Source organism: Embiotoca jacksoni, unplaced genomic scaffold (genome assembly GCF_022577435.1).
Source record: "Embiotoca jacksoni isolate LCO1_2020_lvr unplaced genomic scaffold, fEmbJac1.0.p SCAF_67, whole genome shotgun sequence".
In the NCBI taxonomy this organism is placed as follows: Eukaryota; Metazoa; Chordata; class Actinopteri; family Embiotocidae; genus Embiotoca; species Embiotoca jacksoni.
Genome location: NW_027185422.1, coordinates 1,492,591 through 1,564,679, shown reverse-complemented (window position 1 = coordinate 1,564,679; position 72,089 = coordinate 1,492,591). Strand labels below are relative to the sequence as shown.

The 72,089-nt window shown below is 43.3% G+C and overlaps 5 protein-coding genes across 5 annotated transcripts; all 5 read right to left on the bottom strand.

The window, feature by feature from the left end:
- Positions 1-9,228: 9,228 nt before the first annotated feature.
- Positions 9,229-11,849, bottom strand: LOC138214071 (tripartite motif-containing protein 16-like). The gene has a single exon (XM_069175440.1). It carries the CDS (start codon positions 11,821-11,823, stop codon positions 10,159-10,161), a length of 1,665 nt encoding a protein of 554 aa, XP_069031541.1. The 5' UTR covers positions 11,824-11,849; the 3' UTR covers positions 9,229-10,158.
- Positions 11,850-30,824: 18,975 nt separating this feature from the next.
- Positions 30,825-33,552, bottom strand: LOC138214072 (tripartite motif-containing protein 16-like). The gene has a single exon (XM_069175441.1). The coding sequence runs from the start codon at positions 33,501-33,503 to the stop codon at positions 31,755-31,757; it is 1,749 nt and encodes a 582-aa protein (XP_069031542.1). The 5' UTR covers positions 33,504-33,552; the 3' UTR covers positions 30,825-31,754.
- Positions 33,553-51,346: 17,794 nt separating this feature from the next.
- Positions 51,347-54,151, bottom strand: LOC138214096 (tripartite motif-containing protein 16-like). The gene has a single exon (XM_069175465.1). It carries the CDS (start codon positions 53,945-53,947, stop codon positions 52,277-52,279), a length of 1,671 nt encoding a protein of 556 aa, XP_069031566.1. The 5' UTR covers positions 53,948-54,151; the 3' UTR covers positions 51,347-52,276.
- A 3,318-nt stretch (positions 54,152-57,469) lies between these two features.
- LOC138214097 (tripartite motif-containing protein 16-like) lies at positions 57,470-60,277 on the bottom strand. The gene has a single exon (XM_069175466.1). The coding sequence runs from the start codon at positions 60,071-60,073 to the stop codon at positions 58,400-58,402; it is 1,674 nt and encodes a 557-aa protein (XP_069031567.1). The 5' UTR covers positions 60,074-60,277; the 3' UTR covers positions 57,470-58,399.
- A 1,753-nt stretch (positions 60,278-62,030) lies between these two features.
- Positions 62,031-64,836, bottom strand: LOC138214091 (tripartite motif-containing protein 16-like). Its single transcript, XM_069175460.1, has one exon. The coding sequence runs from the start codon at positions 64,623-64,625 to the stop codon at positions 62,961-62,963; it is 1,665 nt and encodes a 554-aa protein (XP_069031561.1). The 5' UTR covers positions 64,626-64,836; the 3' UTR covers positions 62,031-62,960.
- Between the last annotated feature and the right edge of the window lie 7,253 nt (positions 64,837-72,089).

The following is a 72,089-nucleotide window of genomic DNA, read 5'->3' as shown; positions in this document are numbered from 1 at the left end:
TGTTGTTATTGTACCCCAACTCCTTGGAGCACAATAAACACCTCACCTTGGAATAAAATAAGAAACTGTGGAAAATAAAGTTCTTGATAAGCAAACCTAATGTGTCTGAAATAGAGTTAGATTTAGCTTATTAGGAGTTATCAAATCAAAGTGTTCCCACAGGGGAAATCCTCCTCTTCCTAGCTGGCTCCATCTTATCACCTCCTTCTCTCCTCACTCTCCTAAATCTCCAAACTATCTCTCTCTCTCTAACTTCTCCAAACTATCCAAACTCTCAACTGACCTCAACTCTCCACCAACAACCCACATTTTGAATGGAGCCTGAAGAGTTTATATTGCTGTCAAACCTCCAGGCAAAATCTGAACCACTTCCTGAAACAGTCACGTGGTACAGCCTGGCAGCCAGGCTTCAGACGTCATCATTTGTGGCTCCTCCCCTAAATGAAGCAAGCCTCGACACGCGCTTCGAAGCGTCGGCACACCTCGTGACGTCACTACTATTCACTACTTTAAAACGACATGTTTCTTTAATCCCGTCCGCTCGCTCTCTTTGTTCTGCATTTCTACACACAATCAACAGGTTTCCATCTTTCCAAACTTTAGCCTCGAGAATATCCTCAATCTGGGAAGTTTTCACCATCCAACTATAGAAAATTCACCCCGCTCCTCACTTCCTGGGAACGAAGACTGAACGCGAGGCATTCTGGGATATGTAGTCTTCAGCTGCAACCAGCGCTGTCAGAGGGCAGAGTGCTCCCTCTGGTGGCCATTCTGGAAACAAGCAGCACCATGTTGTCTAATTAAACTCAGACAAATGGTGGATGAAGTATTCAGAACATTTATTGAAGTAAAAGTACAAATACAGCAAAGAAAACAAAGATACTCCATTACAAGTCAAAGTCCTTAATTAAACAGCTTACTCAGGTAAAAGTACAGAAGCGTTAGCAGCAACATTTAGTGAAAGTATTAAAGTAAAAGTGCTGCTTTGTTCCCTCTGAATAATCTATATTACTATATATGAAGCAGTGAAAGAATTCAGCTCCTTTATTTCAGAAAAAGTTCTGATACCAGACTGAAAATACTAGAAGTCCTGCATTCAAAACCTTGTTGGAGTAAAAGTATCGTCAGCAAAAATACACTGAAAACACAAAAAGTAAAAGTACACACGAAGCAGAAAATGTTCCCTGTTAGTGTTTTACTATTATACATGTGATGTTTGTAGATTCATATTGTTGCTGGATTAAAGTGAATTTTACCGTCATAGTCACTGAAGGTTTTGCTCATTTCAACTACTTCATGTATTGTTGATTTGTAAAGCGTCATATTGAACCAGATCATCACATATTTGGAGCGTTGCTGTCCTGTGAGATCCACGTATCTAAGAAATAAACACCTTTTCAGCTTTGTCAGGTTTTTAAAATAGTTAATTTAGCAGGAGAATCATCTCAGTCCATAAAAGAACATTTAAATCACTTTAAATTATCAGAAAATAATCTAATTCAACTTCACCAAATTTAGAGATATGTGGTTTTCACTACAGGAACGGTGTGAAAAGAGCTTAAAAACAATAATAAAACATATTAACATGAAGATAACAACTATCAAGAAGACGTCCAGGTGACGCCCATAATGCTTGATTGACAGCAGATCTTTGTTCAGAGCAGAAACGCCTCAATGATGGAGAGAAAATGAAATGGAAAATGAAAATGCAGGTTTAAACCCACTGAAACCTGAAAGACTTCAGTTTATTTCAGTTTACAAAACTCAGCAGAGTCTCCAACGAAGGCAGACCAAAACCCAGCGTGGAGCGGCTGAGTGAACGTGGTCTGGACTCTGTGGAGGAGAGTCATGGTCTCAGAGACGCTGTAGAAGGACAGAGTACCTGCACTGTGATCCAGGTACACCCCCACTCTGGAGGATGGAGGACCTGAGACGGGAGTTTTGATGTTGTTGTACCAAAGACTGTTATTGGAACAATTTAATGACCAAGATTTGTTATTACCTCCAAATCCACTTTCCTTCCAGCTCCCTGTTCTGTTGATATTCTTGTATGCGACTGCTACAAGAACTCTTCCTCTCATCTCCACCTCAAAGTAACAACGTCCAGTCAGACTCTCTCTACTCAGGACCTGACAACATCTACTGAATCTGTCTGGATGATCAGAATAAGACTGATTCTGATTCATTCGTGTTACTTTTCTGTTCCCATCAGATAATAACATCTGTCTGTATGCTGTGTTTGGATCCAGTGTGATTTCTTGTGAATATCTTAAGAATCCAGCTCTGGTCTTTGGTTCTGGTTGTGACAGTAAAACGTCCACTTCATTCACTGACACTGAGATCTTCTTCCATTCTTCATCCAGAACTTGCTGTAGTTTATCTCTGGCCTCTGACACAGCTGCTGTCACATCCTGAAAGTAGGTGAGAGGACGGATATGGATGCTGGATGAGCCTGTAGGCTCACTGAGTGCTGACACTGAGGGGTAGTTGTGCAGGAACTCGTTGTGATCCTCTGTGTGTGAGAGCTGCTCCAGCTCGGCGTCTTTCCTCTTCAGCTCAGCGATCTCCTGCTCCAGCTTCTCCTGAAGCTCTTTGACTCGACTCACTTGGGTTTCCTGCTGGGATCTGACCTCCTGCTTCACATCGCGGCTTCTTTCCTGGAGGAGACTCATCAGCTGGGTGAAGAGCTTCTCGTTGCCCTCCAGTGTTTTCTCAGCAGACTGATTGATGTCCTCTACCTCCTGCTGAAGCAGCTTCACATCTTTCTGTCTGTCCTGGATTTTCTGCTGGACGTTTCCTCGACTCCCCTCGAGCTCTCTCTGCCTCTCGGTCCTTTCTGCTGCAGCTGAGACGGTGTCGTGGTCTTTATGTTCCTCCACAGAGCAGAGAGAACAGATAATCTGACGATCGGTGCGGCAGAACATCTTCATCACCTCGTCGTGAAGAGAGCAGATGTTCTCCTGGAGCTTCTTGGAGGGGTTCACCAGCTTGTGTTTCTTTAATGGAGCGACATCATAATGACGCTGAAGGTGTTTCTCACAATAAGAAGCCAGACAGACTAAACAGGACTTGACAGCTTTCAGTTTTCTCCCAGTGCAGACATCACAGGCCACATCTTCAGGTCCAGCATAGCAGTGATCAGCAGGAGCAGCTTGGAGTCCAGTCTTCTTCAGCTCCTCCACTAAAGCTGCCAACATGGTGTTTATGTCCAGGACAGGCCTCGGTATGAAGTCCTGCCTGCACTGAGGACAGCTGTAGACTCCCGTCCCGTCCTGTCCATCCCAGTGGACTTTAATACACTCCATGCAGTAGCTGTGTCCACATGGAAGAGTCACCGGATCCTTCAGTAGATCCAGACAGATGGAACAAGAGAAGGTTTCTCGGTCCAACTGAACTCCTTTCTGCTCCATTTCACCTCTCAGCAGCAGTGACTGTGTGAGTTTCACTTCCAGGAAGAGGAGAGAAGCACTTTGTATTCAAGCCTCCTTTTCAATCATTTCCTGTTTAAAACACTCGTCACCTCAAGTTTTTAAATTCTAGATTCTTCTTTGATTCTGTGTTCACAGTTTGCGCTCCAGTTTTCTGTTCTCCAAAAGGTTGTCCTGTGTTGTGCCCTCAGACTTTATATAAAAGTGGACAAAGATATGAAGCAACTCCTCCCATATTATCATATTCCTCCAGATTCTGGCAGTAATCTTCCACTCGAGCTTATCAATTAACCCCAGACCTAAACTTTGTGGTAACTCCTTTAAAAAGTCAGACCTTTAGTCTGTTACACCCAAATTGAACATTTCTCTCCTGTTGAGATCTCCGAGCTAACTTCAATTATTTTCTCATCTGGATCATCTACCGGTCTCTTGGATCTCATCCCAACTAAACTCCTCGAGGAAGTCTTCCCTTTAATTAGTACTTCTATATTAGATCAGATCAAACCTTTCTCTTGGAACCGTTTATGTACCACAAGCTTTTAAAGTGTCTGTAATCAAAACTGTACTTAAAAAGCCGACTCTTGATCAGCTGTTTCAGGAAAACTTACAGACCAGTTACCAACCTGCCGTTTGTTTCTAAAATCCTTGAAAAAGTTGTTGCAAATCAACTTTGTGATCATTTCCAGAGGAACGGTCTGTTTGAAGATGTTCAGTCGGGCTTTAGAGTTCATCACAGCACAGAAACAGGACTGGTGAAAGTTACAAACCGTCTTCTAATAGCCTCAGACAATGGACACCGGTCCCCGCGCTCCACACCGGGCAGCAAGGTGGTCTCCGAGGAACCGACGCCGAGCAGGGGGCCGGACACCCGGTGGTCTCCGAGGAACCGACGGAGGACGGCGGGTACGTACCACCTGGTAGCAGACAGACAGGCAGGACCGCGGCAGGCGGGAGACAGACAAGGGGGGTCAGAACCGGACTTACAGAACTTGCAACGTGGTACCAGGTGAGACGATCGGACGGACGGACGGACGCAGGCGGAGTCCAGGTCCGGGGTTCACGTGATGCCAGGTGGTGATTACCGGGATGAGAAGCAGCTGTGCCAGCTGAAAGAGGTGTGGTAGTGGGAGGTGACTGGAGGCGCTGACCAATGAATCCAAACCCTCCAGACGCAGACCAGAACATAGAAACACCTGGAGGACAGAAACAAACAGGGGAGACAGGAAACACCAGGAAAAGGGAGATCGGGGGAAACGGAGGGAACGACAAACAGAGACAGGCGCAGATCCCGACGGAGAAAATCTGAATCTGTGTGGAATCATTATTTCCGTAACCTCATACCTACGTGAGATGTTAGTCGGTCTGTAATTGGTTGGATTTGATGAGTCTTTGCCCGGTTTCCCGATCGGGATGATCACAGCTTCCTTCCAAACAACGAGGTCGTCTCCCCACTTCCCAAACCTGATTATAAAAACAATTTCATCGTTGCTGAACTACCGAAACGCTTTCACGTTGTGTAACAAATGTCCATCCTTCCCTGGAGATGTAAGTCCTCCTCTTTCTCTTCTCAGCTCCTCTAAAGTAAAACGGGGGAATCAGTTGGACTGTTAGTATCGTCTCTTCGTTCAAGAACAGCAGGATGAGCTGATCGTGTCCTTTCTCTTCCTCTCTCACCTTCTACTGTCAGCTTGGCAGAGTTGTGGATTTCTGTTGGTGCTTCTGCCGTCATCTCTGCCCTCTCCCCATCCGACACTGCTGTTTACCAATGATTTTTTTTTATGAACCCTCATTTCTGCTTGTTCGTATTGTATTAAATTCTCGAAGTGATGTGATTTTTCTTCATAACCTAAGAGAGCTTTGTTTCTTTCTGTCGCTGCTCTCCAACACTCATCTGTCCACCAGGGGGCAGCCTTTCTCTTCATCCTTCCTTCACCTTTAACACTTGTTGGATTTGCAGCTTCCAGCACTGTAAATATTAATTTTCTATCAATCTCTTCAATATCTTAATTTAAATCTATTTGATCCATTTCTCTCTCACATATATATATTTTAAAGACCCACTTACCCACTATATCTCCTGCTTCCTCCTTTGTAAAGATACTTTCCAACATATTGGAAAATGGCCACCACCCACCGATGTTTCATCTTCTACATCCCACTCACACATCCCTGCTAGATTCCTCCATACTATAGTTAAATGTAGTGCAGACGTGTTCCCCGTGTGAACATCTAATCTAGTTTCAAATTCAACTCAGACAAGTGGTGGATGAAGTATTCAGAACATTTATTGAAGTAAAAGTACAAATACAGCAAAGAAAACAAAGATACTCCATTAGAAGTCAAAGTCCTTAATAAACCAGCATTTTATATTATTTTTGTATATTTTGTGTTCTTGGCCGCAGCAAAGACGGAGCACATCAGGGATTTAACAAAAAGAAACGCATTTTATAATCAAACTTAACCAAAAGACGCATACGGGGCGAGGCAGACAGGAGCTGATGACTGAACAGGCTGCAATCCAGGAAGCAACAACACAAAAACAAGTTAAACAAGTTACACAGAGACTGAAACTACCACCTGGCGTGACTTCATTTGGCACAGAGTAGTTGAAGGACCAGATAATTTCAGCAGGAGAAGCTGATGAGTTCACTGAGTGCAGTTTTGTCACTTGTGATCAGGAGCAGGTGAGGCGGAGCTGCGACTCAGGAGAGGACGGCTCGGACACGTTCCACAAATAATCAGTCAGACAAAGAAACACGGGAAACGTGAGGAATCTGAGAGAGATGATGATGGGAAATAATGAGCTCATCATACTTGTCAAATGTTTGTCTATCTGTTGCATAACATGTTCCTGTTGTCTCAGGAAAGATGAACCCATTTATCTGCACAACATGGTTCTCTAGTCTCAGTTACAACGTCTCTGTACCTTTATCTGGTGACCTACGACCTCACTCAGTACTATCTACAAAATCAGATCTACAGAGGAAGTGGGGATGACTGTCAACTGTTTGTCACGCTGTATAAAAGCTGAACTACGGAGGAGAGACTTCGAGCAATGCTGGACACCTTTCTTTGAGTGAACATGTATTTGCTCCTTCTTGCAAGAATAAATGTCCGATGTGTTTGATTTTGAATTCAGCCTCGGAGTCATTTTTCTAACAGATGATGTCTGACTGCTGTTGTGACAACGACAGAAAGTTTGAGAGGAGTTGAAGAATCTCCTCATTCACTCAAATGTTACAAATATGTTCAAAAAAATGATAAATGTTTGAAAAAAGTTGAATGTCGGCGTAAATGTCCTGAAAGAGTTGAACAATTTCAAATGTGAATGGTTGAACTCGGTGAGTATGCAGAAGTAGTGAGCGACCAAAACAAAGCGCGTGGAAGAAGTCAGAAACAGGATGTCAACAGTGTAAATGCTGAATCAGCATTCACACAATAAAGGCCAGTTATTTGTTCTAATTTCACTTGGATACGGAGAACGCTGCCTCAGATGGAGGCGCTAAAATAGTTCAAATAACTCCTGTAAAACATTACAAAGGCTTAAATCATCGTACACGTGAACATTTAGTGACAATCTATACAATTCACAACGTCACGATAACATATGACCTTGTTGATTAGCTCGGAGCAAATAGGATCAAATCCAGCAATCTCTATATGTCACGAAGAAAAATATCCCTTTTGTTTTTTAAACAAGTCTTCTTTCATCACTTTGTTGTCACTCCAGAAGAAGAACACTATGTTTAGTATCAGAGTCTCTTTAAATATTGCTGTTGCTCAGCTGTTCATCTTCCACGATGGACAACGGTCACAAAGATGAAACCTCTTCAGCAGAAAGCTAAAAGATCAGAAGAACAGGTAACAGGTGCAGCACTCTGTCACCGCTAACATGAAGGAAACACATGCTGCCTGGCCGGCTGCTGCTGCTTCTTCATTTGGATTAGAAATCTAGTGACTAAAGGAAACATTGAACAGGACGTCCTCACCGTCCGCTACGTCTTTTTAGCCCGTCTGTCCCAAAGCGAGCTGAGACAGGAAACCGGAAACAGAACGCGGAGACCTGCAACGAGCCGACGAGGAGACGTTCAGGTTGAAAGAAGAACAAAGTCCAACGTTGTTGAGAAGCGGAGACGTGACGAGCGAGACGAGAAGCAGGTTGAAGGTTCACTTCTGTTTCTGTGCTCACTGGAAACATCTTCATTTCAGATTTAAGCAGCCTTTTTCAGCCGTTACTACATTTGATCTGATTCCATAAAGATGGACGAGGTCTGTGTTTGGTTTTGTCGTTTGAAAAGGTCACTTATTGAAAAGAGATTCTCTTCAACCATGTGAGTGACCTGCAGAGGGATCCTGAAGATAGAATATGAATTGGACCTCCCGTTTCATGTCGGTGGTCGAAGGTGAGTAACACTGATATCAAAAGTAAAAGAATTGTCCCGTGCTTGTTTCCTCTGCTTTAGCCGGCTCAGTACAGGTCTGTACCGGCAGCACAACTCTGGATTCTCATGTCCTGAAGAACTTTCTCTCTCCTCATCATCTAAACCTCAGCGCTTCAATGTTTGAGGAGAGACGACAAAAGAAGTCTGATTGTGTCGTGATTCAAATGTAACGTGATCGAGCTCAAAAGACGGTCGGGATGAAAAAGCTCGTTTTCAACGTGATTTGAGGTCCGACTGTTTCCATTTATATGGATGGTTTGGTAAAACATCAAATCAAGGAGGAGGGAGAAGTCAGGAGACATTTTCAGAGTCTGAATTTAGAGTCTGTGCTTACAGCTGTTTCTTGGAAGCAGTACGTACCATACAAATTCAATCTGGATCAAAGGATTAAAAGTACCAGCAGAAGGGATTTTTAAATGGATTTGTAGTGAGCACTACTTATTTCTAGAAGTGGAGAGCCATACAGCTGAAAAATACATTTCAAAGGAAATAGATATGAGTTTTAAATGTCTTCAGTGTTGTTCTACAGGGTAGAAAAAAAGGCAAAAGTTCAGGAAGCCTTGAATGACTTGGTGTGTTTCTACATTACAGTTTACTGACAAAGACCACGACATGCATTTAGAAGCTTCTGGAAAAACAAGGAAGAGAATCTTTAGCGAACTTGGGTTTTTCTTTTGGGGGTAAACAACCTCTTTCTGAGGTCGAGAATACAAACTATATCTGCACACCTCCAGATCTAAATGCAAAACATCTGTTTGTTTGATTTTGGGGAGAATTTGAGTGAAACAAACCGTTAATTCTCATTCAAGAAAACCTTTGGACGTGTTCATAAATGTCAGCATATGCAGCATGTGACGACACCACAATGTACTTTATCTGACTTTTACAATTACCAGCATTCATTTCTAAACTTTGCAGAGATGCAGAATACAGCCGGGACAAGCTGTTAACTGACCAACACATTCACAGCTAGCAGATTTACCAGTTAACCGACCTGCAAGTATCTAAACTGGCAGGAAAACAGAGCAGCTGGAGAAAACCAAGCAGACAACGTGAGACCGTCCAACGTCCACACGGAGAAGCTTTCTGCTCTGAGGTGACCGTGCTCAGCACAGAGCCGGGATTTGATTTATCATGGAAGTCATTTCAGGAAGAAACTTTCTCAGCCTGAACATATTGATGAAGCTGAGGGGCGTTCCTCTCTCACAGGGATCTGCACCAAAGGCTGGAAGATTACATTTCATGACCTTTGAGAGTCTTCAGCGGCAACCAGCGCTGTCAGTGGGCAGAGTGCTCCCTCTGGTGGTCAGTTTGTGAAACAGCAGCATCATGTTGTCTAATTCAACTCAGACAAATGGTGGATGAAGTATTCAGAACATTTATTGAAGTAAAAGTACAAATACAGCAAAGAAAACAAAGATACTCCATTACAAGTCAAAGTCCTTAATTAAACAGCTTACTCAGGTAAAAGTACAGAAGCGTTAGCAGCAACATTTAGTGAAAGTATTAAAGTAAAAGTGCTGCTTTGTTCCCTCTGAATAATCTTTATTACTATATATGAAGCAGTGAAAGAATTCAGCTCCTTTATTTCAGAAAAAGTTCTGATACCAGACTGAAAATACTAGAAGTCCTGCATTCAAAACCTTGTTGAAGTAAAAGTATCGTCAGCAAAAATACACTGAAAACACAAAAAGTAAAAGTACACACGAAGCAGAAAATGTTCCCTGTTAGTGTTTTACTATTATATATCTGATGTTTGTAGATTCATATTGCTGCTGGATTAAAGTGAATCTTACCGTCATAGTCACTGAAGGTTTTGCTCATTTCAACTACTTTATATATTGTTGATTTGTAAAGCGTCATATTGAACCAGATCATCACATATTTGGAGCGTTGCTGTCCTGTGAGAACCACGTATCTAAGAAATAAACACCTTTTCAGCTTTGTCAGCTTTTTTAAAATAGTTAATTTAGCAGGAGAATCATCTCAGTCCATAAAAGAACATTTAAATCTCTTTAGTTTATCAGAAAATAATTCAAAATTCAACTTCACCAAATTTAGAGATACTTGGTTTTCACTACAGGAACGGTGTGAAAAGAGCTAAAAAACAATAATAAAACATATTAACATGAAGATAACAACTATCAAGAAGACGTCCAGGTGACGCCCATAATGCTTGATTGACAGCAGATCTTTGTTCAGAGTAGAAACCCCTCAATGATGGAGAGAAAATGAAATGGAAAATGAAAATGCAGGTTTAAACCCACTGAAACCTGAAAGACTTCAGTTTATTTCAGTTTACAAAACTCAGCAGAGTCTCCAACGATGACAAACCTGAACCCAGCGTGGAGCGGCTGAGTGAACGTGGTCTGGACTCTGTGGAGGAGAGTCATGGTCTCAGAGACTCTGTAGAAGGACAGAGTACCTGCACTGTGATCCAGGTACACCCCCACTCTGGAGGATGGAGGACCTGAGACGGGAGTTTCAATGTTGTTGGACCAAAACCTGTTATTGTAACAATCTAATGACCAAGATTTGTTATTACGTCCAAACACACTTTCCATCCAGCACCCTGTTCTATTGATATTCTTGTATGCGACTGCTACAAGAACTCTTCCTCTCATCTCCACCTCAAAGTAACAACGTCCAGTCAGACTCTCTCTACTCAGGACCTGACAATATCTACTGAATCTGTCTGGATGATCAGAATAAGACTGATTCTGATCCATTACTGTTACTTTTCTGTTCCCATCAGATAATAACATCTGTCTGTTTGCTGTGTTTGGATCCAGTGTGATTTCTTGTGAATATCTTAAGAATCCAGCTCTGGTCTTTGGTCCTGGTTGTGACAGTAAAACGTCCACTTCATTCACTGACACTGAGATCTTCTTCCATTCTTCATCCAGAACTTGCTGTAGTTTATCTCTGACCTCTGACACAGCTGCTGTCACATCCTGAAAGTAGGTGAGAGGACGGATATGGATGCTGGATGAGTCTGTAGGCTCACTGAGTGCTGACACTGAGGGGTAGTTGTGCAGGAACTCGTTGTGATCCTCTGTGTGTGAGAGCTGCTCCAGCTCGGCGTCTTTCCTCTTCAGCTCAGCGATCTCCTGCTCCAGCTTCTCCTGAAGCTCTTTGACTCGACTCACTTGGGTTTCCTGCTGGGATCTGACCTCCTGCTTCACATCGCGGCTTCTTTCCTGGAGGAGACTCATCAGCTGGGTGAAGAGCTTCTCGCTGCCCTCCAGTGTTTTCTCAGCAGACTGATTGATGTCCTCCACCTCCTGCTGAAGCAGCTTCACATCTTTCTGTCTGTCCTGGATTTTCTGCTGGACGTTTCCTCGACTCCCCTCGAGCTCTCTCTGCCTCTCGGTCCTTTCTGCTGCAGCTGAGACGGTGTCGTGGTCTTTGTGTTCATCCACAGAGCAGAGATAACAGATAATCTGATGATCGGTGCGGCAGAAGATCTTCATCACCTCGTCGTGAAGAGAGCAGATGTTCTCCTGGAGCTTCTTGGAGGGGTTCACCAGCTTGTGTTTCTTTAATGGAGCGACATCATAATGAGGCTGAAGGTGTTTCTCACAATAAGAAGCCAGACAGACTAAACAGGACTTGACAGCTTTCAGTTTTCTCCCAGTGCAGACATCACAGGCCACATCTTCAGGTCCAGCATAGCAGTGATCAGCAGGAGCAGCTTGGAGTCCAGTCTTCTTCAGCTCCTCCACTAAAGCTGCCAACATGGTGTTTATGTCCAGGACAGGCCTCGGTATGAACCTCTTCCTGCACTGAGGACAGCTGTAGACTCCTGTCCCGTCCTGTCCGTCCCAGTGGACTTTAATACACTCCATGCAGTAGTTGTGTCCACATGGAAGACCCACCGGATCCTTCAGTAGATCCAGACAGATGGAACAAGAGAAGGTTTCTCGGTCCAACTGAACTCCTTTCTGCTCCATTTCACCTCTCAGCAGCAGTGACTGTGTGAGTTTCACTTCCTCAAAGATAAAACCTGTTTCAGCTGATTTAAATATCATGTGACTCTGCAGCCAATGAGGACATCAGCTCTTAGACTCCACCCATGTTGGCTCCGCCCATCTTCCAGCTGCAGATCTGATGGAGGGAACAAGGAAACGTGACAGACTGCAGCTGCTGAGCTTGAGAGCAGTTTTTTTTATTCCTCCTCAAACTCGTCGTCTCGGCTGTGATTCATGACTAAGTTGAAGTTTCCCCCACAAACTGAGACGCCCTCTGTTTCTGCTGCTGTAACATGAAACAAAGATTTGAGGATCTTTGTTTTAACTCTGATAAGTTCACTTATTAGTCTCCAGGGGCAACGAGCGCTGTCAGTGGGCAGAGTGCTCCCTCTGGTGGCCATTCTGGAAACAAGCAGCACCATTTAGTCTAATTCAACTCAGACAAATGGTGGATGAAGTATTCAGAACATTTATTGAAGTAAAAGTACAAATACAGCAAAGAAAACAAAGATACTCCATTACAAGTCAAAGTCCTTAATTAAACAGCTTACTCAGGTAAAAGTACAGAAGCGTTAGCAGCAACATTTAGTGAAAGTATTAAAGTAAAAGTGCTGCTTTGTTCCCTCTGAATAATCTATATTACTATATATGAAGCAGTGAAAGAATTCAGCTCCTTTATTTCAGAAAAAGTTCTGATACCAGACTGAAAATACTAGAAGTCCTGCATTCAAAACCTTGTTGAAGTAAAAGTATCGTCAGCAAAAATACACTGAAAACACAAAAAGTAAAAGTATACACGAAGCAGAAAATGTTCCCTGTTGGTGTTTTCCTATTATATATGTGATGTTTGTAGATTCATATTGTTGCTGGATTAAAGTGAATCTTACCGTCATGATGTTTTGTCCATGAATCTTTATCTGAGCATCAACTCCTCTCTTCCTGGTGAACAACACTGTTTTATGTGTCCTGGTTAAAAGGATGATATGTAGGTAGCATTCATTTCTGATCCATCATCAGCAAAAAGGGATCGTCCAACATCACCCTGAACTTGAGAGGAAACATCATTTATCTCTTTAATCCGATGACATGTTCTGACACATATTCCTATCATATTGAATTTCATCAACAATCCCTCCTTCCAAACCAAATCATGATGCCTTTTCCACATCAAAAAACACATCACTGACTCCTTATTCACTTGAGCTCTTTTTAAATTTAAATGAACATCTAATCTAGTTTCAAATTCAACTCAGACAAATGGTGGATGAAGTATTCAGAACATTTATTGAAGTAAAAGTACAAATACAGCAAAGAAAACAAAGATACTCCATTACAAGTCAAAGTCCTTAATAAACCAGCATTTTATATTATTTTTGTATATTTTGTGTTCTTGGCCGCAGCAAAGACGGAGCACATCAGGGATTTAACAAAAAGAAACGCATTTTATAATCAAACTTAACCAAAAGACGCATACGGGGCGAGGCAGACAGGAGCTGATGACTGAACAGGCTGCAATCCAGGAAGCAACAACACAAAAACAAGTTAAACAAGTTACACAGAGACTGAAACTACCACCTGACGTGACTTCATTTGGCACAGAGTAGTTGAAGGACCAGATAATTTCAGCAGGAGAAGCTGATGAGTTCACTGAGTGCAGTTTTGTCACTTGTGATCAGGAGCAGGTGAGGCGGAGCTGCGACTCAGGAGAGGACGGCTCGGACACGTTACACAAATAATCAGTCAGACAAAGAAACACGGGAAACGTGAGGAATCTGAGAGAGATGATGATGGGGAAATAATGAGCTCATCATACTTGTCAAATGTTTGTCTATCTGTTGCATAACATGTTCCTGTTGTCTCAGGAAAGATGAACCCATTTATCTGCACAACATGGTTCTCTAGTCTCAGTTACAACGTCTCTGTACCTTTATCTGGTGACCTACGACCTCACTCAGTACTATCTACAAAATCAGATCTACAGAGGAAGTGGGGATGACTGTCAACTGTTTGTCACGCTGTATAAAAGCTGAACTACGGAGGAGAGACTTCGAGCAATGCTGGACACCTTTCTTTGAGTGAACATGTATTTGCTCCTTCTTGCAAGAATAAATGTCCGATGTGTTTGATTTTGAATTCAGCCTCGGAGTCATTTTTCTAACATAATTGGTCCTTCGAGCCGGATCCCAACATCCCTCCTCTCTCCGGACACAGCCTGAAACCGTGCACGGGGGAGTCTGGGACTCCTGAGGAAAGACCTCCGCCCTGTTTCTTTATCGAAACAGTTTGGACATTGGTGAGGCCAGGACGAACTGGACAGAGGAGGGGTGACGGGATCCTAGAACAAGACTGATTCACCATCAAACGTCAGACACCCGTGTAAGACTTTTTTTGTTCTTGTTGTACTAAAGAGTCAGGTCAGGGACCTACTTAAAAGAGATAGGTCAGGGACCTACTAAAAAGTCTGAATAGACGAGTTAAACTAAAGAGTCTGAATTGACTAGGTAAACTAAAGAGTCTGAATTGACTAGGTAAACTAAAGAGTATGAGTAGACTAGGTAAACTAAAGAGTCTGAATAGACTCGGTAAACTAAAGAGTCTGAATTGACTAGGTAAACTAAAGAGTCTGAGTAGACTAGGTAAACTAAAGAGTCTGAATAGACTCGGTAAACTAAAGAGTCTGAATAGACTAGGTAAACTAAAGAGTCTGAATAGACTCGGTAAACTAAAGAGTCTGAGTAGACGAGGTAAACTAAAGAGTCTGAATTGACTAGGTAAACTAAAGAGTCTGAATTGACTAGGTAAACTAAAGAGTCTGAGTAGACTAGGTAAACTAAAGAGTATGAGTAGACGAGGTAAACTAAAGAGTCTGAATAGACTCGGTAAACTAAAGAGTCTGAGTAGACTAGGTAAACTAAAGAGTCTGAATAGACTCGGTAAACTAAAGAGTCTGAATAGACTAGGTAAACTAAAGAGTCTGAATAGACTCGGTAAACTAAAGAGTCTGAGTAGACGAGGTAAACTAAAGAGTCTGAATTGACTAGGTAAACTAAAGAGTCTGAATTGACTAGGTAAACTAAAGAGTCTGAGTAGACTAGGTAAACTAAAGAGTATGAGTAGACGAGGTAAACTAAAGAGTCTGAATAGACTCGGTAAACTAAAGAGTCTGAGTAGACGAGGTAAACTAAAGAGTCTGAATAGACTAGGTAAACTAAAAAGTCTGAATAGACTCGGTAAACTAAAGAGTCTGAATAGACTAGGTAAACTAAAGAGTCTGAATTGACTAGGTAAACTAAAGAGTCTGAATTGACTAGGTAAACTAAAGAGTATGAGTAGACGAGGTAAACTAAAGAGTCTGAATAGACTAGGTAAACTAAAGAGTCTGAGTAGACGAGGTAAACTAAAGAGTCTGAATTGACTAGGTAAACTAAAGAGTCTCAGTAGACTAGGTAAACTAAAGAGTCTGAATTGACTAGGTAAACTAAAGAGTCTGAGTAGACTAGGTAAACTAAAGAGTCTGAGTAGACTAGGTAAACTAAAAGTCACGCGCACAAAATTAGGTCAGGGACCTCCAGATAAATACAGAAAAAAACTTCCGGAAGATGAAATAAATAAAAATATACAAATAATTAGATACTGTGAGCGTCCGGTTGCTCGGGTGAACTCCATACAAACTGGTTGACTCACAGACAGAAAAAATGGGATTATGCTGTAGTAAGATCGAAGAGATACCTCTGGAGGGAGACGTAAAACACATGCACTCAAAAGGTGCAGATAACGTAAAATATTTGAAAAAAATGGGAAAAGGAACACAGATTCAAGGGAAAACTGACAATGATAGCATGTAGAGAGTTGACAGAGAAGATAGAGAGCAAGTGTGAGGGAAATAAAAGAAAAAAGTTGAAAAGAGGAGAGGAAAAGTACAAAAAAAAAGAGAAAGAGAACTGATCTGGGAGAGATTAAAAACAAAAAGGCGGGGGAAGGTAGTATAGCTCTTAATGCACCAATACTATATCTAATAATTGAAATACATTTCTCCCGGAAAAATGATGAAGATGATGATTATGTGGTACAAAAACGACCCAACATGGGACCGCGGCCCGATCCTCCTCCATACCCTAACATGGGAGACGTCCCGGTAACAGCTGATCCGCCCGTTACCGTCTATTCCGTCTCCGGCTGCTCAGCCAGCTTCCGTCTCCGAACCCACGACACCGTCACCAAACTCCACCCCCTCTACTCCAACCAGAAGGAGGAAGCGAGGTGGATGGAGAGGGGCTGGCGGCCGTGGGGGAGGACCACCAGAGACAGGTAAGGACACCTGCTATAATTGCAAGAGGAATGGACACTGGGCAAGAGACTGCAGGGGGTGGAGAGACGGGAGGAGCGGAGGAAGAGGAGGAGGAGGAGGAAGAGGAGGAGGAGGAGGAGTAGACGGTTGGCGGTGGCAGACAGGTTCAACATGACTAACCACAACCACTCCAGGATCAGGTCATACAGAAACACACACATTCACATGATTCACAGACACAGACCAACTAGAAACTAAAGAGGAGGAGACCAGTGATGTGTTAGAGATAAGTACAGTTGAAATACTACTCACAGAACAAGATCAACCTTTTGTGACTCTACTGATAGAAGAGATTGAAGTAACCTTATTGTGCGATTCAGGAGCATGTAGGTCACTTATTAGGAGTGATGAGGACCCAAAATTACAGAAATTGGCACAAGAACAGATCTGAGTAAGATCAGCAAACGGAGAAGTATTTGCAGAAATGACTTCCCCACTGTCTAAACTCATTTATGATGACCCTGTGGCTGCCCACCATAACATACAATGGACACCAGAAACAGAAAACGATTTTGGAAAAATATGAAAAATTACACCCTGCAGTACCACCACAGACCCCCTAGGGGTCGCGGACCCCCTGTTGAGGACCTTTGCCCTAGACCAGGGGTGTCCAAACTTTTTGCAAAGAGGGCCAAATTTGATAAAGTGAAGATGCCCGGGGGCCAATAGTTCCTTCTGACATTTTTTTAACCACAAAAGTTACATGAAAATACACACTGTTATAAAACAATTTTCATTGTCACAATTACCTTTATTTTTCAAATGACAATGTCACCAAATATAAGCCACTCAGGCAGACGTGAACAACTCTAAAAACACAATTCTGCCTTTCATTCAGTCAGATAACTTTGAACAAACTGTATAGAATACCTTCAATTTCCACGAGTTAAATATCTTTGCCTCATGAACATTTTAAACAGGAGTTATAAGTAATGCGAAGTGGTCTGTTACCATTAAACTTTAAAACAAGTGAATTTTGCCTTTGTCTTTTACAAGATCTTTCAGAAAGCAATAGTTTGTGTCACATCTACAGGTACATAACATCAACAGTTATAACACACATCTTATTCAAGAGTTTAATAACAGAAGTGCCATAAGTCCAAGTGCATTAGTGTGCTTTAGGCTTTTCACTGTTAATAGTGACAGATGCTACCGTTCAAAACACTCAATTTCAGATTGATCAAGGAACAGATAACTTGCTGACACTAATGTCACACATTCATAAATTCTTGCTTCTTCTCGGGGCAAATGTTCTCCACCATTTTCATGACACAGTCTTTGATGAACGCACCTTCAGTAAAAGGTTTGCCATGTTTAGCTGTTAACATAGCTGGCTTTTGTTGTGTTTTCCTTTGACTCAGAGGCCCGTGAAGACTCTCTGTTGTGATGCCGGAGCAGCTTGGAGTTGCTTCACTTTTTCAGCGCGGCCTCTCCCTGTTAGGTTGCCGTACGTTGGAGCATGTTTAGTCTCGTAGTGTCTCTTTACGTTGAAATCCTTAAACAAGGCAACCGCCTCTTTACAAATTAGACAAACACAATTGCCTCGATTTTCAGTGAAGAAGTATTGTAATTCCCACCGCTCCTGAAAGCGGCGGCCCTCACTGTCAACTTTTCTCTTTTTTTTTTGCGGTCGCCATGGCAGAAATGATTTGAGAAGGGTTCACAGCAGGGATGCAGAGCCAGATAGCATTAGAACGGTGCTGCCACCGTGTGGTGAAAGGAGGAATTACATCTTTACATTTGTATGATTTATTTATTCTGACAGAGCCAGCGAGCCATAACTAATACATTATAAGACCGAAGCTGCGGGCCGTATGAAATCTGACCGGGCCGTGATTGGCCCGCGGGCCGGACTTTGGACATGCCTGCCCTAGACAACGAGATACTATAGAAAAAACAACAACATGCAGAACAATGCTCCAGAACAAGAAAAACAACAGTGGAAGACAAACAAAGCACAACAAAAAGACGATGATTTATTGAGATGACAAGAAGGCAAGCTGGTACTCCAAAAAAGTTTAGATAGATATGCGACCTTTTGAGCCATGGGATGAACCATGTCGCAACAGGGGGGATGGTATCTATAATAAACTAAGTATTTACAACATATGGCTTTACAAACTACTAAAAAATGTTGTTTGGCATGTATTACATGTGCAAAACACAACCCCCAAGGAAACACGAGACCCACAAGGGGCCGGTTCCCTTCACCAGAGCATCCAGTCCAGCATCTCTGCATGGATTTTATTGAATTAACACCACGCGAACGAAGGAAATATTGCCTAGTTATCATCGACACCTTTTCAAAGTGGGTAGAAATATTCCCGACTAAATCACCGGATGCATCGACCGTAGCAAAAGCGCTTACAAGGGACATTGTACCACGATTTGGAGTAACAGAAAGGATATTTTGCGACAACGGAACACATTTCGTGAACAACATTATAAAACACCGAGCCACAGCTTTCAGGACACAGTTAAGACATCACTGCTCATACCATCCACAGTCAGCAGGCCGAGTGGAAAGAACTAATGGGACGATCAAATTCAAATTGAGAAAGATGATGGCAGAAACAGGGTTGAATTGGATGAGATGCATTCCACTGATAACATTAAATATGCATATTCTACCCAGTGTAAGAGGCATCTCACCGTTTGAAATGATACACGGACATCCCTATCTCATGCCACAACTTGGACCTTTTGTGGACAAGAAGGAGACAACTGACCAGACGACTGCAGACTACATGGCCAAAATGTTAAAAAGAAAAGATATCATGTCTTCTGTTGTCCCTCCTACACAGGTGGTGGAAAACCAGTCAACAGACCTAAAACCAGAGGACTGGGTTTTCATAAAGGTGATAAAAAAATAAATACTGGAGCTCCGCCGGATGGGAAGGAGCTTTCGAGATACTCCTGACGACCCCAACAGCAGTTCAGATTGCTGAACGGACCTCCTGAATACACCTCAGCCATTGCAGAAGGATGAGACCTTTGCCTGAACCACATAACACAGACATACCAGATAAGCCGGCATTTCCCCTGTTGGTGAAGTCTGGCTACAAAGGGAGGTGATACCAATAGGGGTACTTGTCTCAAACCAGTGAAGAAACCAACAACACCCTGGTGAGTAGGTTCTGGTGAGCTTATTTTGGTATATCTGTGGACGGACAGTACAGCTAAAATGGCTCAAGGCAGCATAACATGGCATCCATTCAGGAGGATAGGACTCTGTGGCCTCAGTGGGACCCTTTGTTTTCTGATAGTCACAGCTCTGCTCATAGTACTCCCCATATTTTGGTAGGAAGCCCAACATAACATACCTGACAATCAGACATCAGACGACAAGACCACAACAGGACCTCAGGCTACTGACAAAGTTCGCCGCACTACAAGAGCATTTGTAAGGGCTGATGGACAATTTGCAAGGAACAAAAAATCAGTACCGGGTACAGGGAGCATTAATTCTCACATTCACGGAAGGGCAACAGGCCAGTCTAACATTTGACGCATGTGCAGTTCTTCCCTGCAAAGAGAAAGACCGTAGCTTAGTTTGGACAGATAAATATCTGCATGGCGTCCCAAAAGACTGACATAAGGGACATGTGCATGAGCTGGAAACAGGTCGTGTGGACCACCAGCTCAAAGGGCTATGGGTATCCAGTACATGGTAGCATCTGTACCGACCTGAAACAACGACTGTCTCTGATTTAGGGATCTACCGCACCAGGTTGTCACATACGAAACTGCAACACCTTAATACTGACACTGAAGGATCCAAAACAATGCGTCTCCAGACTGTTAGTACGAGGGGCAGATATATCTGGGGCAGATCCAAAGGGCTTCATCTGGATAAATATAGTACAACCAAACACCACGGTATCCCGCCAAAGCGTTTCAAATACGAGCTCACACGTAGATCCTGTAGGCCGACGATTGAAAATAAGTAAATTTACAGATGTGGTGTCACTAGAGACGGGATATGGTGATACCGATATGTGACTACAGCGGATGCAGTACTCAGATCAGATGACGGGCAAAGCCGACTGCATCGGATGCTCCGAGGGACGCCCACACTGAGGTCCTATACATGAGACGCTGTTCAGGGCCTCAGAGAATAGTTTGATGCCACTAGTCTTATGGCGTGGCAGAACCGCATGACACTGGACACGCTGCTGGCTGACAAAGGGGGGTATATGCAAAATGTTTGGCTCCGTATGTTGTACGTTTATTCCTAACAACACAGCATCAGATGGATCTGCCACCAAGGCTCTACGGGGTCTTACCGCCCCGAGTGAGGAACTTCCTGTAAATGCTGCGATTGATGATCCTTTTTCCAGGATGATGGAATCTTGGTTTGGTAAATGGACAGACCTGTTCCTCACCTGTTTCACTAGTGTTTCAATGATAGCAGCCGTACTTATTATTTGTGGTTGTTGTTGTATTCCCTGTATCCGAGGATTGATCCAAAGACTAATCAATGTTACATTGACTAAACAGGACACACTTTATATGCGAATTTCTACAACTGACCAAACGTACGAGACCACGAATACGACACCGACTTTTCAGTACATGTTATACCTTGTATAAACAGGAGGGATATGATGGTAAAATAATGAGCTCATCATACTTGTCAAATGTTTGTCTATCTGTTGCATAACATGTTCCTGTTGTCTCAGGAAAGATGAACCCATTTATCTGCACAACATGGTTCTCTAGTCTCAGTTACAACGTCTCTGTACCTTTATCTGGTGACCTACGACCTCACTCAGTACTATCTACAAAATCAGATCTACAGAGGAAGTGGGGATGACTGTCAACTGTTTGTCACGCTGTATAAAAGCTGAACTACGGAGGAGAGACTTCGAGCAATGCCGGACACCTTTCTTTGAGTGAACATGTATTTGCTCCTTCTTGCAAGAATAAATGTCCGATGTGTTTGATTTTGAATTCAGCCTCGGAGTCATTTTTCTAACAGATGATGTCTGACTGCTGTTGTGACAACGACAGAAAGTTTGAGAGGAGTTGAAGAATCTCCTCATTCACTCAAATGTTACAAATATGTTCAAAAAAATGATAAATGTTTGAAAAAAGTTGAATGTCGGCGTAAATGTCCTGAAAGAGTTGAACAATTTCAAATGTGAATGGTTGAACTCGGTGAGTATGCAGAAGTAGTGAGCGACCAAAACAAACCGCGTGGAAGAAGTCAGAAACAGGATGTCAACAGTGTAAATGCTGAATCAGCATTCACACAATAAAGGCCAGTTATTTGTTCTAATTTCACTTGGATACGGAGAACGCTGCCTCAGATGGAGGCGCTAAAATAGTTCAAATAACTCCTGTAAAACATTACGAAGGCTTAAATCATCGTACACGTGAACATTTAGTGACAATCTATACAATTCACAACGTCACGATAACATATGACCTTGTTGATTAGCTCGGAGCAAATAGGATCAAATCCAGCAATCTCTATATGTCACGAAGAAAAATATCCCTTTTGTTTTTTAAACAAGTCTTCTTTCATCACTTTGTTGTCACTCCAGAAGAAGAACACTATGTTTAGTATCAGAGTCTCTTTAAATATTGCTGTTGCTCAGCTGTTCATCTTCCACGATGGACAACGGTCACAAAGATGAAACCTCTTCAGCAGAAAGCTAAAAGATCAGAAGAACAGGTAACAGGTGCAGCACTCTGTCACCGCTAACATGAAGGAAACACATGCTGCCTGGCCGGCTGCTGCTGCTTCTTCATTTGGATTAGAAATCTAGTGACTAAAGGAAACATTGAACAGGACGTCCTCACCGTCCGCTACGTCTTTTTAGCCCGTCTGTCCCAAAGCGAGCTGAGACAGGAAACCGGAAACAGAACGCGGAGACCTGCAACGAGCCGACGAGGAGACGTTCAGGTTGAAAGAAGAACAAAGTCCAACGTTGTTGAGAAGCGGAGACGTGACGAGCGAGACGAGAAGCAGGTTGAAGGTTCACTTCTGTTTCTGTGCTCACTGGAAACATCTTCATTTCAGATTTAAGCAGCCTTTTTCAGCCGTTACTACATTTGATCTGATTCCATAAAGATGGACGAGGTCTGTGTTTGGTTTTGTCGTTTGAAAAGGTCACTTATTGAAAAGAGATTCTCTTCAACCATGTGAGTGACCTGCAGAGGGATCCTGAAGATAGAATATGAATTGGACCTCCCGTTTCATGTCGGTGGTCGAAGGTGAGTAACACTGATATCAAAAGTAAAAGAATTGTCCCGTGCTTGTTTCCTCTGCTTTAGCCGGCTCAGTACAGGTCTGTACCGGCAGCACAACTCTGGATTCTCATGTCCTGAAGAACTTTCTCTCTCCTCATCATCTAAACCTCAGCGCTTCAATGTTTGAGGAGAGACGACAAAAGAAGTCTGATTGTGTCGTGATTCAAATGTAACGTGATCGAGCTCAAAAGACGGTCGGGATGAAAAAGCTCGTTTTCAACGTGATTTGAGGTCCGACTGTTTCCATTTATATGGATGGTTTGGTAAAACATCAAATCAAGGAGGAGGGAGAAGTCAGGAGACATTTTCAGAGTCTGAATTTAGAGTCTGTGCTTACAGCTGTTTCTTGGAAGCAGTACGTACCATACAAATTCAATCTGGATCAAAGGATTAAAAGTACCAGCAGAAGGGATTTTTAAATGGATTTGTGGTGAGCACTGCTTATTTCTAGAAGTGGAGAGCCATACAGCTGAAAAATACATTTCAAAGGAAATAGATATGAGTTTTAAATGTCTTCAGTGTTGTTCTACAGGGTAGAAAAAAAGGCAAAAGTTCAGGAACCCTTGAATGACTTGGTGTGTTTCTACATTACAGTTTACTGACAAAGACCACGACATGCATTTAGAAGCTTCTGGAAAAACAAGGAAGTGAATCTTTAGCGAACTTGGGTTTTTCTTTTGGGGGTAAACAACCTCTTTCTGAGGTCGAGAATACAAACTATATCTGCACACCTCCAGATCTAAATGCAAAACATCTGTTTGTTTGATTTTGGGGAGAATTTGAGTGAAACAAACCGTTAATTCTCATTCAAGAAAACCTTTGGACGTGTTCATAAATGTCAGCATATGCAGCATGTGACGACACCACAATGTACTTTATCTGACTTTTACAATTACCAGCATTCATTTCTAAACTTTGCAGAGATGCAGAATACAGCCGGGACAAGCTGTTAACTGACCGACACATTCACAGCTAGCAGATTTACCAGTTAACCGACCTGCAAGTATCTAAACTGGCAGGAAAACAGAGCAGCTGGAGAAAACCAAGCAGACAACGTGAAACCGTCCAACGTCCACACGGAGAAGCTTTCTGCTCTGAGGTGACCGTGCTCAGCACAGAGCCGGGATTTGATTTATCATGGAAGTCATTTCAGGAAGAAACTTTCTCAGCCTGAACATATTGATGAAGCTGAGGGGCGTTCCTCTCTCACAGGGATCTGCACCAAAGGCTGGAAGATGACATTTCATGACCTTTGAGAGTCTTCAGCGGCAACCAGCGCTGTCAGTGGGCAGAGTGCTCCCTCTGGTGGTCAGTTTGTGAAACAGCAGCATCATGTTGTCTAATTCAACTCAGACAAATGGTGGATGAAGTATTCAGAACATTTATTGAAGTAAAAGTACAAATACAGCAAAGAAAACAAAGATACTCCATTACAAGTCAAAGTCCTTAATTAAACAGCTTACTCAGGTAAAAGTACAGAAGCGTTAGCAGCAACATTTAGTGAAAGTATTAAAGTAAAAGTGCTGCTTTGTTCCCTCTGAATAATCTATATTACTATATATGAAGCAGTGAAAGAATTCAGCTCCTTTATTTCAGAAAAAGTTCTGATACCAGACTGAAAATACTAGAAGTCCTGCATTCAAAACCTTGTTGAAGTAAAAGTATCGTCAGCAAAAATACACTGAAAACACAAAAAGTAAAAGTACACACGAAGCAGAAAATGTTCCCTGTTAGTGTTTTACTATTATATATCTGATGTTTTTAGATTCATATTGCTGCTGGATTAAAGTGAATTTTACCGTCATAGTCACTGAAGGTTTTGCTCATTTCAACTACTTTATATATTGTTGATTTGTAAAGCGTCATATTGAACCAGATCATCACATATTTGGAGCGTTGCTGTCCTGTGAGAACCACGTATCTAAGAAATAAACACCTTTTCAGCTTTGTCAGGTTTTTTAAAATAGTTAATTTAGCAGGAGAAATATCTCAGTCCATAAAATAACATTTAAATCTCTTTAGTTTATCAGAAAATAATCTAATTCAACTTCACCAAATTTAGAGATACGTGGTTTTCACTACAGGAACGGTGTGAAAAGAGCTTAAAAACAATAATAAAACATATTAACATGAAGATAACAACTATCAAGAAGACGTCCAGGTGACGCCCATAATGCTTGATTGACAGCAGATCTTTGTTCAGAGCAGAAACGCCTCAATGATGGAGAGAAAATGAAATGGAAAATGAAAATGCAGGTTTAAACCCACTGAAACCTGAAAGACTTCAGTTTATTTCAGTTTACAAAACTCAGCAGAGTTTCCAACGGAGACAATCCCTAACCCGAACCCTAACCTGAACCCGAACTCTAACCCTAACCCAACGTGGAGCGGCTGAGTGAACGTGGTCTGGACTCTGTGGAGGAGAGTCATGGTCTCAGAGACTCTGTAGAAGGACAGAGTACCTGCACTGTGATCCAGGTACACCCCCACTCTGGAGGGTGGAGGACCTGAGACGGGAGTTTTGATGTTGTTGTACCAAAGACTGTTATTGAAACAATCTAATGACCAAGATTTGTTATTAAATCCAAATCTACTTTCCATCCAGCTCCCTGTTCTGTTGATATTCTTGTATGCGACTGCTACATCAACTCCTCCTCCTCCTCTCCTCTCCACCTCAAAGTAACAACGTCCAGTCAGACTCTCTCTACTCAGGACCTGCCAACATCTACTGAATCTGTCTGGATGATCAGAATAAGACTGATTCTGATCCATTACTGTTACTTTTCTGTTCCCATCAGATAATAACATCTGTCTGTATGCTGTGTTTGGATCCAGTGTGATTTCTTGTGAATATCTTAAGAATCCAGCTCTGGTCTTTGGTCCTGGTTGTGACAGTAAAACGTCCACTTCATTCACTGACACTGAGATCTTCTTCCATTCTTCATCCAGAACTTGCTGTAGTTTATCTCTGGCCTCTGACACAGCTGCTGTCACATCCTGAAAGTAGGTGAGAGGACGGATATGGATGCTGGATGAGTCTGTAGGCTCACTGAGTGCTGACACTGAGGGGTAGTTGTGCAGGAACTCGTTGTGATCCTCTGTGTGAGAGAGCTGCTCCAGCTCGGCGTCTTTCCTCTTCAGCTCAGCGATCTCCTGCTCCAGCTTCTCCTGAAGCTCTTTGACTCGACTCACTTGGGTTTCCTGCTGGGATCTGACCTCCTGCTTCACATCGCGGCTTCTTTCCTGGAGGAGACTCATCAGCTGGGTGAAGAGCTTCTCGTTGCCCTCCAGTGTTTTCTCAGCAGACTGATTGATGTCCTCCACCTCCTGCTGAAGCAGCTTCACATCTTTCTGTCTGTCCTGGATTTTCTGCTGGACGTTTCCTCGACTCCCCTCGAGCTCTCTCTGCCTCTCGGTCCTTTCTGCTGCAGCTGAGACGGTGTCGTGGTCTTTATGTTCCTCCACAGAGCAGAGATAACAGATAATCTGACGATCGGTGCGGCAGAACATCTTCATCACCTCGTCGTGAAGAGAGCAGATGTTCTCCTGGAGCTTCTTGGAGGGGTTCACCAGCTTGTGTTTCTTTAATGGAGCGGCATCATAATGAGGCTGAAGGTGTTTCTCACAATAAGAAGCCAGACAGAATAAACAGGACTTGACAGCTTTCAGTTTTCTCCCAGTGCAGACATCACAGGCCACATCTTCAGGTCCAGCATAGCAGTGATCAGCAGGAGCAGCTTGGAGTCCAGTCTTCTTCAGCTCCTCCACTAAAGCTGCCAACATGGTGTTTTTCACCAGGACAGGCCTCGGTATGAACCTCTTCCTGCACAGAGGACAGCTGTAGACTCCTGTCCCGTCCTGTCCGTCCCAGTGGACTTTAATACACTCCATGCAGTAGTTGTGTCCACATGGAAGAGTCACCGGATCCTTCAGTAGATCCAGACAGATGCAACAAGAGAAGGTTTCTCGGTCCAACTGAACTCCTTTCTGCTCCATTTCACCTCTCAGCAGCAGTGACTGTGTGAGTTTCACTTCCTCAAAGATAAAACTGGTTTCAGCTGATTTAAATATCATGTGACTCTGCAGCCAATGAGGACGTCAGCTCTTAGACTCCACCCACGTTGGCTCCGCCCATCTCCCAGCTGCAGATCTGATGGAGGGAACAAGGAAACGTGACAGACTGCAGCTGCTGAGTTTGAGAGCAGTTTTTTTTATTCCTCCTCAAACTCGTCGTCTCGGCTGTGATTCATGACTAAGTTGAAGTTTCCCCCACAAACTGAGACGCCCTCTGTTTCTGCTGCTGTAACATGAAACAAAGATTTGAGGATCTTTGTTTTACCTCTGATAAGTTCACTTATTAGTCTCCAGGGGCAACGAGCGCTGTCAGTGGGCAGAGTGCTCCCTCTGGTGGTCATTCTGGAAACAAGCAGCACCATTTAGTCTAATTCAACTCAGACAAGTGGTGGATGAAGTATTCAGAAACATTACAACAGTATTTAGAACAGACGACAGAGTTGTTGAAGTGTTCAACCACCTCATTTAAAGAGCTCTCATGATTATATGGTTCAAGGAGTGTCTTTTGAACCAGAATTTGCCCTTTAGTTGTTGCCATGGTTACAATCACATCATAAAGTATACAGCGATGGTCAGAGAAAGATAATTCACGTCCTGAAACCTGATCCACGTGTAACCCTCTTGTTATCACCAAGTCCAGGGTGTTACCCTGCTGGTGGGCGGCTTCCTTTACATGTTGGGTCACTTCAAAGCTGTCCAGTAAATCCATCAGCTCTGGAGCTTTGTGGTCGTTCTTGTTATTTACATGAATATTAAAGTCTCCGTTCAGAATGAACCTGTCATATCTGGTGATACCTGGTGAGATCGACTCTGAGAGTTCCTGCAGAAATAGTGCCGAGTACGTCGGTGGCCGGTAAACTGTGATGATCAGTACTGTTGATTTACCTTTCAGCTGCAGAGCAACATATTCAAATGATGTCAAATCAGCGAGGTCGATGTCATTACACCCAAACTGTGGTGAAGATCACTGCGATCCCTCCTCCTCTCTTGTTCTGTGTAACTGACTGATAACATTTATAGTGAGGAGGACAAGCCTCTATCAGAGTTGCTTCACCAGTCGTGTTGTTAAGCCACGTTTCAACCAGGAGCAGAAAGTACAAAGTCTTATCGATGATGAGATCATTAACCAGAAAAGATTTATCGGTCAAAGATCCGACAATAAAAAAAAGGCAATTTCATCTGCAGGGACTCTCAGACTGGAGAGGAGGCTGGTTGTGGATGAACTTTGACAATTTTGAGATCGCCGTCTAGTAAGATAGTAATTTAGGTTGTAGGTCGGCGCCGAGAAGTCTGGATCCAGTGAAGTTCAGATGAACTCCATCAGGTTGAAACGCTCCTCACGGTTCCACAAAGGGTTAAAACTGTCAATCAAACGTATCCCATGTTTGAGGCGTGTTGACGTCAGCCATGTTTTCAGGATCAGGAGTCCACTGAACGATTCACTTCCTTTCTTGCGCGTCGGAATCGGTCCGGAAATAAACGCGTCTTGTGATCGATGGTCACTCAGGGTTTTCAGCAGCAGTGTGAAATCTTTTTCCAGAGTCTCAGAGCCCGTTCTCTTTTGCAGGATGTCAGAAGAACCCGTGTGGATCAGAACCCTCAGACTTCTTGGACGAGTCCAGAGGATAACTGGGAGGAGCTCCGTTAACTCCTTCACACTGGTGGTATCCAAACACAGATTTTCAGCCATTTTAACGTGCTTGGTGATGGCGTCCTCCATCAAAATACCGCCTGGTGTCTGAGGGACCTGAACTGTGTCTCTTCTGGCTCTTGATCTAGCAGTGGTTTTGAGGCTGTTTCTCGTGCTTCCATCAGCCTTGTTTCTGGTGATGTAATGACCAGTTTCCACAGACTTAGTGTCATCACACACTTCATGAGTCAGCAGCTCATACCTGTTGTGCAGGGAGAGTTCCAGCGGTGGAGTGAGCGTTGGAGCTGTGTTCCTCATGTGTTTGTTTCTGTGGTGGATAACATCAAACTGAGCCCTGGATGGAGGTGATGTTTTGGGCCTCGCTCCAGTGCGATGTGTATTTAAAAACTCTCAGATCATATTTGCTCCGGACTTGCCTGAATACTGAGATCATTTCTGACGTCCTCCCGTGTTAGTCCGCTGATACCTAAGTGGTGGACTGCTGCTTTAACAATGATCTGAATCCTCTCTGGTTTGGATTCGACCTCCATCGTAGCATTTACTACCCCCTGCTGTGAAAGTGACCGGCTTTGTTTGTGTTTTGTAAGTCGACCGTTGTTTCCCCCTCGTTTTGTCTGATGGAGGACTGCTGTGGCTCGTTTTGCCGGCTTTACTTCTTCCATCGGCTCCTCCACTCTGGCTGAACCTCTTCACTGCCTCTGCAGAGGTGGTTTTATTCTGCACCTTCACCTGCTGTATTTCCCTCTCCCCTTTCTCAATCATTACTCCACTTACTTTCTTTTTGGATACGGTTTCTATCCACTAGTGATGGTGAGATGAAGCCTCATGAGGCATCGAACCACTTCAGCCAATTGGTTCCAGAAAGGGTTCATTTCTCGAAGCTTCACGTGAACACGAAACCACCTGCTGGCCAAGTGTATAATCACAGGCAGCTGTATCTGAACCACATCATGTGATGCATTGAATGTTTGTGTCTGTTATGGCTGTTGGGAATGACTATGAATTACAAAAATGTATGACCAAATAATTTCTGTACATAAATGATCACATATGTGCATAATAAAATATTTTTTGAATGTATTCTGTGTAAATTTTCCCAAAATGGTCGTATCATATGATATGGCAGGTTGTGTAATCATGTTTTTCTGTCACTTTAGGAAAATGTCATGAGCTTAAGCAGGCAGAGGACAGTGGAAGTGTTTGTGGAACTAGGAAGAGGGGACTGAATATGCTTGTGTAACTTGGACAATGATGTACAGGACAGGGGACATTTTATTCATTTTTATTCAGAAATAACAGTTTCTCAACAGTTTTTGGTTTTGTGGATGTCCACATGTCAGAAGTAAGGCTAACAGCAGCCACCTTTTCCACTTTAGCCTTCTCCTTCTCCTTAGCTGACTCATACTTGGCCTCCACCATGGCCTTCAGAGCCTCAAGGAAAAAACATATAGTGCTGAACTGTGAGACACAATAAAGTACTCATTTGTTTCATGCATGCAGCCATACATACCTGCCTTGTAGGGAGGACATAATTAGGATCCAGTTTGGACACAAATGCCCTGAATCCAACATCATCCACAATACTGAAGGGCTGTGTGTCCTTCACTATCATGGAGACGAGGGCTTCATCCAGCTCTTGTTTTCTGGTGGCTGGTTAAAAGAGAATAAATACAGTGTCTGTTACCTGTCTTTATTTGCACAATAAACAAAAGTGAACAGGGAAAAATTGTGATGGTGCATTTGTAATATTGTAATGACTTACCTTGGCTGGGTGAAGCTCCAGTTTCCTCCTTATTCTCATGCAAGGCACGGTAACGCCTCAGCATGGATGAGGTGTTGTTATTGTACCCCAACTCCTTGGAGCACAATAAACACCTCACCTTTGAATAAAATAAGAAACTGTGAAAAATACAGTTCTTGATAAGCAAACCTAATGTGTCTGAAATAGAGTTAGATTTAGCTTATTAGGAGTTATCAAATCAAAGTGTTCCCACAGGGGAAATCCTCCTCTTCCTAGCTGGCTCCATCTTATCACCTCCTTCTCTCCTCACTCTCCTAAATCTCCAAACTATCTCTCTCTCTCTAACTTCTCCAAACTATCCAAACTCTCAACTGACCTCAACTCTCCACCAACAACCCACATTTTGAATGGAGCCTGAAGAGTTTATATTGCTGTCAAACCTCCAGGCAAAATCTGAACCACTTCCTGAAACAGTCACGTGGTACAGCCGGGCAGCAAGGCTTCAGACGTCATCATTTGTGGCTCCTCCCCTAAATGAAGCAAGCCTCGACACGCGCTTCGAAGCGTCGGCACACCTCGTGACGTCACTACTATTCACTACTTTAAAACGACATGTTTCTTTAATCCCGTCCGCTCGCTCTCTTTGTTCTGCATTTCTACACACAATCAACAGGTTTCCATCTTTCCAAACTTTAGCCTCGAGAATATCCTCAATCTGGGAAGTTTTCACCATCCAACTATAGAAAATTCACCCCGCTCCTCACTTCCTGGGAACGAAGACTGAACGCGAGGCATTCTGGGATATGTAGTCTCCAGGGGCAACGAGCGCTGTCATTGGGCAGAGTGCTCCCTCTGGTGGCCATTCTGGAAACAAGCAGCATCATGTTGTCTAATTCAACTCAGACAAATGGTGGATGAAGTATTCAGAACATTTATTGAAGTAAAAGTACAAATACAGCAAAGAAAACAAAGATACTCCATTACAAGTCAAAGTCCTTAATTAAACAGCTTACTCAGGTAAAAGTACAGAAGCGTTAGCAGCAACATTTAGTGAAAGTATTAAAGTAAAAGTGCTGCTTTGTTCCCTCTGAATAATCTATATTACTATATGTGAAGCAGTGAAAGAATTCAGCTCCTTTATTTCAGAAAAAGTTCTGATACCAGACTGAAAATACTAGAAGTCCTGCATTCAAAACCTTGTTGAAGTTAAAGTATCGTCAGCAAAAATACACTGAAAACACAAAAAGTAAAAGTACACACGAAGCAGAAAATGTTCCCTGTTAGTGTTTTACTATTATATATGTGATGTTTGTAGATTCATATTGCTGCTGGATTAAAGTGAATTTTACCGTCATAGTCACTGAAGGTTTTGCTCATTTCAACTACTTTATATATTGTTGATTTGTAAAGCGTCATATTGAACCAGATCATCACATATTTGGAGCGTTGCTGTCCTGTGAGAACCACGTATCTAAGAAATAAACACCTTTTCAGCTTTGTCAGGTTTTTTAAAATAGTTAATTTAGCAGGAGAATCATCTCAGTCCATAAAAGAACATTTAAATCTCTTTAGTTTATCAGAAAATGATTCAAAATTCAACATCACCAAATTTAGAGATACGTGGTTTTCACTACAGGAACGGTGTGAAAAGAGCTTAAAAACAATAATAAAACATATTAACATGAAGATAACAACTATCAAGAAGACGTCCGGGGGCCGCCCATAATGCTTGATTGACAGCAGATCTTTGTTCAGAGCAGAAACGCCTCAATGATGGAGAGAAAATGAAATGGAAAATGAAAATGCAGGTTTAAACCCACTGAAACCTGAAAGACTTCAGTTTATTTCAGTTTACAAAACTCAGCAGAGTTTCCAACGATGTAAATCCAAAACCCAGCGTGGAGCGGCTGAGTGAACGTGGTCTGGACTCTGTGGAGGAGAGTCATGGTCTCAGAGACGCTGTAGAAGGACAGAGTACCTGCACTGTGATCCAGGTACACCCCCACTCTGGAGGATGGAGGACCTGAGACGGGAGTTTTGATGTTGTTGTACTGAAAACTGTTATTGGAACAATTTAATGACCAAGATTTGTTATTATATCCAAACACACTTTCCATCCAGCTCCCTGTTCTGTTGATATTCTTGTATGCGACTGCTACTTCAACTCTTCCTCTTCCTCTCATCTCCACCTCAAAGTAACAACGTCCAGTCAGACTCTCTCTACTCAGGACCTGCCAACATCCAATGAATCTGTCTGGATGATCAGAATAAGACTGATTCTGTTTCATTACTGTTACTTTTCTGTTCCCATCAGATAATAACAGGCAACTGTTTGCTGTGTTTGGATCCAGTGTGATTTCTTGTGAATATCTTAAGAATCCAGCTCTGGTCTTTGGTTCTGGTTGTGACAGTAAAACGTCCACTTCCTTCACTGACACCGAGATCTTCTTCCATTCTTCATCCAGAACTTGCTGTAGTTTATCTCTGACCTCTGACACAGCTGCTGTCACATCCTGAAAGTAGGTGAGAGGACGGATATGGATGCTGGATGAGTCTGTAGGCTCACTGAGTGCTGACACTGAGGGGTAGTTGTGCAGGAACTCGTTGTGATCCTCTGTGTGTGAGAGCTGCTCCAGCTCGGCGTCTTTCCTCTTCAGCTCAGCGATCTCCTGCTCCAGCTTCTCCTGAAGCTCTTTGACTCGACTCACTTGGGTTTCCTGCTGGGATCTGACCTCCTGCTTCACATCGCGGCTTCTTTCCTGGAGGAGACTCATCAGCTGGGTGAAGAGCTTCTCATTGCCCTCCAGTGTTTTCTCAGCAGACTGATTGATGTCCTCCACCTCCTGCTGAAGCAGCTTCACATCTTTCTGTCTGTCCTGGATTTTCTGCTGGACGTTTCCTCGACTCCCCTCGAGCTCTCTCTGCCTCTCGGTCCTTTCTGCTGCAGCTGAGACGGTGTCGTGGTCTTTATGTTCCTCCACAGAGCAGAGATAACAGATAATCTGACGATCGGTGCGGCAGAACATCTTCATCACCTCGTCGTGAAGAGAGCAGATGTTCTCCTGGAGCTTCTTGGAGGGGTTCACCAACTTGTGTTTCTTGAATGTTGCGGCATCATAATGAGGCTGAAGGTGTTTCTCACAATAAGAAGCCAGACAGACTAAACAGGACTTGACAGCTTTCAGTTTTCTCCCAGTGCAGACATCACAGGCCACATCTTCAGGTCCAGCATAGCAGTGATCAGCAGGAGCAGCTTGGAGTCCAGTCTTCTTCAGCTCCTCCACTAAAGCTGCCAACATGGTGTTTTTCACCAGGACAGGCCTCGGTATGAACGTCTTCATGCACAGAGGACAGCTGTAGACTCCCGTCCCGTCCTGTCCGTCCCAGTGGACTTTAATACACTCCATGCAGTAGTTGTGTCCACATGGAAGAGTCACTGGATCCTTCAGTAGATCCAGACAGATGGAACAAGAGAAGGTTTCTCGGTCCAACTGAACTCCTTTCTGCTCCATTTCACCTCTCAGCAGCAGTGACTGTGTGAGTTTCACTTCCTCAAAGATAAAACTGGTTTCAGCTGATTTAAATATCATGTGACTCTGCAGCCAATGAGGACATCAGCTCTTAGACTCCACCCATGTTGGCTCCGCCCATCTCCCAGCTGCAGATCTGATGGAGGGAACAAGGAAACGTGACAGACTGCAGCTGCTGAGTTTGAGAGCAGTTTTTTTTTATTCCTCCTCAAACTCGTCGTCTCGGCTGTGATTCATGACTAAGTTGAAGTTTCCCCCACAAACTGAGACGCCCTCTGTTTCTGCTGCTGTAACATGAAACAAAGATTTGAGGATCTTTGTTTTACCTCTGATAAGTTCACTTATTAGTCTCCAGGGGCAACGAGCGCTGTCAGTGGGCAGAGTGCTCCCTCTGGTGGCCATTCTGGAAACAAGCAGCACCATTTAGTCTAATTCAACTCAGACAAATGGTGGATGAAGTATTCAGAACATTTATTGAAGTAAAAGTACAAATACAGCAAAGAAAACAAAGATACTCCATTACAAGTCAAAGTCCTTAATAAACCAGCATTTTATATTATTTTTGTATATTTTGTGTTCTTGGCCGCAGCAAAGACGGAGCACATCAGGGATTTAACAAAAAGAAACGCATTTTATAATCAAACTTAACCAAAAGACGCATACGGGGCGAGGCAGACAGGAGCTGATGACTGAACAGGCTGCAATCCAGGAAGCAACAACACAAAAACATGTTAAACAAGTTACACAGAGACTGAAACTACCATCTGGCGTGACTTCATTTGGCACAGAGTAGTTGAAGGACCAGATAATTTCAGCAGGAGAAGCTGATGAGTTCACTGAGTGCAGTTTTGTCACTTGTGATCAGGAGCAGGTGAGGCGGAGCTGCGACTCAGGAGAGGACGGCTCGGACACGTTCCACAAATAATCAGTCAGACAAAGAAACACGGGAAACGTGAGGAATCTGAGAGAGATGATGATGGGAAATAATGAGCTCATCATACTTGTCAAATGTTTGTCTATCTGTTGCATAACATGTTCCTGTTGTCTCAGGAAAGATGAACCCATTTATCTGCACAACATGGTTCTCTAGTCTCAGTTACAACGTCTCTGTACCTTTATCTGGTGACCTACGACCTCACTCAGTACTATCTACAAAATCAGATCTACAGAGGAAGTGGGGATGACTGTCAACTGTTTGTCACGCTGTATAAAAGCTGAACTACGGAGGAGAGACTTCGAGCAATGCTGGACACCTTTCTTTGAGTGAACATGTATTTGCTCCTTCTTGCAAGAATAAATGTCCGATGTGTTTGATTTTGAATTCAGCCTCGGAGTCATTTTTCTAACATAATTGGTCCTTCGAGCCGGATCCCAACATCCCTCCTCTCTCCGGACACAGCCTGAAACCGTGCACGGGGGAGTCTGGGACTCCTGAGGAAAGACCTCCGCCCTGTTTCTTTATCGAAACAGTTTGGACATTGGTGAGGCCAGGACGAACTGGAGAGAGGAGGGGTGACGGGATCCTAGAACAAGACTGATTCACCATCAAACGTCAGACACCCGTGTAAGACTTTTTTTGTTCTTGTTGTACTAAAGAGTCAGGTCAGGGACCTACTTAAAAGAGATAGGTCAGGGACCTACTAAAAAGTCTGAATAGACGAGTTAAACTAAAGAGTCTGAATTGACTAGGTAAACTAAAGAGTCTGAATTGACTAGGTAAACTAAAGAGTATGAGTAGACTAGGTAAACTAAAGAGTCTGAATAGACTCGGTAAACTAAAGAGTCTGAGTAGACGAGGTAAACTAAAGAGTCTGAATTGACTAGGTAAACTAAAGAGTCTGAATTGACTAGGTAAACTAAAGAGTCTGAGTAGACTAGGTAAACTAAAGAGTATGAGTAGACGAGGTAAACTAAAGAGTCTGAATAGACTCGGTAAACTAAAGAGTCTGAGTAGACGAGGTAAACTAAAGAGTCTGAATAGACTAGGTAAACTAAAAAGTCTGAATAGACTCGGTAAACTAAAGAGTCTGAATAGACTAGGTAAACTAAAGAGTCTGAATAGACTAGGTAAACTAAAGAGTCTGAATAGACTAGGTAAACTAAAAAGTCTGAATAGACTCGGTAAACTAAAGAGTCTGAATAGACTAGGTAAACTAAAGAGTCTGAATAGACTAGGTAAACTAAAAAGTCTGAATAGACTCGGTAAACTAAAGAGTATGAGTAGACTAGGTAAACTAAAGAGTCTGAATTGACTAGGTAAACTAAAGAGTCTGAATTGACTAGGTAAACTAAAGAGTCTGAGTAGACGAGGTAAACTAAAGAGTCTGAATAGACTAGGTAAACTAAAGAGTCTCAGTAGACTAGGTAAACTAAAGAGTCTGAATTGACTAGGTAAACTAAAGAGTCTGAGTAGACTAGGTAAACTAAAGAGTCTGAGTAGACTAGGTAAACTAAAAGTCACGCGCACAAAAATAGGTCAGGGACCTCCAGATAAATACAGAAAAAAACTTCCGGAAGATGAAATAAATAGAAATATACAAATAATTAGATACTGTGAGCGTCCGGTTGCTCGGGTGAACTCCATACAAACTGGTTGACTCACAGACAGAAAAAATGGGATTATGCTGTAGTAAGATCGAAGAGATACCTCTGGAGGGAGACGTAAAACACATGCACTCAAAAGGTGCAGATAACGTAAAATATTTGAAAAAAATGGGAAAAGGAACACAGATTCAAGGGAAAACTGACAATGATAGCATGTAGAGAGTTGACAGAGAAGATAGAGAGCAAGTGTGAGGGAAATAAAAGAAAAAAGTTGAAAAGAGGAGAGGAAAAGTACAAAAAAAAAGAGAAAGAGAACTGATCTGGGAGAGATTAAAAACAAAAAGGCGGGGGAAGGTAGTATAGCTCTTAATGCACCAATACTATATCTAATAATTGAAATACATTTCTCCCGGAAAAATGATGAAGATGATGATTATGTGGTACAAAAACGACCCAACATGGGACCGCGGCCCGATCCTCCTCCATACCCTAACATGGGAGACGTCCCGGTAACAGCTGATCCGCCCGTTACCGTCTATTCCGTCTCCGGCTGCTCAGCCAGCTTCCGTCTCCGAACCCACGACACCGTCACCAAACTCCACCCCCTCTACTCCAACCAGAAGGAGGAAGCGAGGTGGATGGAGAGGGGCTGGCGGCCGTGGGGGAGGACCACCAGAGACAGGTAAGGACACCTGCTATAATTGCAAGAGGAATGGACACTGGGCAAGAGACTGCAGGGGGTGGAGAGACGGGAGGAGCGGAGGAAGAGGAGGAGGAGGAGGAAGAGGAGGAGGAGGAGGAGTAGACGGTTGGCGGTGGCAGACAGGTTCAACATGACTAACCACAACCACTCCAGGATCAGGTCATACAGAAACACACACATTCACATGATTCACAGACACAGACCAACTAGAAACTAAAGAGGAGGAGACCAGTGATGTGTTAGAGATAAGTACAGTTGAAATACTACTCACAGAACAAGATCAACCTTTTGTGACTCTACTGATAGAAGAGATTGAAGTAACCTTATTGTGCGATTCAGGAGCATGTAGGTCACTTATTAGGAGTGATGAGGACCCAAAATTACAGAAATTGGCACAAGAACAGATCTGAGTAAGATCAGCAAACGGAGAAGTATTTGCAGAAATGACTTCCCCACTGTCTAAACTCATTTATGATGACCCTGTGGCTGCCCACCATAACATACAATGGACACCAGAAACAGAAAACGATTTTGGAAAAATATGAAAAATTACACCCTGCAGTACCACCACAGACCCCCTAGGGGTCGCGGACCCCCTGTTGAGGACCTTTGCCCTAGACCAGGGGTGTCCAAACTTTTTGCAAAGAGGGCCAAATTTGATAAAGTGAAGATGCCCGGGGGCCAATAGTTCCTTCTGACATTTTTTTAACCACAAAAGTTACATGAAAATACACACTGTTATAAAACAATTTTCATTGTCACAATTACCTTTATTTTTCAAATGACAATGTCACCAAATATAAGCCACTCAGGCAGACGTGAACAACTCTAAAAACACAATTCTGCCTTTCATTCAGTCAGATAACTTTGAACAAACTGTATAGAATACCTTCAATTTCCACGAGTTAAATATCTTTGCCTCATGAACATTTTAAACAGGAGTTATAAGTAATGCGAAGTGGTCTGTTACCATTAAACTTTAAAACAAGTGAATTTTGCCTTTGTCTTTTACAAGATCTTTCAGAAAGCAATAGTTTGTGTCACATCTACAGGTACATAACATCAACAGTTATAACACACATCTTATTCAAGAGTTTAATAACAGAAGTGCCATAAGTCCAAGTGCATTAGTGTGCTTTAGGCTTTTCATTGTTAATAGTGACAGATGCTACCGTTCAAAACACTCAATTTCAGATTGATCAAGGAACAGATAACTTGCTGACACTAATGTCACACATTCATAAATTCTTGCTTCTTCTCGGGGCAAATGTTCTCCACGATTTTTATGACACAGTCTTTGATGAACGCACCTTCAGTAAAAGGTTTGCCATGTTTAGCTGTTAACATAGCTGGCTTTTGTTGTGTTTTCCTTTGACTCAGAGGCCCGTGAAGACTCTCTGTTGTGATGCCGGAGCAGCTTGGAGTTGCTTCACTTTTTCAGCGCGGCCTCTCCCTGTTAGGTTGCCGTACGTTGGAGCATGTTTAGTCTCGTAGTGTCTCTTTACGTTGAAATCCTTAAACAAGGCAACCGCCTCTTTACAAATTAGACAAACACAATTGCCTCGATTTTCAGTGAAGAAGTATTGTAATTCCCACCGCTCCTGAAAGCGGCGGCCCTCACTGTCAACTTTTCTCTTTTTTTTTTGCGGTCGCCATGGCAGAAATGATTTGAGAAGGGTTCACAGCAGGGATGCAGAGCCAGATAGCATTAGAACGGTGCTGCCACCGTGTGGTGAAAGGAGGAATTACATCTTTACATTTGTATGATTTATTTATTCTGACAGAGCCAGCGAGCCATAACTAATACATTATAAGACCGAAGCTGCGGGCCGTATGAAATCTGACCGGGCCGTGATTGGCCCGCGGGCCGGACTTTGGACATGCCTGCCCTAGACAACGAGATACTATAGAAAAAACAACAACATGCAGAACAATGCTCCAGAACAAGAAAAACAACAGTGGAAGACAAACAAAGCACAACAAAAAGACGATGATTTATTGAGATGACAAGAAGGCAAGCTGGTACTCCAAAAAAGTTTAGATAGATATGCGACCTTTTGAGCCATGGGATGAACCATGTCGCAACAGGGGGGATGGTATCTATAATAAACTAAGTATTTACAACATATGGCTTTACAAACTACTAAAAAATGTTGTTTGGCATGTATTACATGTGCAAAACACAACCCCCAAGGAAACACGAGACCCACAAGGGGCCGGTTCCCTTCACCAGAGTATCCAGTCCAGCATCTCTGCATGGATTTTATTGAATTAACACCACGCGAACGAAGGAAATATTGCCTAGTTATCATCGACACCTTTTCAAAGTGGGTAGAAATATTCCCGACTAAATCACCGGATGCATCGACCGTAGCAAAAGCGCTTACAAGGGACATTGTACCACGATTTGGAGTAACAGAAAGGATATTTTGCGACAACGGAACACATTTCGTGAACAACATTATAAAACACCGAGCCACAGCTTTCAGGACACAGTTAAGACATCACTGCTCATACCATCCACAGTCAGCAGGCCGAGTGGAAAGAACTAATGGGACGATCAAATTCAAATTGAGAAAGATGATGGCAGAAACAGGGTTGAATTGGATGAGATGCATTCCACTGATAACATTAAATATGCATATTCTACCCAGTGTAAGAGGCATCTCACCGTTTGAAATGATACACGGACATCCCTATCTCATGCCACAACTTGGACCTTTTGTGGACAAGAAGGAGACAACTGACCAGACGACTGCAGACTACATGGCCAAAATGTTAAAAAGAAAAGATATCATGTCTTCTGTTGTCCCTCCTACACAGGTGGTGGAAAACCAGTCAACAGACCTAAAACCAGAGGACTGGGTTTTCATAAAGGTGATAAAAAAATAAATACTGGAGCTCCGCCGGATGGGAAGGAGCTTTCGAGATACTCCTGACGACCCCAACAGCAGTTCAGATTGCTGAACGGACCTCCTGAATACACCTCAGCCATTGCAGAAGGATGAGACCTTTGCCTGAACCACATAACACAGACATACCAGATAAGCCGGCATTTCCCCTGTTGGTGAAGTCTGGCTACAAAGGGAGGTGATACCAATAGGGGTACTTGTCTCAAACCAGTGAAGAAACCAACAACACCCTGGTGAGTAGGTTCTGGTGAGCTTATTTTGGTATATCTGTGGACGGACAGTACAGCTAAAATGGCTCAAGGCAGCATAACATGGCATCCATTCAGGAGGATAGGACTCTGTGGCCTCAGTGGGACCCTTTGTTTTCTGATAGTCACAGCTCTGCTCATAGTACTCCCCATATTTTGGTAGGAAGCCCAACATAACATACCTGACAATCAGACATCAGACGACAAGACCACAACAGGACCTCAGGCTACTGACAAAGTTCGCCGCACTACAAGAGCATTTGTAAGGGCTGATGGACAATTTGCAAGGAACAAAAAATCAGTACCGGGTACAGGGAGCATTAATTCTCACATTCACGGAAGGGCAACAGGCCAGTCTAACATTTGACGCATGTGCAGTTCTTCCCTGCAAAGAGAAAGACCGTAGCTTAGTTTGGACAGATAAATATCTGCATGGCGTCCCAAAAGACTGACATAAGGGACATGTGCATGAGCTGGAAACAGGTCGTGTGGACCACCAGCTCAAAGGGCTATGGGTATCCAGTACATGGTAGCATCTGTACCGACCTGAAACAACGACTGTCTCTGATTTAGGGATCTACCGCACCAGGTTGTCACATACGAAACTGCAACACCTTAATACTGACACTGAAGGATCCAAAACAATGCGTCTCCAGACTGTTAGTACGAGGGGCAGATATATCTGGGGCAGATCCAAAGGGCTTCATCTGGATAAATATAGTACAACCAAACACCACGGTATCCCGCCAAAGCGTTTCAAATACGAGCTCACACGTAGATCCTGTAGGCCGACGATTGAAAATAAGTAAATTTACAGATGTGGTGTCACTAGAGACGGGATATGGTGATACCGATATGTGACTACAGCGGATGCAGTACTCAGATCAGATGACGGGCAAAGCCGACTGCATCGGATGCTCCGAGGGACGCCCACACTGAGGTCCTATACATGAGACGCTGTTCAGGGCCTCAGAGAATAGTTTGATGCCACTAGTCTTATGGCGTGGCAGAACCGCATGACACTGGACACGCTGCTGGCTGACAAAGGGGGGTATATGCAAAATGTTTGGCTCCGTATGTTGTACGTTTATTCCTAACAACACAGCATCAGATGGATCTGCCACCAAGGCTCTACGGGGTCTTACCGCCCTGAGTGAGGAACTTCCTGTAAATGCTGCGATTGATGATCCTTTTTCCAGGATGATGGAATCTTGGTTTGGTAAATGGACAGACCTGTTCCTCACCTGTTTCACTAGTGTTTCAATGATAGCAGCCGTACTTATTATTTGTGGTTGTTGTTGTATTCCCTGTATCCGAGGATTGATCCAAAGACTAATCAATGTTACATTGACTAAACAGGACACACTTTATATGCGAATTTCTACAACTGACCAAACGTACGAGACCACGAATACGACACCGACTTTTCAGTACATGTTATACCTTGTATAAACAGGAGGGATATGATGGTAAAATAATGAGCTCATCATACTTGTCAAATGTTTGTCTATCTGTTGCATAACATGTTCCTGTTGTCTCAGGAAAGATGAACCCATTTATCTGCACAACATGGTTCTCTAGTCTCAGTTACAACGTCTCTGTACCTTTATCTGGTGACCTACGACCTCACTCAGTACTATCTACAAAATCAGATCTACAGAGGAAGTGGGGATGACTGTCAACTGTTTGTCACGCTGTATAAAAGCTGAACTACGGAGGAGAGACTTCGAGCAATGCCGGACACCTTTCATTGAGTGAACATGTATTTGCTCCTTCTTGCAAGAATAAATGTCCGATGTGTTTGATTTTGAATTCAGCCTCGGAGTCATTTTTCTAACAGATGATGTCTGACTGCTGTTGTGACAACGACAGAAAGTTTGAGAGGAGTTGAAGAATCTCCTCATTCACTCAAATGTTACAAATATGTTCAAAAAAATGATAAATGTTTGAAAAAAGTTGAATGTCGGCGTAAATGTCCTGAAAGAGTTGAACAATTTCAAATGTGAATGGTTGAACTCGGTGAGTATGCAGAAGTAGTGAGCGACCAAAACAAAGCGCGTGGAAGAAGTCAGAAACAGGATGTCAACAGTGTAAATGCTGAATCAGCATTCACACAATAAAGGCCAGTTATTTGTTCTAATTTCACTTGGATACGGAGAACGCTGCCTCAGATGGAGGCGCTAAAATAGTTCAAATAACTCCTGTAAAACATTACGAAGGCTTAAATCATCGTACACGTGAACATTTAGTGACAATCTATACAATTCACAACGTCACGATAACATATGACCTTGTTGATTAGCTCGGAGCAAATAGGATCAAATCCAGCAATCTCTATATGTCACGAAGAAAAATATCCCTTTTGTTTTTTAAACAAGTCTTCTTTCATCACTTTGTTGTCACTCCAGAAGAAGAACACTATGTTTAGTATCAGAGTCTCTTTAAATATTGCTGTTGCTCAGCTGTTCATCTTCCACGATGGACAACGGTCACAAAGATGAAACCTCTTCAGCAGAAAGCTAAAAGATCAGAAGAACAGGTAACAGGTGCAGCACTCTGTCACCGCTAACATGAAGGAAACACATGCTGCCTGGCCGGCTGCTGCTGCTTCTTCATTTGGATTAGAAATCTAGTGACTAAAGGAAACATTGAACAGGACGTCCTCACCGTCCGCTACGTCTTTTTAGCCCGTCTGTCCCAAAGCGAGCTGAGACAGGAAACCGGAAACAGAACGCGGAGACCTGCAACGAGCCGACGAGGAGACGTTCAGGTTGAAAGAAGAACAAAGTCCAACGTTGTTGAGAAGCGGAGACGTGACGAGCGAGACGAGAAGCAGGTTGAAGGTTCACTTCTGTTTCTGTGCTCACTGGAAACATCTTCATTTCAGATTTAAGCAGCCTTTTTCAGCCGTTACTACATTTGATCTGATTCCATAAAGATGGACGAGGTCTGTGTTTGGTTTTGTCGTTTGAAAAGGTCACTTATTGAAAAGAGATTCTCTTCAACCATGTGAGTGACCTGCAGAGGGATCCTGAAGATAGAATATGAATTGGACCTCCCGTTTCATGTCGGTGGTCGAAGGTGAGTAACACTGATATCAAAAGTAAAAGAATTGTCCCGTGCTTGTTTCCTCTGCTTTAGCCGGCTCAGTACAGGTCTGTACCGGCAGCACAACTCTGGATTCTCATGTCCTGAAGAACTTTCTCTCTCCTCATCATCTAAACCTCAGCGCTTCAATGTTTGAGGAGAGACGACAAAAGAAGTCTGATTGTGTCGTGATTCAAATGTAACGTGATCGAGCTCAAAAGACGGTCGGGATGAAAAAGCTCGTTTTCAACGTGATTTGAGGTCCGACTGTTTCCATTTATATGGATGGTTTGGTAAAACATCAAATCAAGGAGGAGGGAGAAGTCAGGAGACATTTTCAGAGTCTGAATTTAGAGTCTGTGCTTACAGCTGTTTCTTGGAAGCAGTACGTACCATACAAATTCAATCTGGATCAAAGGATTAAAAGTACCAGCAGAAGGGATTTTTAAATGGATTTGTGGTGAGCACTACTTATTTCTAGAAGTTGAGAGCCATACAGCTGAAAAATACATTTCAAAGGAAATAGATATGAGTTTTAAATGTCTTCAGTGTTGTTCTACAGGGTAGAAAAAAAGGCAAAAGTTCAGGAACCCTTGAATGACTTGGTTTGTTTCTACATTACAGTTTACTGACAAAGACCACGACATGCATTTAGAAGCTTCTGGAAAAACAAGGAAGAGAATCTTTAGCGAACTTGGGTTTTTCTTTTGGGGGTAAACAACCTCTTTCTGAGGTCGAGAATACAAACTATATCTGCACACCTCCAGATCGAAATGCAAAACATCTGTTTGTTTGATTTTGGGGAGAATTTGAGTGAAACAAACCGTTAATTCTCATTCAAGAAAACCTTTGGACGTGTTCATAAATGTCAGCATATGCAGCATGTGACGACACCACAATGTACTTTATCTGACTTTTACAATTACCAGCATTCATTTCTAAACTTTGCAGAGATGCAGAATACAGCCGGGACAAGCTGTTAACTGACCGACACATTCACAGCTAGCAGATTTACCAGTTAACCGACCTGCAAGTATCTAAACTGGCAGGAAAACAGAGCAGCTGGAGAAAACCAAGCAGACAACGTGAAACCGTCCAACGTCCACACGGAGAAGCTTTCTGCTCTGAGGTGACCGTGCTCAGCACAGAGCCGGGATTTGATTTATCATGGAAGTCATTTCAGGAAGAAACTTTCTCAGCCTGAACATATTGATGAAGCTGAGGGGCGTTCCTCTCTCACAGGGATCTGCACCAAAGGCTGGAAGATGACATTTCATGACCTTTGAGAGTCTTCAGCTGCAACCAGCGCTGTCAGTGGGCAGAGTGCTCCCTCTGGTGGTCAGTTTGTGAAACAGCAGCATCATGTTGTCTAATTCAACTCAGACAAATGGTGGATGAAGTATTCAGAACATTTATTGAAGTAAAAGTACAAATACAGCAAAGAAAACAAAGATACTCCATTACAAGTCAAAGGCCTTAATTAAACAGCTTACTCAGGTAAAAGTACAGAAGCGTTAGCAGCAACATTTAGTGAAAGTATTAAAGTAAAAGTGCTGCTTTGTTCCCTCTGAATAATCTATATTACTATATATGAAGCAGTGAAAGAATTCAGCTCCTTTATTTCAGAAAAAGTTCTGATACCAGACTGAAAATACTAGAAGTCCTGCATTCAAAACCTTGTTGAAGTAAAAGTATCGTCAGCAAAAATACACTGAAAACACAAAAAGTAAAAGTACACACGAAGCAGAAAATGTTCCCTGTTAGTGTTTTACTATTATATATCTGATGTTTTTAGATTCATATTGCTGCTGGATTAAAGTGAATTTTACCGTCATAGTCACTGAAGGTTTTGCTCATTTCAACTACTTTATATATTGTTGATTTGTAAAGCGTCATATTGAACCAGATCATCACATATTTGGAGCGTTGCTGTCCTGTGAGAACCACGTATCTAAGAAATAAACACCTTTTCAGCTTTGTCAGGTTTTTTAAAATAGTTAATTTAGCAGGAGAAATATCTCAGTCCATAAAATAACATTTAAATCTCTTTAGTTTATCAGAAAATAATCTAATTCAACTTCACCAAATTTAGAGATACGTGGTTTTCACTACAGGAACGGTGTGAAAAGAGCTTAAAAACAATAATAAAACATATTAACATGAAGATAACAACTATCAAGAAGACGTCCAGGTGACGCCCATAATGCTTGATTGACAGCAGATCTTTGTTCAGAGCAGAAACGCCTCAATGATGGAGAGAAAATGAAATGGAAAATGAAAATGCAGGTTTAAACCCACTGAAACCTGAAAGACTTCAGTTTATTTCAGTTTACAAAACTCAGCAGAGTTTCCAACGGAGACAATCCCTAACCCGAACCCTAACCTGAACCCGAACTCTAACCCTAACCCAACGTGGAGCGGCTGAGTGAACGTGGTCTGGACTCTGTGGAGGAGAGTCATGGTCTCAGAGACTCTGTAGAAGGACAGAGTACCTGCACTGTGATCCAGGTACACCCCCACTCTGGAGGGTGGAGGACCTGAGACGGGAGTTTTGATGTTGTTGTACCAAAGACTGTTATTGAAACAATCTAATGACCAAGATTTGTTATTAAATCCAAATCTACTTTCCATCACGCTCCCTGTTCTGTTGATATTCTTGTATGCGACTGCTACATCAACTCCTCCTCTTCCTCTCCTCTTCACCTCAAAGTAACAACGTCCAGTCAGACTCTCTCTACTCAGGACCTGCCAACATCTACTGAATCTGTCTGGATGATCAGAATAAGACTGATTCTGATCCATTCGTGTTACTTTTCTGTTCCCATCAGATAATAACATCTGTCTGTATGCTGTGTTTGGATCCAGTGTGATTTCTTGTGAATATCTTAAGAATCCAGCTCTGGTCTTTGGTTCTGGTTGTGACAGTAAAACGTCCACTTCCTTCACTGACACTGAGATCTTCTTCCATTCTTCATCCAGAACTTGCTGTAGTTTATCTCTGACCTCTGACACAGCTGCTGTCACATCCTGAAAGTAGGTGAGAGGACGGATATGGATGCTGGATGAGTCTGTAGGCTCACTGAGTGCTGACACTGAGGGGTAGTTGTGCAGGAACTCGTTGTGATCCTCTGTGTGTGAGAGCTGCTCCAGCTCGGCGTCTTTCCTCTTCAGCTCAGCGATCTCCTGCTCCAGCTTCTCCTGAAACTCTTTGACTCGACTCACTTGGGTTTCCTGCTGGGATCTGACCTCCTGCTTCACATCGCGGCTTCTTTCCTGGAGGAGACTCATCAGCTGGGTGAAGAGCTTCTCGTTGCCCTCCAGTGTTTTCTCAGCAGACTGATTGATGTCCTCCACCTCCTGCTGAAGCAGCTTCACATCTTTCTGTCTGTCCTGGATTTTCTGCTGGACGTTTCCTCGACTCCCCTCGAGCTCTCTCTGCCTCTCGGTCCTTTCTGCTGCAGCTGAGACGGTGTCGTGGTCTTTATGTTCCTCCACAGAGCAGAGATAACAGATAATCTGACGATCGGTGCGGCAGAACATCTTCATCACCTCGTCGTGAAGAGAGCAGATGTTCTCCTGGAGCTTCTTGGAGGGGTTCACCAGCTTGTGTTTCTTTAATGGAGCGGCATCATAATGAGGCTGAAGGTGTTTCTCACAATAAGAAGCCAGACAGACTAAACAGGACTTGACAGCTTTCAGTTTTCTCCCAGTGCAGACATCACAGGCCACATCTTCAGGTCCAGCATAGCAGTGATCAGCAGGAGCAGCTTGGAGTCCAGTCTTCTTCAGCTCCTCCACTAAAGCTGCCAACATGGTGTTTTTCACCAGGACAGGCCTCGGTATGAACCTCTTCCTGCACAGAGGACAGCTGTAGACTCCAGTCCCGTCCTGTCCGTCCCAGTGGACTTTAATACACTCCATGCAGTAGTTGTGTCCACATGGAAGAGTCACCGGATCCTTCAGTAGATCCAGACAGATGCAACAAGAGATGGTTTCTCGGTCCAACTGAACTCCTTTCTGCTCCATTTCACCTCTCAGCAGCAGTGACTGTGTGAGTTTCACTTCCTCAAAGATCAAAATAGTTTCAGCTCTAATTTAAATATCATGTGACTCTGCAGCCAATGAGGACATCAGCTCTTAGACTCCACCCATGTTGGCTCCGCCCATCTTCCAGCTGCAGATCTGATGGAGGGAACAAGGAAACGTGACAGACTGCAGCTGCTGAGTTTGAGAGCAGTTTTTTTTATTCCTCCTCAAACTCGTCGTCTCGGCTGTGATTCATGACTAAGTTGAAGTTTCCCCCACAAACTGAGACGCCCTCTGTTTCTGCTGCTGTAACATGAAACAAAGATTTGAGGATCTTTGTTTTACCTCTGATAAGTTCACTTATTAGTCTCCAGGGGCAACGAGCGCTGTCAGTGGGCAGAGTGCTCCCTCTGGTGGCCATTCTGGAAACAAGCAGCACCATTTAGTCTAATTCAACTCAGACAAATGGTGGATGAAGTATTCAGAAACATTACAACAGTATTTAGAACAGACGACAGAGTTGTTGAAGTGTTCAACCACCTCATTTAAAGAGCACTCATGATTATATGGTTCAAGGAGTGTCTTTTGAACCAGAATTTGCCCTTTAGTTGTTGCCATGGTTACAATCACATCATAAAGTATACAGCGATGGTCAGAGAAAGATAATTCACGTCCTGAAACCTGATCCACGTGTAACCCTCTTGTTATCACCAAGTCCAGGGTGTTACCCTGCTGGTGGGCGGCTTCCTTTACATGTTGGGTCACTTCAAAGCTGTCCAGGAAATCCATCAGCTCTGGAGCTTTGAGGTCGTTCTTGTTATTTACATGAATATTAAAGTCTCCGTTCAGAATGAACCTGTCATATCTGGTGATACCTGGTGAGATCGACTCTGAGAGTTCCTGCAGAAATAGTGCCGAGTACGTCGGTGGCCGGTAAACTGTGATGATCAGTACTGTTGATTTACCTTTCAGCTGCAGAGCAACATATTCAAATGATGTCAAATCAGCGAGGTCGATGTCATTACACCCAAACTGTGGTGAAGATCACTGCGATCCCTCCTCCTCTCTTGTTCTGTGTAACTGACTGATAACATTTATAGTGAGGAGGACAAGCCTCTATCAGAGTTGCTTCACCAGTCGTGTTGTTAAGCCACGTTTCAACCAGGAGCAGAAAGTACAAAGTCTTATCGATGATGAGATCATTAACCAGAAAAGATTTATCGGTCAAAGATCCGACGATAAAAAAAAGGCAATTTCATCTGCAGGGACTCTCAGACTGGAGAGGAGGCTGGTTGTGGATGAACTTTGACAATTTTGAGATCGCCGTCTAGTAAGATAGTAATTTAGGTTGTAGGTCGGCGCCGAGAAGTCTGGATCCAGTGAAGTTCAGATGAACTCCATCAGGTTGAAACGCTCCTCACGGTTCCACAAAGGGTTAAAACTGTCAATCAAACGTATCCCATGTTTGAGGCGTGTTGACGTCAGCCATGTTTTCAGGATCAGGAGTCCACTGAACGATTCACTTCCTTTCTTGCGCGTCGGAATCGGTCCGGAAATAAACGCGTCTTGTGATCGATGGTCACTCAGGGTTTTCAGCAGCAGTGTGAAATCTTTTTCCAGAGTCTCAGAGCCCGATCTCTTTTGCAGGATGTCAGAAGAACCCGTGTGGATCAGAACCCTCAGACTTCTTGGACGAGTCCAGGGGATAACTGGGAGGAGCTCCGTTAACTCCTTCACACTGGTGGTATCCAAACACAGATTTTCAGCCATTTTAACGTGCTTGGTGATGGCGTCCTCCATCAAAATACCGCCTGGTGTCTGAGGGACCTGAACTGTGTCTCTTCTGGCTCTTGATCTAGCAGTGGTTTTGAGGCTGTTTCTCGTGCTTCCATCAGCCTTGTTTCTGGTGATGTAATGACCAGTTTCCACAGACTTAGTGTCATCACACACTTCATGAGTCAGCAGCTCATACCTGTTGTGCAGGGAGAGTTCCAGCGGTGGAGTGAGCGTTGGAGCTGTGTTCCTCATGTGTTTGTTTCTGTGGTGGATAACATCAAACTGAGCCCTGGATGGAGGTGATGTTTTGGGCCTCGCTCCAGTGCGATGTGTATTTAAAAACTCTCAGATCATATTTGCTCCGGACTTGCCTGAATACTGAGATCATTTCTGACGTCCTCCCGTGTTAGTCCGCTGATATCTAAGTGGTGGACTGCTGCTTTAACAATGATCTGAATCCTCTCTGGTTTGGATTCGACCTCCATCGTAGCATTTACTACCCCCTGCTGTGAAAGTGACCAGCTTTGTTTGTGTTTTGTAAGTCGACCGTTGTTTCCCCCTCGTTTTGTCTGATGGAGGACTGCTGTGGCTCGTTTTGCCGGCTTTACTTCTTCCATCGGCTCCTCCACTCTGGCTGAACCTCTTCACTGCCTCTGCAGAGGTGGTTTTATTCTGCACCTTCACCTGCTGTATTTCCCTCTCCCCTTTCTCAATCATTACTCCACTTACTTTCTTTTTGGATACGGTTTCTATCCACTAGTGATGGTGAGATGAAGCCTCATGAGGCATCGAACCACTTCAGCCAATTGGTTCTAGAAAGGGTTCATTTCTCGAAGCTTCACGTGAACACGAAACCACCTGCTGGCCAAGTGTATAATCACAGGCAGCTGTATCTGAACCACATCATGTGATGCATTGAATTTTTGTGTCTGTTACGGCTGTTGGGAATGACTATGAATTACAAAAATGTATGACCAAATAATTTCTGTACATAAATCATCACATATGTGCATAATAAAATATTTTTTGAATGTATTCTGTGTAAATTTTCCCAAAATGGTCGTATCATATGATATGGCAGGTTGTGTAATCATGTTTTTCTGTCACTTTAGGAAAATGTCATGAGCTTAAGCAGGCAGAGGACAGTGGAAGTGTTTGTGGAACTAGGAAGAGGGGACTGAATATGCTTGTGTAACTTGGACAATGATGTACAGGACAGGGGACATTTTATTCATTTTTATTCAGAAATAACAGTTTCTCAACAGTTTTTGGTTTTGTGGATGTCCACATGTCAGAAGTAAGGCTAACAGCAGCCACCTTTCCCACTTTAGCCTTCTCCTTCTCCTTAGCTGACTCATACTTGGCCTCCACCATGGCCTTCAGAGCCTAAAGGAAAAAACATATAGTGCTGAACTGTGAGACACAATAAAGTACTCATTTGTTTCATGCATGCAGCCATACATACCTGCCTTGTAGGGAGGACATAATTAGGATCCAGTTTGGACACAAATGCCCTGAATCCAACATCATCCACAATACTGAAGGGCTGTGTGTCCTTCACTATCATGGAGACGAGGGCTTCATCCAGCTCTTGTTTTCTGGTGGCTGGTTAAAAGAGAATAAATACAGTGTCTGGTACCTGTATTTATTTGCACAATAAACAAAAGTGAACAGGGAAAAATTGTGATGGTGCATTTGTAATATTGTAATGACGTACCTTGGCTGGGTGAAGCTCCAGTTTCCTCCTTATTCTCATGCAAGGCACGGTAACGCCTCAGCATGGATGAGGTGTTGTTATTGTACCCCAACTCCTTGGAGCACAATAAACACCTCACCTTTGAATAAAATAAGAAACTGTGAAAAATACAGTTCTTGATAAGCAAACCTAATGTGTCGGAAATAGAGTTAGATTTAGCTTATTAGGAGTTATCAAATCAAAGTGTTCCCACAGGGGAAATCCTCCTCTTCCTAGCTGGCTCCATCTTATCACCTCCTTCTCTCCTCACTCTCCTAAATCTCCAAACTATCTCTCTCTCTCTAACTTCTCCAAACTATCCAAACTCTCAACTGACCTCAACTCTCCACCAACAACCCACATTTTGAATGGAGCCTGAAGAGTTTATATTGATGTCAAACCTCCAGGCAAAATCTGAACCACTTCCTGAAACAGTCACGTGGTACAGCAGGGCAGCAAGGCTTCGGACGTCATCATTTGTGGCTCCTCCCCTAAATGAAGCAAGCCTCGACGCGCACTTCGAAGCGTCTGCACACCTCGTGACGTCACTACTATTCACTACTTTAAAACGACATGTTTCTTTAATCCCGTCCGCTCGCTCTCTTTGTTCTGCATTTCTACACACAATCAACAGGTTTCCATCTTTCCAAACTTTAGCCTCGAGAATATCCTCAATCTGGGAAGTTTTCACCATCCAACTATAGAAAATTCACCCCGCTCCTCACTTCCTGGGAACGAAGACTGAACGCGAGGCATTCTGGGATATGTAGTCTTCAGCTGCAACCAGCGCTGTCAGTGGGCAGAGTGCTCCCTCTGGTGGCCATTCTGGAAACAAGAAGCATCATGTTGTCTAATTCAACTCAGACAAATGGTGGATGAAGTATTCAGAACATTTATTGAAGTAAAAGTACAAATACAGCAAAGAAAACAAAGATACTCCATTACAAGTCAAAGTCCTTAATTAAACAGCTTCCTCAGGTAAAAGTACAGAAGCGTTAGCAGCAACATTTAGTGAAAGTATTAAAGTAAAAGTGCTGCTTTGTTCCCTCTGAATAATCTATATTACTATATATGAAGCAGTGAAAGAATTCAGCTCCTTTATTTCAGAAAAAGTTCTGATACCAGACTGAAAATACTAGAAGTCCTGCATTCAAAACCTTGTTGAAGTAAAAGTATCGTCAGCAAAAATACACTGAAAACACAAAAAGTAAAAGTACACACGAAGCAGAAAATGTTCCCTGTTGGTGTTTTCCTATTATATATGTGATGTTTGTAGATTCATATTGCTGCTGGATTAAAGTGAATTTTACCGTCATAGTCACTGAAGGTTTTGCTCATTTCAACTACTTTATATATTGTTGATTTGTAAAGCGTCATATTGAACCAGATCATCACATATTTGGAGCGTTGCTGTCCTGTGAGAACCACATATCTAAGAAATAAACACCTTTTCAGCTTTGTCAGGTTTTTTAAAATAGTTAATTTAGCAGGAGAATCATCTCAGTCCATAAAATAACATTTAAATCACTTTAAATTATCAGAAAATAATTCAAAATTCAACTTCACCAAATTTAGAGATACGTGGTTTTCACTACAGGAACGGTGTGAAAAGAGCTTAAAAACAATAATAAAACATATTAACATGAAGATAACAACTATCAAGAAGACGTCCAGGTGACGCCCATAATGCTTGATTGACAGCAGATCTTTGTTCAGAGCAGAAACGCCTCAATGATGGAGAGAAAATGAAATGGAAAATGAAAATGCAGGTTTAAACCCACTGAAACCTGAAAGACTTCAGTTTATTTCAGTTTACAAAACTCAGCAGAGTTTCCAACGAAGGCAGACCAAAACCCAGCGTGGAGCGGCTGAGTGAACGTGGTCTGGACTCTGTGGAGGAGAGTCATGGTCTCAGAGACGCTGTAGAAGGACAGAGTACCTGCACTGTGATCCAGGTACACCCCCACTCTGGAGGATGGAGGACCTGAGACGGGAGTTTCAATGTTGTTGTACCAAAGACTGTTATTGTAACAATTTAATGACCAAGATTTGTTATTACGTCCAAACACACTTTCCATCCCGCTCCCTGTTCTGTTGATATTCTTGTATGCGACTGCTACAAGAACTCCTCCTCTTCCTCTCCTCTCCACCTCAAAGTAACAACGTCCAGTCAGACTCTCTCTACTCAGGACCTGACAACATCTACTGAATCTGTCTGGATGATCAGAATAAGACTGATTCTGATTCATTCGTGTTACTTTTCTGTTCCCATCAGATAATAACATCTGTCTGTATGCTGTGTTTGGATCCAGTGTGATTTCTTGTGAATATCTTAAGAATCCAGCTCTGGTCTTTGGTCCTGGTTGTGACAGTAAAACGTCCACTTCATTCACTGACACTGAGATCTTCTTCCATTCTTCATCCAGAACTTGCTGTAGTTTATCTCTGACCTCTGACACAGCTGCTGTCACATCCTGAAAGTAGGTGAGAGGACGGATATGGATGCTGGATGAGTCTGTAGGCTCACTGAGTGCTGACACTGAGGGGTAGTTGTGCAGGAACTCGTTGTGATCCTCTGTGTGTGAGAGCTGCTCCAGCTCGGCGTCTTTCCTCTTCAGCTCAGCGATCTCCTGCTCCAGCTTCTCCTGAAGCTCTTTGACTCGACTCACTTGGGTTTCCTGCTGGGATCTGACCTCCTGCTTCACATCGCGGCTTCTTTCCTGGAGGAGACTCATCAGCTGGGTGAAGAGCTTCTCGCTGCCCTCCAGTGTTTTCTCAGCAGACTGATTGATGTCCTCCACCTCCTGCTGAAGCAGCTTCACATCTTTCTGTCTGTCCTGGATTTTCTGCTGGACGTTTCCTCGACTCCCCTCGAGCTCTCTCTGCCTCTCGGTCCTTTCTGCTGCAGCTGAGACGGTGTCGTGGTCTTCATGTTCCTCCACAGAGCAGAGATAACAGATAATCTGACGATCGGTGCGGCAGAACATCTTCATCACCTCGTCGTGAAGAGAGCAGATGTTCTCCTGGAGCTTCTTGGAGGGGTTCACCAGCTTGTGTTTCTTTAATGGAGCGACATCATAATGAGGCTGAAGGTGTTTCTCACAATAAGAAGCCAGACAGACTAAACAGGACTTGACAGCTTTCAGTTTTCTCCCAGTGCAGACATCACAGGCCACATCTTCAGGTCCAGCATAGCAGTGATCAGCAGGAGCAGCTTGGAGTCCAGTCTTCTTCAGCTCCTCCACTAAAGCTGCCAACATGGTGTTTATGTCCAGGACAGGCCTCGGTATGAAAGTCTTCATGCACTGAGGACAGCTGTAGACTCCTGTCCCGTCCTGTCCGTCCCAGTGGACTTTAATACACTCCATGCAGTAGCTGTGTCCACATGGAAGAGTCACCGAATCCTTCAGTAGATCCAGACAGATGGAACAAGAGAAGGTTTCTCGGTCCAGCTGAACTCCTTTCTGCTCCATTTCACCTCTCAGCAGCAGTGACTGTGTGAGTTTCACTTCCAGGAAGAGGAGAGAAGCACTTTGTATTCAAGCCTCCTTTTCAATCATTTCCTGTTTCAAACACTCGTCACCTCAAGTTTTTAAATTCTAGATTCTTCTTTGATTCTGTGTTCACAGTTTGCGCTCCAGTTTTCTGTTCTCCAAAAGGTTGTCCTGTGTTGTGCCCTCAGACTTCATATAAAAGTGGACAAAGATATGAAGCAACTCCTCCCATATTATCATATTCCTCCAGATTCTGGCAGTAATCTTCCACTCGAGCTTATCAATTAACCCCAGACCTAAACTTTGTGGTAACTCCTTTAAAAAGTCAGACCTTTAGTCTGTTACACCCAAATTGAACATTTCTCTCCTGTTGAGATCTCCGAGCTAACTTCAATTATTTTCTCATCTGGATCATCTACCGGTCTCTTGGATCTCATCCCAACTAAACTCCTCGAGGAAGTCTTCCCTTTAATTAGTACTTCTATATTAGATCAGATCAAACCTTTCTCTTGGAACCGTTTATGTACCACAAGCTTTTAAAGTGTCTGTAATCAAAACTGTACTTAAAAAGCCGACTCTTGATCAGCTGTTTCAGGAAAACTTACAGACCAGTTACCAATCTGCCGTTTGTTTCTAAAATCCTTGAAAAAGTTGTTGCAAATCAACTTTGTGATCATTTCCAGAGGAACGGTCTGTTTGAAGATGTTCAGTCGGGCTTTAGAGTTCATCACAGCACAGAAACAGGACTGGTGAAAGTTACAAACCGTCTTCTAATAGCCTCAGACAATGGACACCGGTCCCCGCGCTCCACACCGGGCAGCAAGGTGGTCTCCGAGGAACCGACGCCGAGCAGGGGGCCGGACACCCGGTGGTCTCCGAGGAACCGACGGAGGACGGCGGGTACGTACCACCTGGTAGCAGACAGAAAGGCAGGACCGCGGCAGGCGGGAGACAGACAAGGGGGGTCAGAACCGGACTTACAGAACTTGCAACGTGGTACCAGGTGAGACGATCGGACGGACGGACGGACGCAGGAGGAGTCCAGGTCCGGGGTTCACGTGATGCCAGGTGGTGATTACCGGGATGAGAAGCAGCTGTGCCAGCTGAAAGAGGTGTGGTAGTGGGAGGTGACTGGAGGCGCTGACCAATGAATCCAAACCCTCCAGATGCAGACCAGAACATAGAAACACCTGGAGGACAGAAACAAACAGGAGAGACAGGAAACACCAGGAAAAGGGAGATCGGGGGAAACGGAGGGAACGACAAACAGAGACAGGCGCAGATCCCGACGGAGAAAATCTGAATCTGTGTGGAATCATTATTTCCATAATCTTATAATCTTAACTAACCTGCCGTACTCTTCTAATTCCTCTCCTGCTTCTAATCATCCCCCAAATCTGATCCAATAACTCTTCCAGATTTCCCTCTTTGCTTTCAGAATGATTTTTTTTATGAACCCTCGTTTCTGCTTGTTCGTATTGTATTAAATTCTTGAAGTGATGTGATTTTTCTTCATAACCTAAGAGAGCTTTGTTTCTTTCTGTCGCTGCTCTCCAACACTCATCTGTCCACCAGGGGGCAGCCTTTCTCTTCATCCTTCCTTCACCTTTAGCACTTGTTGGATTTGCAGCTTCCAGCACTGTAAATATTAATTAGGGCCGGAGCACCGAGAATCGGTGCGACAGCGGTGTTGTTTTTCGTAAAGATGTTCTTGGACGTTCTTCTTCTTACGTAAAGTGATTTTCCTTTTTGGAGGCTTTATCATATTCAAAAACTCATGAAAGTCGATAAACATATGTCTCCCATCTAAAATTTTGTATTCTAGTGGAGTCGCGAGTGGGCGTGGCCAAATGGCTCGAGAGCGCCCCCTAAAGAGATGCCCCGGCGGCCACATTTACCTAAATTCACAAAATCCAATGGACACGTGTATCACACCTCGATGCAGAAAAAAGATACATTGCACCATTAGGTCAACTCGACAGGAAGTCCACCATTTTGAATTTAGTCGCCATTTTGGGCAATTCTGACACGTTGTACTTTGTCAAACTCCTCCGAGGGATTTTGTCGTCCCGACTTGAATTTGGGTTCTCTGGATAGAAAACATGTTTGGGATTAAATCTTCTTAAAATAATTCGTTTTCGTAGATGTGTGTGCCCGTAGCGTGGCTGCCATTTTGAGCGTCTCGCCATGAAACTACGAGTTGCTTTAAATCTTATGTACATGGACCGACCTTCTCCAAACATCACAGGTATGATAACAGCCCCGCCCTGAAGACCCCTGTGGGGTAATATTCGCTCATAGTCATAGCGCCCCCTGTTGGCCACTGGAAATGACACTTTTCATACTTTCACATTCTACATCGAGCTGGTTGATCACATGAACCTAAAGTTGGGTCACAATAACCTAAACATATAGTTGATGATATATTAAGACATTCCTTCGACTTTGTCAATGGGCGTCGCCGTGACGATGCGGCAAAGTTGGATGACTCGCCGTGGCACAGGAAGTTGATGTTTAAGGTCAAAGGATGCTTGAAACCTCACGAAACGTGTCACATACATCCGGCGTGGTGAGATGATACATTTGATGTGTTTTGCAAGTGGGCGTGGCCAAACGGCTCGCCAGCGCCCCCTGCTGGAGACAGGAAGCGAGACAAAAATAGCAACTTTACCCTGGGATATGTGGTCACTAGCCTGCTGCACTATTGGGAGGCGGCGCGTGGGAGTGCGAGGGCCCGTACATCACTGCTTGCAGTTTTAATTAAATTTCTGTTTCTAAACAAATAACTGGGTCCATAGTTCCTCTACCTTTCTGAAATCCACTTTGATGAGTTGGTATCATTCTCCATGGTTTCAAAATAAAATGTGAATCTGTCTGTAATCATTATTTCCATAATCTTATAATCTTAACTAACCTGCGGTACTCTTCTAATTCCTCTCCTGCTTCTAATCATCCCCCAAATCTGATCCAATAACTCTTCCAGATTTCCCTCTTTGCTTTCAGAATGATTTTTTATGAACCCTCGTTTCTGCTTGTTCGTATTGTATTAAATTCTGGAAGTGATGTGATTTTTCATCATAACCTAAGAGAGCTTTGTTTCTTTCTGTCGCTGCTCTCCAACACTCATCTGTCCACCAGGGGGCAGCCTTTCTCTTCATCCTTCCTTCACCTTTAACACTTGTTGGATTTGCAGCTTCCAGCACTGTAAACATTAATTTTCTATCAATCTCTTCAATATCTTCATTTAAATCTATTTGATCCATTTCTCTCTCTCGTATATGTATATATTAAAGACCCACTTACCCACTATATCTCCTGCTTCCTCCTTTGTAAAGATACTTTACAACATATTGGAAAATGGCCACCACCCACCGATGTTTCATCTTCTACATCCCACTCACACATCCCTGCTAGATTCCTCCATACTATAGTTAAATGTAGTGCAGACGTGTTCCCCGTGTGAACATCTAATCTAGTTTCAAATTCAACTCAGACAAGTGGTGGATGAAGTATTCAGAACATTTATTGAAGTAAAAGTACAAATACAGCAAAGAAAACAAAGATACTCCATTACAAGTCAAAGTCCTTAATTAAGCAGCTTACTCAGGTAAAAGTACAGAAGCGTTAGCAGCAACATTTAGTGAAAGTATTAAAGTAAAAGTGCTGCTTTGTTCCCTCTGAATAATCTATATTACTATATATGAAGCAGTGAAAGAATTCAGCTCCTTTATTTCAGAAAAAGTTCTGATACCAGACTGAAAATACTAGAAGTCCTGCATTCAAAACCTTGTTGAAGTAAAAGTACCGTCAGCAGAAATACACTGAAAACACTAAAAGTAAAAGTACACACGAAGCAGAAAATGTTCCCTGTTAGTGTTTTACTATTATATATATGATGTTTTTAGATTCATATTGCTGCTGGATTAATGTGAATTTTACCGTCATAGTCACTGAAGGTTTTGCTCATTTCAACTACTTCATATATTGTTGATTTGTAAAGCGTCATATTGAACCAGATCATCACATATTTGGAGCGTTGCTGTCCTGTGAGAACCACGTATCTAAGAAATAAACACCTTTTCAGCTTTGTCAGGTTTTTTAAAATAATTAATTTAGCAGGAGAATCATCTCAGTCCATAAAAGAACATTTAAATCTCTTTAGTTTAACAGAAAATAATTCAAAATTCAACTTCACCAAATTTAGAGATACATGGTTTTCACTACAGGAACGGTGTGAAAAGAGCTTAAAAACAAGAATAAAACATATTAACATGAAGATAACAACTATCAAGAAGACGTCCAGGTGACGTCCATAATGCTTGATTGACAGCAGATCTTTCTTCAGAGCAGAAACGCCGCAATGATGGAGAGAAAATGAAATGGAAAATGAAAATGCAGGTTTAAACTCACTGAAACCTGAAAGACTTCAGTTTATTTCAGTTTACAAAACTCAGCAGTGCTTCCAACGGAGACAAACAAAAACCTGAACCCAACATGGAGCGGCTGAGTGAACGTGGTCTGGACTCTGTGGAGGAGAGTCATGGTCTCAGAGACGCTGTAGAAGGACAGAGTACCTGCACTGTGATCCAGGTACACCCCCACTCTGGAGGGTGGAGGATCTGAGACGGGAGTTTTGATGTTGTTGTACCAAAGACTGTTATTGGAACAATTTAATGACCAAGATTTGTTATTAAATCCAAATCTACTTTCCATCCCGCCCCCTGTTCTGTTGATGTTCTTGTATGCGACTGCTACTTCAACTCTTCTTCCTCTCATTTCCACCTCAAAGTAACAACGTCCAGTCAGACTCTCTCTACTCAGGACCTGATAACATATACTGAATCTGTCTGGATGATCAGAATAAGACTGATTCTGAATCATTACTGTTACTTTTCTGTTCCCATCAGATAATAACAGGTATCTGTATGCTGTGTTTGGATCCTGTGTGATTTCTTGTGAATATCTTAAGAATCCAGCTCTGGTCTTTGGTCCTGGTTGTGACAGTAAAACGTCCACTTCATTCACTGACACTGAGATCTTCTTCCATTCTTCATCCAGAACTTGCTGTAGTTTATCTCTGACCTCTGACACAGCTGCTGTCACATCCTGAAAGTAGGTGAGAGGACGGATATGGATGCTGGATGAGTCTGTAGGCTCACTGAGTGCTGACACTGAGGGGTAGTTGTGCAGGAACTCGTTGTGATCCTCTGTGTGTGAGAGCTGCTCCAGCTCGGCGTCTTTCCTCTTCAGCTCAGCGATCTCCTGCTCCAGCTTCTCCTGAAGCTCTTTGACTCGACTCACTTGGGTTTCCTGCTGGGATCTGACCTCCTGCTTCACATCGCGGCTTCTTTCCTGGAGGAGACTCATCAGCTGGGTGAAGAGCTTCTCGTTGCCCTCCAGTGTTTTCTCAGCAGACTGATTGATGTCCTCCACCTCCTGCTGAAGCAGCTTCACATCTTTCTGTCTGTCCTGGATTTTCTGCTGGACGTTTCCTCGACTCCCCTCGAGCTCTCTCTGCCTCTCGGTCCTTTCTGCTGCAGCTGAGACGGTGTCGTGGTCTTTATGTTCATCCACAGAGCAGAGATAACAGATAATCTGAAGATCGGTGCGGCAGAACATCTTCATCACCTCGTCGTGAAGAGAGCAGATGTTCTCCTGGAGCTTCTTGGAGGGGTTCACCAGCTTGTGTTTCTTTAATGGAGCGACATCATAATGAGGCTGAAGGTGTTTCTCACAATAAGAAGCCAGACAGAATAAACAGGACTTGACAGCTTTCAGTTTTCTCCCAGTGCAGACATCACAGGCCACATCTTCAGGTCCAGCATAGCAGTGATCAGCAGGAGCAGCTTGGAGTCCAGTCTTCTTCAGCTCCTCCACTAAAGCTGCCAACATGGTGTTTATGTCCAGGACAGGCCTCGGTATGAAGTCCTGCCTGCACTGAGGACAGCTGTAGACTCCCGTCCCGTCCTGTCCATCCCAGTGGACTTTAATACACTCCATGCAGTAGCTGTGTCCACATGGAAGAGTCACCGGATCCTTCAGTAGATCCAGACAGATGGAACAAGAGAAAGTTTCTCGGTCCAGCTGAACTCCTTTCTGCTCCATTTCACCTCTCAGCAGCAGTGACTGTGTGAGTTTCACTTCCAGGAAGAGGAGAGAAGCACTTTGTATTCAAGCCTCCTTTTCAATCATTTCCTGTTTAAAACACTCGTCACCTCACGTTTTTAAATTCTAGATTCTTCTTTGATTCTGTGTTCACAGTTTGCGCTCCAGTTTTCTGTTCTCCAAAAGGTTGTCCTGTGTTGTGCCCTCAGACTTCATATAAAAGTGGACAAAGATATGAAGCAACTCCTCCCATATTATCATATTCCTCCAGATTCTGGCAGTAATCTTCCACTCGAGCTTATCAATTAACCCCAGACCTAAACTTTGTGGTAACTCCTTTAAAAAGTCAGACCTTTAGTCTGTTACACCCAAATTGAACATTTCTCTCCTGTTGAGATCTCCGAGCTAACTTCAATTATTTTCTCATCTGGATCATCTACCGGTCTCTTGGATCTCATCCCAACTAAACTCCTCGAGGAAGTCTTCCCTTTAATTAGTACTTCTATATTAGATCAGATCAAACCTTTCTCTTGGAACCGTTTATGTACCACAAGCTTTTAAAGTGTCTGTAATCAAAACTGTACTTAAAAAGCCGACTCTTGATCAGCTGTTTCAGGAAAACTTACAGACCAGTTACCAACCTGCCGTTTGTTTCTAAAATCCTTGAAAAAGTTGTTGCAAATCAACTTTGTGATCATTTCCAGAGGAACGGTCTGTTTGAAGATGTTCAGTCGGGCTTTAGAGTTCATCACAGCACAGAAACAGGACTGGTGAAAGTTACAAACCGTCTTCTAATAGCCTCAGACAATGGACACCGGTCCCCGCGCTCCACACCGGGCAGCAAGGTGGTCTCCGAGGAACCGACGCCGAGCAGGGGGCCGGACACCCGGTGGTCTCCGAGGAACCGACGGAGGACGGCGGGTACGTACCACCTGGTAGCAGACAGACAGGCAGGACCGCGGCAGGCGGGAGACAGACAAGGGGGGTCAGAACCGGACTTACAGAACTTGCAACGTGGTACCAGGTGAGACGATCGGACGGACGGACGGACGCAGGCGGAGTCCAGGTCCGGGGTTCACGTGATGCCAGGTGGTGATTACCGGGATGAGAAGCAGCTGTGCCAGCTGAAAGAGGTGTGGTAGTGGGAGGTGACTGGAGGCGCTGACCAATGAATCCAAACCCTCCAGATGCAGACCAGAACATAGAAACACCTGGAGGACAGAAACAAACAGGAGAGACAGGAAACACCAGGAAAAGGGAGATCGGGGGAAACGGAGGGAACGACAAACAGAGACAGGCGCAGATCCCGACGGAGAAAATCTGAATCTGTCTGTAATCATTATTTCCATAATCTTATAATCTTAACTAACCTGCCGTACTCTTCTAATTCCTCTCCTGCTTCTAATCATCCCCCAAATCTGATCCAATAACTCTTCCAGATTTCCCTTTTTGCTTTCAGAATGATTTTTTTTATGAACTCTCGTTTCTGCTTGTTCGTATTGTATTAAATTCTGGAAGTGATGTGATTTTTCTTCATAACCTAAGAGAGCTTTGTTTCTTTCTGTCGCTGCTCTCCAACACTCATCTGTCCACCAGGGGGCAGCCTTTCTCTTCATCCTTCCTTCACCTTTAGCACTAGTTGGATTTGCAGCTTCCAGCACTGTAAATATTAATTTTCTATTAATCTCTTCAATATCTTCATTTAAATCTATTTGATCCATTTCACTCTCATATATATATGTTTTAAAGACCCACTTACCCACTATATCTCCTGCTTCCTCCTTTGTAAAGATACTTTACAGCATATTGGAAAATGGCCACCACACACCGATGTTTCATCTTCTACATCCCACTCACACATCCCTGCTAGATTCCTCCATACTATAGTTAAATGTAGTGCAGACGTGTTCCCCGTGTGAACATCTAATCTAGTTTCTAATTCAACTCAGACAAATGGTGGATGAAGTATTCAGAACATTTATTGAAGTAAAAGTACAAATACAGCAAAGAAAACAAAGATACTCCATTACAAGTCAAAGTCCTTAATTAAACAGCTTACTCAGGTAAAAGTACAGAAGCGTTAGCAGCAACATTTAGTGAAAGTATTAAAGTAAAAGTGCTGCTTTGTTCCCTCTGAATAATCTATATTACTATATATGAAGCAGTGAAAGAATTCAGCTCCTTTATTTCAGAAAAAGTTCTGATACCAGACTGAAAATACTAGAAGTCCTGCATTCAAAACCTTGTTGAAGTAAAAGTATCGTCAGCAAAAATACACTGAAAACACAAAAAGTAAAAGTACACACGAAGCAGAAAATGTTCCCTGTTAGTGTTTTCCTATTATATATATATGATGTTTTTAGATTCATATTGCTGCTGGATTAAAGTGAATTTTACCGTCATAGTCACTGAAGGTTTTGCTCATTTCAACTACTTTATATATTGTTGATTTGTAAAGCGTCATATTGAACCAGATCATCACATATTTGGAGCGTTGCTGTCCTGTGAGAACCACGTATCTAAGAAATAAACACCTTTTCAGCTTTGTCAGGTTTTTTAAAATAGTTAATTTAGCAGGAGAATCATCTCAGTCTATAAAAGAACATTTAAATCACTTTAAATTATCAGAAAATAATCTAATTCAACTTCACCAAATTTAGAGATACGTGGTTTTCACTACAGGAACGGTGTGAAAAGAGCTTAAAAACAATAATAAAACATATTAACATGAAGATAACAACTATCAAGAAGACGTCCAGGTGACGCCAATAATGCTTGATTGACAGCAGATCTTTGTTCAGAGCAGAAACGCCTCAATGATGGAGAGAAAATGAAATGGAAAATGAAAATGCAGGTTTAAACCCACTGAAACCTGAAAGACTTCAGTTTATTTCAGTTTACAAAACTCAGCAGAGTTTCCAACGAAGGCAGACCAAAACCCAACGTGGAGCGGCTGAGTGAACGTGGTCTGGACTCTGTGGAGGAGAGTCATGGTCTCAGAGACGCTGTAGAAGGACAGAGTACCTGCACTGTGATCCAGGTACACCCCCACTCTGGAGGGTGGAGGACCTGAGACGGGAGTTTCAATGTTGTTGTACCGAAAACTGTTATTGGAACAATCTAATGACCAAGATTTGTTATTACGTCCAAACACACTTTCCATCCAGCACCCTGTTCTATTGATATTCTTGTATGCGACTGCTACAAGAACTCTTCCTCTCATCTCCACCTCAAAGTAACAACGTCCAGTCAGACTCTCTCTACTCAGGACCTGACAACATCTACTGAATCTGTCTGGATGATCAGAATAAGACTGATTCTGATTCATTCGTGTTACTTTTCTGTTCCCATCAGATAATAACATCTGTCTGTATGCTGTGTTTGGATCCAGTGTGATTTCTTGTGAATATCTTAAGAATCCAGCTCTGGTCTTTGGTTCTGGTTGTGACAGTAAAACGTCCACTTCATTCACTGACACTGAGATCTTCTTCCATTCTTCATCCAGAACTTGCTGTAGTTTATCTCTGGCCTCTGACACAGCTGCTGTCACATCCTGAAAGTAGGTGAGAGGACGGATATGGATGCTGGATGAGTCTGTAGGCTCACTGAGTGCTGACACTGAGGGGTAGTTGTGCAGGAACTCGTTGTGATCCTCTGTGTGTGAGAGCTGCTCCAGCTCGGCGTCTTTCCTCTTCAGCTCAGCGATCTCCTGCTCCAGCTTCTCCTGAAGCTCTTTGACTCGACTCACTTGGGTTTCCTGCTGGGATCTGACCTCCTGCTTCACATCGCGGCTTCTTTCCTGGAGGAGACTCATCAGCTGGGTGAAGAGCTTCTCGCTGCCCTCCAGTGTTTTCTCAGCAGACTGATTGATGTCCTCTACCTCCTGCTGAAGCAGCTTCACATCTTTCTGTCTGTCCTGGATTTTCTGCTGGACGTTTCCTCGACTCCCCTCGAGCTCTCTCTGCCTCTCGGTCCTTTCTGCTGCAGCTGAGACGGTGTCGTGGTCTTCATGTTCCTCCACAGAGCAGAGATAACAGATAATCTGACGATCGGTGCGGCAGAACATCTTCATCACCTCGTCGTGAAGAGAGCAGATGTTCTCCTGGAGCTTCTTGGAGGGGTTCACCAGCTTGTGTTTCTTTAATGGAGCGACATCATAATGAGGCTGAAGGTGTTTCTCACAATAAGAAGCCAGACAGAATAAACAGGACTTGACAGCTTTCAGTTTTCTCCCAGTGCAGACATCACAGGCCACATCTTCAGGTCCAGCATAGCAGTGATCAGCAGGAGCAGCTTGGAGTCCAGTCTTCTTCAGCTCCTCCACTAAAGCTGCCAACATGGTGTTTATGTCCAGGACAGGCCTCGGTATGAAGTCCTGCCTGCACTGAGGACAGCTGTAGACTCCCGTCCCGTCCTGTCCATCCCAGTGGACTTTAATACACTCCATGCAGTAGCTGTGTCCACATGGAAGAGTCACCGGATCCTTCAGTAGATCCAGACAGATGGAACAAGAGAAAGTTTCTCGGTCCAGCTGAACTCCTTTCTGCTCCATTTCACCTCTCAGCAGCAGTGACTGTGTGAGTTTCACTTCCAGGAAGAGGAGAGAAGCACTTTGTATTCAAGCCTCCTTTTCAATCAATTCCTGTTTAAAACACTCGTCACCTCAAGTTTTTAAATTCTAGATCCTTCTTTGATTCTGTGTTCACAGTTTGCGCTCCAGTTTTCTGTTCTCCAAAAGGTTGTCCTGTGTTGTGCCCTCAGACTTCATATAAAAGTGGACAAAGATATGAAGCAACTCCTCCCATATTATCATATTCCTCCAGATTCTGGCAGTAATCTTCCACTCGAGCTTATCAATTAACCCCAGACCTAAACTTTGTGGTAACTCCTTTAAAAAGTCAGACTTTTAGTCTGTTACACCCAAATTGAACATTTCTCTCCTGTTGAGATCTCCAAGCTAACTTCAATTATTTTCTCATCTGGATCATCTACCGGTCTCTTGGATCTCATCCCAACTAAACTCCTCGAGGAAGTCTTCCCTTTAATTAGTACTTCTATATTAGATCAGATCAAACCTTTCTCTTGTAACCGTTTATGTACCACAAGCTTTTAAAGTGTCTGTAATCAAAACTGTACTTAAAAAGCCGACTCTTGATCAGCTGTTTCAGGAAAACTTACAGACCAGTTACCAATCTGCCGTTTGTTTCTAAAATCCTTGAAAAAGTTGTTGCAAATCAACTTTGTGATCATTTCCAGAGGAACGGTCTGTTTGAAGATGTTCAGTCGGGCTTTAGAGTTCATCACAGCACAGAAACAGGACTGGTGAAAGTTACAAACCGTCTTCTAATAGCCTCAGACAATGGACACCGGTCCCCGCGCTCCACACCGGGCAGCAAGGTGGTCTCCGAGGAACCGACGGAGGACGGCGGGTACGTACCACCTGGTAGCAGACAGACAGGCAGGACCGCGGCAGGCGGGAGACAGACAAGGGGGGTCAGAACCGGACTTACAGAACTTGCAACGTGGTACCAGGTGAGACGATCGGACGGACGCAGGTGGAGTCCAGGTCCGGGGTTCACGTGCTGCCAGGTGGTGATTACCGGGATGAGAAGCAGCTGTGCCAGCTGAAAGAGGTGTGGTAGTGGGAGGTGACTGGAGGCGCTGACCAATGAATCCAAACCCTCCAGACGCAGACCAGAACATAGAAACACCTGGAGGACAGAAACAAACAGGGGAGACAGGAAACACCAGGAAAAGGGAGATCGGGGGAAACGGAGGGAACGACAAACAGAGACAGGCGCAGATCCCGACGGAGAAAATCTGAATCTGTGTGGAATCATTATTTCCGTAACCTCATACCTACGTGAGATGTTAGTCGGTCTGTAATTGGTTGGATTTGATGAGTCTTTGCCCGGTTTCCCGATCGGGATGATCACAGCTTCCTTCCAAACAACGAGGTCGTCTCCCCACTTCCCAAACCTGATTATAAAAACAATTTCATCGTTGCTGAACTACCGAAACGCTTTCACGTTGTGTAACAAATGTCCATCCTTCCCTGGAGATGTAAGTCCTCCTCTTTCTCTTCTCAGCTCCTCTAAAGTAAAACGGGGGAATCAGTTGGACTGTTAGTATCGTCTCTTCTTTCAAGAACAGCAGGATGAGCTGATCGTGTCCTTTCTCTTCCTCTCTCACCTTCTACTGTCAGCTTGGCAGAGCTGTGGATTTCTGTTGGTGCTTCTGCCGTCATCTCTGCCCTCTCCCCATCCGACACTGCTGTTTACCAATGATTTTTTTTTATGAACCCTCATTTCTGCTTGTTCGTATTGTATTAAATTCTCGAAGTGATGTGATTTTTCTTCATAACCTAAGAGAGCTTTGTTTCTTTCTGTCGCTGTTCTCCAACACTCATCTGTCCACCAGGGGGCAGCCTTTCTCTTCATCCTTCCTTCACCTTTAACACTTGTTGGATTTGCAGCTTCCAGCACTGTAAATATTAATTTGCTATCAATCTCTTCAATATCTTAATTTAAATCTATTTGATCCATTTCTCTCTCACATATATATATTTTAAAGACCCACTTACCCACTATATCTCCTGCTTCCTCCTTTGTAAAGATACTTTCCAACATATTGGAAAATGGCCACCACCCACCGATGTTTCATCTTCTACATCCCACTCACACATCCCTGCTAGATTCCTCCATACTATAGTTAAATGTAGTGCAGACGTGTTCCCCGTGTGAACATCTAATCTAGTTTCAAATTCAACTCAGACAAATGGTGGATGAAGTATTCAGAACATTTATTGAAGTAAAAGTACAAATACAGCAAAGAAAACAAAGATACTCCATTAGAAGTCAAAGTCCTTAATAAACCAGCATTTTATATTATTTTTGTATATTTTGTGTTCTTGGCCGCAGCAAAGACGGAGCACATCAGGGATTTAACAAAAAGAAACGCATTTTATAATCAAACTTAACCAAAAGACGCATACGGGGCGAGGCAGACAGGAGCTGATGACTGAACAGGCTGCAATCCAGGAAGCAACAACGCAAAAACAAGTTAAACAAGTTACACAGAGACTGAAACTACCACCTGGCGTGACTTCATTTGGCACAGAGTAGTTGAAGGACCAGATAATTTCAGCAGGAGAAGCTGATGAGTTCACTGAGTGCAGTTTTGTCACTTGTGATCAGGAGCAGGTGAGGCGGAGCTGCGACTCAGGAGAGGACGGCTCGGACACGTTCCACAAATAATCAGTCAGACAAAGAAACACGGGAAACGTGAGGAATCTGAGAGAGATGATGATGGGAAATAATGAGCTCATCATACTTGTCAAATGTTTGTCTATCTGTTGCATAACATGTTCCTGTTGTCTCAGGAAAGATGAACCCATTTATCTGCACAACATGGTTCTCTAGTCTCAGTTACAACGTCTCTGTACCTTTATCTGGTGACCTACGACCTCACTCAGTACTATCTACAAAATCAGATCTACAGAGGAAGTGGGGATGACTGTCAACTGTTTGTCACGCTGTATAAAAGCTGAACTACGGAGGAGAGACTTCGAGCAATGCTGGACACCTTTCTTTGAGTGAACATCAGGGGTCTCAAACTCGCGGCCCGCGGGCCAATTGCGGCCCGCGAGACGATATTTTGTGGCCCCCACCTTCATATGAAAGTTTAATGTTAGTGCGGCCCGCGAGTTTTCTATGAATGGCACTTTCCAGTGTTGTGTGCGGAGCTGAACGAACCGACCAATCACGGTGGGTATTTGGCTCTCGGGGGCGGGACATCGACCGGGCTTGATGCAATCAGAGCAACATTTCTCAATGAGTGAAAGTGACAGCAGCGTTGCCATGGAGAGTTTTCTTCCGGGCCTGGCTGGCTGCCTCGTTTCTATTCGGCAAACGTGGACATCCGTCCCAGCGCGCTGCGTTCACAACACTTAAAAAAAAAAGTTGTTTAAGTTGCTGCCCAGCGGGACATTATACGTATATATGTCTCTCTGACAAAATAAATCAAAGTGATGCGTACGCGGCGAGATAAAAGAAAGGAAATAATGTAGTCTAATGTGGTCTGCAGTCACATACCGACACCTGTCCGTCGGCAATAACAGTCCCCGATAACCCGGACCAATTATAGGGTCGCACCGTTATTTGGGGGTCATTATTTTGTTATTTGCATTGCCTCACACGATGAACACTACATCTATTTCTAGATGATGTCATAAACACGGCTAAACACGACAGTGACACCAAGTGGAATTAAAATATATCCCACAGCCCCAAACATGTCTTTTTCAAAGCCTGCAGTGAAGAGAAAGGTTGGTGATGAGCACAGACAATCCCAGGGAAAGTGGGAGATGCAATATTTCTTTGTTGAGCACAGGGGCACCCCGACGTGTCTTATTTGCACAGAGAAAGTTGGGGTGCACGAGGAATACAATTTGAAACGTCATTACACAACTAGACATGCTGAGGAGTACGTAAAATACCAGGGAGATGAGAGAGTCAACCGGGCTGCAAATCTTAAAACATGTCTACTGAGGCAACAAGATTTCTTCAAGAAAGCAACCAAAGAGAATAATGCAGCAGTCGAAGCTCGCTACGTGGTTAGTGAGATGATTGCTGAGGCGGGAAAGCCGTTCACAGAAGGTGAATTCATCAAAAAGTGCATATTACAGGCTGCAAGTATCGTCTGTCTGGAAAAGAAAGGTCGGTTTAGCAACATCAGCCTTTCTGCCAACACCGTAGCAGAGCGCATTTCTGACCTGTCAAGTAACATTTATGATCAACTGTGTGAGAAAGCCAAATATTTCAGTGTATACTCAGTCGCTCTTGATGAGACCAAAGACATCAGAGACACCGCCCAGCTCGCAATGTATGTCCGTGGTATCGATGACAATTGTGAAGTGATAGAGGAGTTGCTCACAGTAATCCCAATGCATGGCCAGACCACCGCTCAGGAGATGTTTCACCAGCTGTGTGATGCCATTGAGAATGCCGGTTTGCCACGGAAGAGGTTTGTTGGAATAACAAGCGATGGAGCGCCATCAATGACAGGGAGGACAAATGGACTGGTGGCACTTGTTCAAAACAAACTGGAAGAGGAGGGTGTAGAGGAGGCCATTGCTCTGCACTGCATTATCCATCAGCAGGCCCTTTGCAGCAAATGCCTGAAGTTTGACAATGTGATGTCTGTCGTTGTGAAATGCATCAACCAAATCAGATCCAGGGAAGGTTCTGTGCTTTTCTAGAGGAAATAGAGTCAGAAGATGGGGATGTGCTCTACTTCACCGAGGTACGTTGGCTCAGCAGGGAAACGCCTTGAAGAGATTTTTTGAGTTGAGAGCAGAAGTGAAAGCCGTCATGGAGAAGGATGGGGTGGCTGTTCCTGTGCTAAGTGATCCCAAATGGCTCATGGACTTAGCTTTTCTTGTTGATATCACACATGAGCTTAATGTACTGAACAAGAGTTTACAAGGCCAGGGGCAACTGGTCAGTGCTGCCTATGACAACGTGAGAGCATTCTCCACAAAACTTGTGTCATGGAAAGCCCAGCTCTCTCAGACAAACCTTTGCCATTTCCCAGCATGCAAGGCACTCGTGGATGCAGGCACACCATTCAGTGGTGAGAAGTATGTTGATGCCATTTTGAAGCTACAGGAGGAATTCGATTACAGATTTGCAGACTTCAAGACGCACAGAGCCACATTTCACATTTTTGCGGACCCCTTCTCCTTTGATGTGCAAGATGCCCCTCCTGTGCTTCAAATGGAGCTCATTGACCTGCAGTGCAACTCTGACCTCAAAGCCAAGTTCAGGGAGGTGAGTGGAAAAGCAGACAAGCTTGGGCCATTTTTGAGAGAATTGACCCCCAGCTTCCCTGAGCTTTCCCGAATGTTCAGGCGGACCATGTGTCTTTTTGGGAGCACATACTTGTGCGAAAAGCTCTTCTCCACCTTGAACTTCAATAAGTCCAAGTACAGGTCCAGACTTACTGATGATCATCTTCAAGCCATACTGAGGGTCTCAACTGCTTCCTCCCTCAAGACAAATGTGGCTCAGCTATGCGAGAGGAAGCGCTGCCAGGTCTCTAGCAGCAAGGAGTAGGCAAGAGAAGCCATGTTCAGAAGAACAGTTCATGTTCTTCAATGTTCCATTCATGTTCAGGACCATTCATGTTCAGAAGAACCCATTGAGGTTAAAGAACTGTTAATAAAGACGTTTAAATCTGAATACAGCAGATATAGAAGACTGAAGAAACCACACATAGTTGCTGACTAGAGAAATCTAATTATTATTATTTTATTTATTACTGATTTATTTACTTATTAATTCTTAATTTGTTTATTTATTTTTTCATCTTATTTTGTGTTAAAAAAATAAAAATAAAGACATTTGAGAAGATTGGAATTTTTCTAACAAAGCTTTTCTTGTGGAATACCCGATGCGGCCCAGCCTCACCCAGACTCTGCCTCCAGCAGCCCCCAAGTAAATTAAGTTTGAGACCCCTGGTGAACATGTATTTGCTCCTTCTTGCAAGAATAAATGTCCGATGTGTTTGATTTTGAATTCAGCCTCGGAGTCATTTTTCTAACAGATGATGTCTGACTGCTGTTGTGACAACGACAGAAAGTTTGAGAGGAGTTGAAGAATCTCCTCATTCACTCAAATGTTACAAATATGTTCAAAAAAATGATAAATGTTTGAAAAAAGTTGAATGTCGGCGTAAATGTCCTGAAAGAGTTGAACAATTTCAAATGTGAATGGTTGAACTCGGTGAGTATGCAGAAGTAGTGAGCGACCAAAACAAACCGCGTGGAAGAAGTCAGAAACAGGATGTCAACAGTGTAAATGCTGAATCAGCATTCACACAATAAAGGCCAGTTATTTGTTCTAATTTCACTTGGATACGGAGAACGCTGCCTCAGATGGAGGCGCTAAAATAGTTCAAATAACTCCTGTAAAACATTACGAAGGCTTAAATCATCGTACACGTGAACATTTAGTGACAATCTATACAATTCACAACGTCACGATAACATATGACCTTGTTGATTAGCTCGGAGCAAATAGGATCAAATCCAGCAATCTCTATATGTCACGAAGAAAAATATCCCTTTTGTTTTTTAAACAAGTCTTCTTTCATCACTTTGTTGTCACTCCAGAAGAAGAACACTATGTTTAGTATCAGAGTCTCTTTAAATATTGCTGTTGCTCAGCTGTTCATCTTCCACGATGGACAACGGTCACAAAGATGAAACCTCTTCAGCAGAAAGCTAAAAGATCAGAAGAACAGGTAACAGGTGCAGCACTCTGTCACCGCTAACATGAAGGAAACACATGCTGCCTGGCCGGCTGCTGCTGCTTCTTCATTTGGATTAGAAATCTAGTGACTAAAGGAAACATTGAACAGGACGTCCTCACCGTCCGCTACGTCTTTTTAGCCCGTCTGTCCCAAAGCGAGCTGAGACAGGAAACCGGAAACAGAACGCGGAGACCTGCAACGAGCCGACGAGGAGACGTTCAGGTTGAAAGAAGAACAAAGTCCAACGTTGTTGAGAAGCGGAGACGTGACGAGCGAGACGAGAAGCAGGTTGAAGGTTCACTTCTGTTTCTGTGCTCACTGGAAACATCTTCATTTCAGATTTAAGCAGCCTTTTTCAGCCGTTACTACATTTGATCTGATTCCATAAAGATGGACGAGGTCTGTGTTTGGTTTTGTCGTTTGAAAAGGTCACTTATTGAAAAGAGATTCTCTTCAACCATGTGAGTGACCTGCAGAGGGATCCTGAAGATAGAATATGAATTGGACCTCCCGTTTCATGTCGGTGGTCGAAGGTGAGTAACACTGATATCAAAAGTAAAAGAATTGTCCCGTGCTTGTTTCCTCTGCTTTAGCCGGCTCAGTACAGGTCTGTACCGGCAGCACAACTCTGGATTCTCATGTCCTGAAGAACTTTCTCTCTCCTCATCATCTAAACCTCAGCGCTTCAATGTTTGAGGAGAGA

Coding starts and splice junctions, on each gene's coding strand:
- LOC138214071 (XM_069175440.1), bottom strand. CDS start 11,823: ATGGAGCAGAAAGGAGTTCAGTTGGACCGAGAAACCTTCTCTTGTTCC.
- LOC138214072 (XM_069175441.1), bottom strand. CDS start 33,503: ATGATATTTAAATCAGCTGAAACCAGTTTTATCTTTGAGGAAGTGAAA.
- LOC138214096 (XM_069175465.1), bottom strand. CDS start 53,947: ATGGAGCAGAAAGGAGTTCAGCTGGACCGAGAAACCTTCTCTTGTTCC.
- LOC138214097 (XM_069175466.1), bottom strand. CDS start 60,073: ATGGAGCAGAAAGGAGTTCAGCTGGACCGAGAAACTTTCTCTTGTTCC.
- LOC138214091 (XM_069175460.1), bottom strand. CDS start 64,625: ATGGAGCAGAAAGGAGTTCAGCTGGACCGAGAAACTTTCTCTTGTTCC.